This window comes from Paralichthys olivaceus, chromosome 22 (genome assembly GCF_024713975.1).
Source record: "Paralichthys olivaceus isolate ysfri-2021 chromosome 22, ASM2471397v2, whole genome shotgun sequence".
NCBI classification, from domain to species: domain Eukaryota; kingdom Metazoa; phylum Chordata; class Actinopteri; order Pleuronectiformes; family Paralichthyidae; genus Paralichthys; species Paralichthys olivaceus.
The window spans coordinates 15274646-15344904 of record NC_091114.1 but is presented as its reverse complement, the minus strand read 5'-3'; the positions used below and the strand labels follow the sequence as shown (position 1 = coordinate 15344904).

At 44.6% G+C, this 70259-nt stretch overlaps 4 protein-coding genes across 12 annotated transcripts in view; 3 read left to right on the top strand and 1 right to left on the bottom strand.

The window, feature by feature from the left end:
* Positions 1-11089, top strand: part of nhsl2 (NHS-like 2) — a 75217-nt gene extending 64128 nt beyond the window's left edge. For all 3 annotated transcript variants that reach the window (XM_069518651.1, XM_069518652.1, XM_069518653.1), the window contains exons 6-10: positions 666-1785; positions 1885-3049; positions 3158-3467; positions 3642-3750; positions 4266-11089. In XM_069518651.1, the coding sequence (XP_069374752.1) occupies positions 666-1785; positions 1885-3049; positions 3158-3467; positions 3642-3750; positions 4266-4605 (3044 nt within the window). In that variant the 3' untranslated portion in view covers positions 4606-11089. The remainder of the gene's footprint in view (positions 1-665; positions 1786-1884; positions 3050-3157; positions 3468-3641; positions 3751-4265) is intronic.
* A 1926-nt stretch (positions 11090-13015) lies between these two features.
* arhgap36 (Rho GTPase activating protein 36) lies at positions 13016-44666 on the top strand. Of its 7 annotated transcripts, XM_069518647.1 has the most exons (13): positions 16010-16131; positions 19858-19969; positions 31747-31903; positions 35728-35796; positions 38965-39278; positions 41305-41521; positions 41647-41702; positions 42275-42425; positions 42563-42711; positions 42877-43047; positions 43228-43316; positions 43396-43622; positions 43726-44666. In XM_069518647.1, the coding sequence occupies exons 3-13, from the start codon at positions 31768-31770 to the stop codon at positions 44022-44024; spliced, it is 1878 nt and encodes a 625-aa protein (XP_069374748.1). In that variant the 5' UTR covers positions 16010-16131; positions 19858-19969; positions 31747-31767; the 3' UTR covers positions 44025-44666. The 7 variants fall into 7 exon arrangements, with proteins under 7 accessions (XP_069374745.1, XP_069374744.1, XP_069374750.1 ...); XM_069518644.1 differs by lacking the exons at positions 16010-16131; positions 19858-19969 and adding an exon at positions 13016-13312 and having other exon boundaries at positions 43399-43622; XM_069518643.1 differs by lacking the exons at positions 16010-16131; positions 19858-19969 and adding an exon at positions 13016-13312.
* Positions 44667-45674: 1008 nt separating this feature from the next.
* On the bottom strand, positions 45675-58383 carry usp12b (ubiquitin specific peptidase 12b). The gene is made up of 10 exons (XM_069518650.1): positions 58196-58383; positions 54887-54967; positions 54647-54730; positions 54228-54357; positions 53609-53883; positions 53444-53520; positions 53179-53262; positions 52308-52505; positions 52067-52145; positions 45675-50026 (listed from the first exon to the last, which is right to left on the bottom strand). Exons 1-10 carry the CDS (start codon positions 58241-58243, stop codon positions 49925-49927), a joined length of 1158 nt encoding a protein of 385 aa, XP_069374751.1. The 5' UTR covers positions 58244-58383; the 3' UTR covers positions 45675-49924.
* Positions 58384-59782: 1399 nt separating this feature from the next.
* Positions 59783-65041, top strand: rasl11a (RAS-like, family 11, member A). Its single transcript, XM_020112310.2, has 8 exons — positions 59783-60273; positions 61466-61522; positions 61673-61755; positions 62942-62982; positions 63065-63194; positions 63314-63389; positions 63782-63858; positions 64384-65041. The coding sequence occupies exons 1-8, from the start codon at positions 60117-60119 to the stop codon at positions 64528-64530; spliced, it is 768 nt and encodes a 255-aa protein (XP_019967869.1). The 5' UTR covers positions 59783-60116; the 3' UTR covers positions 64531-65041.
* Positions 65042-70259: the final 5218 nt, after the last annotated feature.

Genomic DNA, 70259 nt, shown 5'->3' with positions numbered 1-70259 from the left:
TTACATGAACTGTGCATCACCTTCAGCCAAAGACAGAAAAGAGGGAACAGAAGGGAGCGGGTCACCTTGAAACGACTCACTCACTAACTTCTCACCCAATGTCAGCTGAAACTTGAAACCTTGAACATTCTTGGCAACAGAAAAACAAGATTATTTTGGACTTTTTATGTAAGATGCTTTATGAGATGATGCTAGGGCAGCTAACGTTTTGTACATTGCTGCGGTTTTGTATCAAGCTTGAAATGACTGGTGTCGAAGCGATATTCTGTGGCACAAAGATGAAGATGGAAAAACCTGTTTTTGTGTTTATTTCCCACATATTTCAACAAAAGCTCCACACAGATTAATGAAGGGCTAAGCACTTTGTATTCACCTTACCTTACCTTCTCTCAGTGAAAGGTGGCGTTGGTCGCAGTCAGGATCTTTTTCCACGGCTAATTGATTTATTCACTGCAACAAGGACATTCATTTTATGAGGAGTTCACACAAAACAGTTTTACCTGAACAAGGCAAAAGAAAAGAAGAAAAGCTCAGACGTTTATGTCTGTCAGGCCACAGCAATGCTGGCTTCTCTGAAAGGTTGTTGTTGTTAGGGAGTTGTGTTGCTGTCTGGTCGTAAAAAGCTGTTTTCTAAATAATCTCTCTCTCGCCCCTCTCCTGCACAGATAAAACTGTAGAGCATCGTGTCTCAAACCAACTTCACCCAGGAACTATGGACCACTCTGGTCTGCTGTGCTCAAACACACCCTCCGCTTCCTGGAACGGACCAAAGGGCTCCACCTTTTCTCCCGGAGCGTGGAACGAGCCTTACAATTACAGCATGAGCAAAGGCCCAGCGGTTCCTCCCAAACAGCACAGCATCATCGGCCATGCTGGTGGAGGGATGCAGGACGGTGTGATGCTGGTGAGCTCGGGACAGTCAATGAGCTCACACGCCAGCTCGTTCACGTCTGTGACAGACTCTTCGGGGAGAGGAGGGAATATTGTGCCAGGGATTTCACTGCTAACGCCGTCGATGGGGAAGCGGAGCGAGACGGAAGGAGCTGCAGCGGATGGAGGGAGGCGAGGTGGAGGAGGGGGAGTTGGGGAGGCAGGGAGAGGGAGGGAGAGGTCAGCACGTTCCATAGCAGCACAGAAAGCCTTCAAGTTCCGGGAGCGTTCCCTTTCCACACCAACAGATTCTGGTTCCTTCTGCTTCACAGAGGGTGGTGTAGGCCAGCCAGATGGGAACATTATGTCGACTGGGAATGGGAATGCTTTGGCAATAACAGACCACCAACAACAGCATCATCACTTCCTCGGTTTGAGCGAGAACTACGCTCTCCTCTACCCTAGAGGGAGCTCCGAGGACAGTGCCAGTACGACTGATACAATTTCTGTCACTGCTTCGGACTACAGCGCCGATGGACGCTTGCGCCTACGCTCTCGTTCCATCTCACTCAAGAAATCCAAGCGCAAGCCGCCGCCTCCTGTGAGGAGTGTCTCTTTAATGAAGAACCTCGGAGAAGCCGAGGGAAGAATCCACCATGACAGTGGGCTTTATCGGGATGGACGCCCAAAGAGCTTGCATATCCCAAGGGATCACTTCCCAGACTTCCAGCCTGATTTCCTCCTACCCAGCTCCTCCTGCTCCTCTAAACCCAGTGTTAGTGAGCGGGAGCTGGGACATGGAGGCAGTGATGGACCCCCAAGCCTGGAGGTTCAGCCACCAGAGAGGGAGGGAGAGACAGAACTGACCTTCCCCGCTCACTGGCAGCTAGGGGAGTGGAAGAATGACCCCTACAGGTAGAAAATAAAACTAAACTCGATGTTACGTCAAGTATACATATTTATACTTTGTTTGGTCAAGATTAAAAATGCACTCTTCTGTTTTCTCTTCTCCAGGTCTCTATCAGGCTCCAGCACAGCGACTGGTACCACAGTGATTGAATGTATGAAAGTCAGAAGCAGCTCCGAGTCCCTTCTTGACTCTCCCTCCACCTCCAGAGGCACCTCGCCCTCACAGCTCTCCATGGAAACTGAAGTCAAGGCATCCTCACCCTTCAAACCCCCAGGACTTATGTCACCATCAAGTGGCTATTCCAGCCAGTCAGAGACTCCCACTTCAACTGTTCCACTCAGTCACGTGGCAGGTCAGGGGACACTAGGGGCATCAGGGTGTAAGATGCGCCCGAAGATTCCAGAAAGGAAATCATCACTACCTTCGCCAAAGGACCCGACTGCAAGATCTAGATTGTCCTTTGAGATGCCTGGGAATGCACATCTGGAGCTCTCTTCAATCAAGCCAAAGCAAAAGGCCAGTAGACGGCATTCTGACACCTCCACAGCAGCTAAACCAGGAAAAATCAGTCCGAGCTCTTCACACGCATTGCCTGTTGTCACCCAGAATGAGCTGAAGACTATTCGGCTACGCTCTGTCTCCCGTGGTGACCTAGAGGACTGTCCTGATGGTGCATCTGACACCATTGAAGAAGAGCAGCATGGCAGAGACCTCTGTGAAGTCCCCAGCCCTCCGCCCACTCTACCAAAACCCAAACCACCTGTCGCTGTCAAGCCCCCTTTGCCTAAGCGACCTATAAACCTCCTCATAAAGTCTCCTTCCCCCTCCTCTACTTCCCCTCTTGCCCTTGACTCACCACCTGCCTCACCTGTGGACCGGCCTGTGCCCTTGGGCAACATCTACAAAGTCATGAGAAAACCCAAACCGAAAAAACCTCCTCCACAAACTTTAACAAGTCCTTCTGTTCTCCCGGATTCAAATGCCACCACCAACACACAAACTGGTTATGATCATCCATTCCTCCCACACTCCCAGTCCCTCTTCGATCTCCCTCCTCTCCCAGATCCTCAGCCTCTCCTGGAGGACCCAGTGTTAGAGCCTGAATTTGAAGCTGACCAAGAGATCCGGCTTGGGCCTGAAGATGGAGGTTCACTCCCTTCTCCTTGCAGTAATCAGGAGGCCCAGGAGCTCCAGGACAAGAGCAAGACCCTCCCCTCAAGGATGACAATCTCCTGTCTGTCAGAGCTGTCAGACAAAAAGAAACCTAAGGTGCGAATGATCCCTCTCAGAAAACTTTTCATTGTCTACATCCAGGGACGAACAATGTAGAAGTACATTACTGCTGCACAGAGATGATGTTTTTTATTTCTTCCCTAGGTTCCTCCTCCAGTCCCCAAGAAGCCAAGTGTTCTGCTTCTTCCCACGTCAGTCCACTCCTCTACAAATGGCAGCACCGATCGACAGACACCTCAGGCCGATAGCCCTTTGGGCCTTCGGTCACCAGTTGGAGCTTTCCCACCAGACGATATTTCCAGTGCTCCGTGTGTTCCAGATATGCCAGAGCTAGATGAGAACCACTTGGAACCAGACGAGGAGAGTTCTAAAGATTCGTCACTTCAGTCAACTTTGCAGGATTCCTCTTTCACTGAGCTAGAGGGGAAGATGGCCAGCACTAGGATCGAGACAGGTAAGGGTGTTGAGATGCTGCGGAAATGATAAAAATTAGCTTTGGTAAAACAACCACAAAGTCAGCTGAGATGTCCACATTTTTTGTTGAAAAGACGGAAAAACATTACATGAACTACAAATAGAAAATACATTTCAATACAACATTTCAACATGGTTTCTCCGTCGTGTTCAGATGACTCCAATGAGAAGAATGTGCTCCACATTGCAGAGGAAACAGATGACGACTTGCTGGCAACACCGACAACACACACCACCGAAGACCTTTTCACGATAATACACAGGTTTGAACTCAAACACACATTCAGCCAATACATATTTTATTATGGTATTTATAGACACAGATATTACAGCTGATGGCTAAGCCATAACGGAGCTTGCCTGCCGGCTCATTATAGCCCAGAACATGTGATGAAAGAATTGTTGAAAGGATGTGAGGCGGACAGACCACAAGGTTCCCTAGCAACGGCTACATGTACAGAGGATCACTGCATGACCAGTGTTTCTTTTTTCAGAATCTGTCTTTTTCTCACACACACACACACACACACAAGTGCATGTATGCAAGCACACACAGAGCAAGCTTGTCTCTAAGCAACAAGTGTTCATGAAGTTACCTGGCATGATTCTGAAAATAGTTTGAAAGGCAGAGTCAGCGAGAGTCAATGTTTTCATCTCTAACAAGAAAGTATGGAATCCCTTCTGTTGTGCTGTGTTTAGATTGTTATCAACTAAAATGAGAGATCTGAATCTACTTGGAAGTCGTCTAACTTGATCTGAACTCTTCCCTTTTCTTCAGGTCCAAGCGAAAGGTTCTGGGTCGCAAGGAGCCGACCGACTCCTTTGGCAGCCGACAGAGCCTGGTATCCCCCGTGAAGCACAGCGCCGGTAACACCGAAATCCGGAACCTGACGTTAGGCAGCAGTCAGAGGTCAAGCTCCCGTAATGAGAACTTCATGGCCCTACTTCAGAAGAAAGGCAGCAAGTCTTCCAGCGGAGGGACCAGAGTTTCCGCCATGGAGCTTCTCAAAAGCACAAACCCTCTGGCACGACGGGTCACCGAGTTCTCATCCACCACTTCAACGGCCACAGAGGGAGAAGAGGCAGCACCTGGGAACGGCAAATCCAACGACCAGTGAATGGAAGTATCATAGGTGTTAACCAGGTCCGTTTGCTGTCGACAAAGCTACCAAACGATTCTACAATGCGCCACGCTCTGAAGATGGGCACCTCTGACCAACCAGATCGCTCCAACTACTGATCGACCATTTGCACTGTCCAATCAAATTGGAGCAAAGCTTTGGACGAAATGGTCCCTTCCATGGTTGGAGCGCTATAGTCATCTGTCAAACTGGTCCCCTATTGGAAAGCGAGAAAGTTGTGGAGAACAATACAGGTTCTCACAATATTTTCAATGAAAGGTGGCGGCTATGAGGCTGTGCCTCAACACCTGCACCATGTTTTCCTCACTGGGAGTTTTTTCAGTGTGAAGGTCGGATGGATTAATGAGTGCATGGAGCAGACGACAAGGATTATGTGGTTATACAGTGGATATATTTACTCCTGGCTCCTTCTGGATGACGACAACAAGAGTCCCTGATGAAGACAATGGTTACTTGATCTGAATCTTTAACAAGTCATACTGATCCGCAGCTGATCAGCAATGAAATATATCCAAGAAACAAATGGAATAACACACAGAAGACAGAATTATGCTTCTTGGAAGTAAATCTGTCCAGCCAGTAGCACCACAGCACTGACGCCTGTAGACTTACATGAAACGAAGGGTAAATTCCTCACGGTGTGACGAGGCACATGAGAAAGCAAATGTTCTCAACGCCTTGGACATTACGGCTTCTCTCTACAGTAAAATCTCTGCTGTAGCAGCGCTGTCGTTGACAATAGAGAAGATGAAGTGGAGGATTTACAAAGAGAAACCACAAAGGGGCTTTTTGCCACCGAAGATGAGGCATGAGCATGTCACACATTTTGTTTGTCGTGCTCTGAACATGAATGTGGACCTTCACTAAACATTCCACAGAGGCACCCAGCAAATGGACGCAAGCACTTTTTGTCTTCTCTTTAGCGTTGGAGGTTGTTTACATGGTGCAGCCTTTGCATCGCTACGTTTCGTTCTTGAAATATTCGTCAATCATTATTTTTTAAGTGTTTGTTTAGATTTTTTCTTTTTGCATATAATTTGGATTGTACTGTATGTATCGTGTACAAAGATCAAAGTTGCGCATCTATCAGCAACAGTCATTTGCATTCAAAAATAATGTACAGACAGAGCAGCCAACAGCTCGGACTACAAACTGCCCATGGAGGGAAAACACACACAGACTAAAGAGGAACGCCTCGGAGAGCAGACGTATCTACACAAGTGTGTGTTTGTATGAGTGTGTGTGTGTTTGTACAAGTGTGTGCAGATGAAATCATGCCTGTTGATTTTCTGTACGGAGAGCATGACGCAGGCCTGGTTATTCAACAGGGTTTTTATTCATTTTCTGGTCTCTGGTGACGGGACCAAAGGACTGTTAAAAAACTACAAACAGACCAGAGGGGACCGAGTTGTGCACATGTGTGTGTTTGCATTCGTCTTTGTGAGTCTGTGAATGTGTGTGTGTTGAGGGAAATGCCAAGAACAAAGAGGGAGACACAGAGGGAGGGAGTGCATGAACGTGTGTCTCTCATGTGTTTTCGTGCACACCCTTACATGCTTGCATATTCTGGCTTGTGTGTCTTTGCATCAAGGAACGTAGACTTGTCTTAATGGCGGCCGTGCCATTTTGAAGGCATGTTAAAACGTCCTTCAGTTCCCGAGCCCCGAATGGTCCAACGCTTGAATCCTATCTCAGGATTCATTGCGGACCGGTGATGAGGATAACAAGCTCGCTATCCGGCTGGCTGAGCTGCAGCAAGTGCAAGCGGCTCAAATTAGCTAATGATGCAACGGACAAGTTGGAAATTCTTGGTAGACCATAGAATCTTATTCCAGTTCGCCCCTTCATCGTCTAAGACTTTGAATTGGGACACTGCTTGTGATCCGGACCCCAATCAATCGCATTTAGGGAATAATGGATGATAGAAGCAAAGGCTTTGATTGGCTGAAGGAAGAATGGCTTTAGTCAGAGAATCGGGAAACCTGTTGAAACTTCCATCCGTCTGTCTGTCCGTAGTTACAGAGTGATGTCACAGGCCCAGGTTGTTCCTTTATGTTTTGTCCTCCGTGCACATTTCCATCCTCCGTCTCTATCGTCTCAGAGGGGAGATGACGGTCTGCGCCGCCCTCCTCCTCCTCGCCGCTCACTCCTCGCCTCCTTTCATCACTGCTGGTGCCTCTCTGCAATTAGCATCATCTCTCTTTTTCCCTCCTGCAACTCTCTGGCACATAGCACACTCTCTTTCTTCACTGACAAATAGCAACTCTCTGTAGCGCCGCCTCTTTATCCCTTTTTCTAAATCCTTATCTTCCTCTTCCTTCCTCTCCCCACCTCTTTTGACCCTCTCCCACTTTCCGTCAACCTTCTCTTGTCTCTCCTGTCTCTTTTCTCTCATCTCACTCTTCCTCCCCGTCACCTCTCTTTGCATTCAGTCTATGCATCTGAGCTCGACAGACGACGCGACACCGGATGAATGTCAATGAATGACTGTTAAGAAAACAGACGCTGTGGTTGGCTTGATAGTGCATGAAACATATTTCTATCAATGCTTATCTTCTGCCTTCTCTTTCTCTCGCTCTTTAACTTCTATGTTGTTTTTATTTTTCCTTTACACGGTCCATATGAGATGGAGTAAACATGGATGAATGAGTGAGTAAGTGAATGAATGAATGAATGGATGGGATCTGTGCACAAACACAGAAACAAGCAGAGTTTGAATTTGTTTTTGCCCAAAAGGACTTTCAGACTGTGGACAGATCGCAAGTCGTCAATCCTGGACGACCCTCGGTTCTGGATCAGTGAGTGGACGCTTCCATCAGTGGTTCAGCTCTAAAATCATGACCCCCCCCCCCCCCCCCCCCCCCCACCCTGCATGAAAGGACCCTGTAGAGGGAGGAGGGGAACCTGTTGTCTCCTGACTCCCCGGCAGCAAAACTATCCCTCGGTGCTATTGAGTCAGAGCTCCCCCTAATGGATGGAAATGTACACAACAACAGCAGCAGAGTAAAAAAAAAAACTGTCACACACATCCTTCAGGTAAACCATCATCCTGAAAAAAAGATTTTAAAACTGAAGAAATGATCACCGTTTATGATGACTCGTCACGTGACGCTTGTTTTAAATATTTAGTGAATGAAAAAAGATGAACCTATAAAACTCTGTGTTTGTTTGCCTTGTAAACTGAATTGTGGGCGTGTTGCTGCGACGCCTCGTGTTGTTTTTTTTACTTTTTTAAGTTACATTTTTAGTTTTTTTTATTTCAGCTGCCTTGGTGGTACACACATAAACACAAGTTTGTGTTTAGGAATCTGGTGATTCGGACGTTTCAAAGCAACACTACGCAGCTTTTGAAAATGAGTTTGATGATCTCCTGTGAGAAGAACTGACCAACAGAATCAATCACCACATGCCGCTGCAGAGGGCGCTGTTGCGCAGTAGAAGTTACATAGTGTTGCTTTAAGCGTTTGTTAAATAAACAGTTGCCCCGTTCAGCGTATCACAGCTGGTATCACATCGAATGTGATATTTTTCTCTCAGACCAATCACGTATCTTAGATCAGATAGAAGTGGCAAGAAGGAGCCAAACTTTTATTCAGACTGAACCCACAGATCTTTGGAGTAGAGAGGAAAGATGTGAGGAGAAGTGACTCGTTAAAAAGTCATGTGGTTTGTGGACGAGACACGAACGCACACATGCATGTGAAAACAGGGTTGGGCATCAGAGAGGATGTTTCATCGTGTTCAGGATCATAAAAACATTGTGTTGTTTTAGTGGGTACAACACATGGGTGCATTGGTGCAAAGAAAACAAGGGTCTTATCTCTGATGTTGGGATACAAGTACTTTAGTCTTTGCAAATATATCTCAGGCTCTGCTCGGCTCCAGAGGCAGAAATAATCTCAATGGTGGTTTCACAATCAATGGGCGGAGCCAAAAAAACCCTCCTGCCAAATTGGTGACATATTATTGCCATTTTTTTCTGAAAGGCAACTAACGACAAATTGAGAGAGAATAGGAGCAATACTTTTTATCCCTCCTGTGAGGATCTGGTTGCTTCATGGTGAGTTTAACCACCAGTGCAATTAATTCTGCAAACGGAGCAGCTCTGCCTTCAAGAAATTTCTGTAATGCAATACTACAGGCCTCTTAAATATGCTGACAGTATATTATATTGAAAATGTCATTTCTATAAAGTGTGAGAGTGAGAGCCGACGAGAGGAAGATATTGAATATTTAATCCATTATCCCGTCTTTGGGAGGACAAGTGGGGAAAGAGGGGAAGGAGGGGAGGATGAGGTGTTCGGCTGGATTCTGTTGAATGTGGGGATTACCACGCTGAAATTTATACGTTTATATTCCATCATCTGTTCCCTCACCTCCTCTTTCTCCCCGTCGCCTCAGCCGTCGTGTGACTCAGCGGAGTAATCACGTTAAGAGCTTTTCCCTCTCTCTCACTCTCTCTCCTTCTTTCCCTGCTGAGCGATAAAAGGTGTTCGGGGAAGCAGATCAAGAAATCGCCGGTTAATTAATTTCAGTCGCCGTCTGCAGCTGCGTTAGCAACCTGTTGCTAAGAGACACATTAATGTAAAACGTCAAAGGTTAAGTTGGAGACTTGGCAGAGATTATTTTCAGTGAAGCCGACAGAAAGATCACAGTTTATCTAAATTCGATGTGTGTGTGTGTGTGTGTGTAAGGTTTAATGAATAAAGCTTCTATAATGAGACCAAATGGCAGAAGAGCAAAGACAAATCAAACGTCCCCTCAGACTTAAGAGTCAAGTCAAGTACCAGTATTTGCAAAGGACGTAGAAATATAATAACAGAAACAGCTATGATGAAGAAAAGCTATTATTTTTATGACTTTATAGAGAAATTTGCTTTAAAAACAATGCAATGGTTCATATTTTGCAAAAGCACCAGAGCAGATAACTGCACTTTTTAAAAAGTTCAGGTTGTTTTTATTGCCGGATATTCCCCCTGGCATAAACCACTAAACTATGAAGTTCACAAATCTGCATTTTGAATTACAACTAAACAGATAAAGAATAAGATCACGGTACGAAAAAGAGTTCTGCTGCCAGAAACTGAACCGACAAGACCTGAGTCTCCAATTTTCATTTTGGGTTGAGTTTTAGGTTCCTGTAGGAGCTCGAGCTAACCACTGACAAACAAACCCATCAGGATGCATGGCTTGGTTTTGAAATTGCTCAGGTTTGGATATTTTGACTGTAGCTCAATGCAGTACAGTGATATTCATGTCAACATGTCTCACTGGCCAAACGCCAGAGTCTGCGATGTAGCGATTGTAGATTTGAGTCACTGGAGCGCATTCCTGACGATAAACGCTGTCGACCAGTCATAGCGAGTAATAGCTGTAAATTCTGATGATTCAACCCGTCATCAAACAACTAATAAAAAAACAAATTTACCACAAACCAAACTTAAACATGTCTATACAGCAGCAAGTCACCAGGTGGCGATGGAGATGCTTTAATTTCATCCAACTGTAAAGTGTAGGGGCAGAGTAGACAGGAAGCAACACTGACGCAGAGCCGTAGAGGCACTGACGAGCAAAGGGGATGATGGGAAATGAAATAGATCGCCACATCGGGAGGGTGTGCACGATCGAGTGAAGCGGAAAGAGTGAGACATGTCAACTGCAAACATCGCTCTATTTCTGCTGAGCACTATTTTCAGCCAACGTTCATCCACCTCCTGACGATCCCCAGAGTCATCATGAATAATCATGACGTTATATCTGGATATTTTATTCCTGATGTTTTGGCACTTTGGGAAACAACAGATCCAGTTCTCATTGAGATTCACTGACTTTGTGTGAGCTGCAGTGGAAGCTTCCAAACCGGTGCGGCTCACATATCAGGGTGTTGCAGGCAGGGTGACGTGTCCCTGATGAAGTTGGGGTTGAGTCGATGTGCTGCAGCTTCTTGAGAGAGTGAAACAGGGTGAAAAAGCAACAGAGAGATTTAGTGGCGGCAGGTTTGGGCCAAAGAGCATCTAGACGGGTGAGGTTTACTGTAATTGTACATTTCAGGGGTACTGTGGAGTAATGGAGCATGCGGCCCGTCTCAAAAACAGAAAAAGCTGACGTCCTATATGGTGGTTAACTCCACCCTCCTGCCACTCCAAGTGAAGTAAAACAAAGGCCCACGTTTGGGGGGTGTACAGTCGGTGTACAAAGACACAGAGATGATACTTAGAGAGAGACACGGACAAGTTATTGGAATTATTCTATTTTTGTTATTCCTCATTGACAAAGACATATTTAAAGGAATATTCCGTGTGTGTATTGAATAACCTTTGTTTCCCTGCCCCATCCAATGGTGTGACGTGTGGCTGCGGGGTGGCGTCACACACAAACGCTTCCCTCCGCAGCTCTGCAATGCCAATGTGATGAAATGATTATATCATTATGAATAAATTATTTTCTTGCTTAAAAAAAAGAGTACGGTGTGTTGTTGTTGTTTGTGCCCGCTCACGTCTTCAGTGTGAATCAAGACTAATGAGTTTCCCCGGAGAGACGACAACTCTGAGATTGTTAATTGGATGTTTGTGTCGACGCAGTGAAGCAGGAGACAGAAACTTAAAAACTCTTGATGCAAAGTTTAATCACGATTTACTCGTTTAAATCAAACACGTTCGAAGAGCAGAAGCTGCTTCAAGAAAGAAAACAATTATATTTGTGTTTCCACATGACAGGAACCAGCTCAGATTCTAGAGTAATGAGCTGTAATAGTTACACATACAGTATTTGATAAGATTAAAAAAATAATAGAATGAAAATAGAATAGAACAACAATTAATAGAAAGAACAAGAATCGATAATTCAATCTATAAATACCATTTATTAACCAAAACAATGGATAGATAGATGGATGAAATAAATAAGTAAAAAGAGGTCGACGGAGAAAATGCAGCAGAAAGAATATGTGATGCCAAGAACATTTTCTTCTTATGATCATATTCTCTCTATCTCCCTGGCAGTCAGTGTGTGTGTGTGTGTGTATAAATAGGAAGGATGTAATTAACTGAGAGGATGTCTTTACAGAGCTGCAACATCCCTGATAAACTACCTGAAACCACACACAAGAGGTCATAGACGTCCGACTATACATGTATACATGAGCCACCAAACATTCCCAGACCTAAAACCACAAATCAACCGTTTAAACAAGCTCGTTAAAGAAGATTTGTTTTGGAAGGAGATCTTTTCTTCTCTATAGACAATAATGTTCACAACTGTAGTTTGTCCCTGCAAACATAGAAATAGGATCTGTTTCTGTTTTCTTGTTGGGCTCTAGCACCATCTACTGGGGGACTGGTGTCAGTGCAGCTTTTTTCAATCAGATGAAACATGCTTATTCATTTCATCTATAAAACTGAAGTTCTTCCATATCGTACACGTGGTACTCTTTACTTGCATTACTGCAAAATGTTCCGATTATCAAAATTATTTTAATCGTCTTCACATGGTCAAATAACTTGATTGGTCCATGTCCCATCTGCTAACATGGAGGAGGTTTGTGAGCTGCATCCAAGATGTCCTGTCGTGCATCTTCATATAGAATCTGTGATTAACAACAGGGCTCATGATGGGTCATGATTCACTGAGGTGTTGATGCTCAGAGAAAAAATACACAATAAATATTCATAAAACCACTTTTTTTTCAGTTTCGGATTGAAGAAGGTTTTTTTATTACCCACAAAGCATCAAATATAATATTTATATAACATGAGCGGAACGAGCAAACTGTAATTAAATGGAAACATTTATAAACTGATGCATCGCACAGATGATAATATCTGCGTGTGGATTTATAGAACTGACCGTGTGACAATGTTCACATATAGATATTAGTAAAGGTCGTGAACTAAGCAGTTTAGAGGTGGTGTGTGTGTGTGTGTGTGTGTGTGTGTGTGTGTGTGTGTGTGTGTGAGAGAGAGAGTGTGTGTGAATGTGATTACTGTAACATCTCTGTAATAAAAAGCTTGAGTTTAATTACTTTTCTCTTGCTCGCTGCAGGCTCACACACACACACACACACACACACACACACACACACACACACACACACACACACACACACACACACACAGGGCTTTGGCCTTTGAAGGTGCTTTTCTCATTAAGACACATTTCTCAGTTCATGTTTAGAGGAAATAGGAAAAAGGAAATACAAGACAAGAAATTATAATGATGATGAAAATGAAGAAGAAAGACACGAAGCAAAGGAGAAATACATTTCCTCTGGAAGACTGAAACCAAAACATAAAAAGGGAGGGATGATGGGCTGGCTGGAGTCATGTGGGGAGGAAGGAGAGAGGGAGAACAGAGGGAAGGAGGGAGGAGTAACATCAAGTGCAGAGTCAGAAGAGAGGAGGAACGTAAGAGAGAGGGGAAGCAGCAGAAAGAGAAGAAGGAGGAGGAGAAGACGGTGGCTTTTTTAGACATCTGGACTGTTTTGGAATAGCTGTGAGGACAAGGAAGGGCCACACACACACACACACACACACACACACACACACAAACACACACACACGCAAACACACACACACTGTCCTGACTGATGGTCGTGCTGGATGGACCGACGCTGCTCACACACAAACTTCCAGCTGTGCACATAGGAGATCGACCTGTGGGACGAGACATGCACTTCTACTATGTGGTGGGTAACACCTGGTCCTGCATGTGTGTGTGTGTGTGTGTGTGTTTGTGTGTGTGTGTGTGTGTGTGTTTACCTGTGCCACTGTTACGTCTCTTATCTTTGCGGACAGACTGAAAATCTGTGTGAGAAAAAAATGTGATGTCAGCAAGGAAATAATGAAAAAAGGTAAAGAAATGTGTTTTTTGTTTGTTGAGCTCAGAGTAAAAAGTGCTTTACCCATGAAAAAGTAATAATTCAGAGCATAAAGACAGAAAACATCCCTGCTTTGATCTCATCTTGACTTATTTCCCAATAATCCTAAATTATTCCTATCAATAAATCTCCATCTTTGCAGTAACATTTAAAGACGTCATTCCTGAGGATCAAAAAGTCAAATCACTTCTCACTCGGCCTGAAGATATCTGTGAAGGCCCCTGTTTGGATGTAGTTTTATCACTTAAATCATCATTTAATGGCAGAAATCCAATCGGTCGTCCTCTGGCTTTGTGCTTATCCGTGCCCCGAACCCGTGAAAACAAGTTTCCAGCTTCTGAAACGCAAACATCGAGGTGGACGAGAGTTACAGCTGCAGGAAAAAGGGAGTTGAGCTCCAATTTGTTTTCTCTGCTGCACTAATAAATTCTGAAAAGTAGGATTACCTCTGCTCACAAGCATGAAGAAAACAACATGTAGAAGGCGGTTGCATGGAAACCTGGAGCAAGTTTCCTGAGTCTTCGATGTGAAACAGCAGCGGAGGAACACAAAGTGGACGTTTGACAGATTCAGCCTCAGGTTAATTAGATGAGATAATTTTAATGGGAAACATTCTGAGTGTGGCACTGGAACATTTCAGCTCTGCTCCACGTGCGGTCGTTACAGCGGAGAGCTCAGTTTATCTTGATTATCCAGGTTCTCCGAGCGAATGATCTCAATCCATCTTTATCCCTCATCGTCATGAAAACCCTCTCAGTGTTTTTTTGCCCTGTTAAACGTCACTGTAACGTGAGGTGAACTTGATGAATGGACCAGAAGCCTGAGTTTGAGTTTAATGAGTTTAAAGCTGCATTAATCAATATTAACATTAATAAAGATATACGACAAGTGAAGCCATCACGTCTCGTCCGTCCCCTGGTGGCTGGTCACAGAATAGGTCATAACCTCTGCCTCCTCCGTGTTATTAAACGGAACCTGGACCAAACTAAAATGTCATCTGTTGTTTTAGTTCGTTCTTATCGCTCTTGTCCAAGTTTCCATGTTTCTGCTAAACTTGTGTAGTTTCTTCTCAGCTTTCACGTAACGCTTTAGCTCCTTGCAGCTCATTGTTTTGGGATCTGCAGCTTCGACGTTTTGGTTCGCTCTCATCTGTCTTGTGGCAGCAGGCGGGATTGTTTCGATGATGTGATAAACTTGAGGTGAAGATTATCGGAGCGTTTAGCAGCTAAATGTCCACATTTATCCCTCAGGAGCTGTTGGAGACTAAACACGGAGCTAAGAGATTCATTAAGTGCCGACAACACAGCTTCAAACGAGCGTTAACGTGGCTCCACGCTGGTGTTTGATAGGTGAATTGTTAGCCAACATTTTACTGCTTTATGAGGTAATGTCTGTGGTGATTACAGTTTGTTGTGTTGTCCTCAAATGGCCCAAAAACACGGAGTACAAACATTTACAACAACAAAGTTTGCAGCAGTTGCCTCGTGCACACTGTGTGTTCGGTGCTGACAGGAGCTGAATGAGAGGTCGAGGTTTTCGTTGCCGCGGAGGTGAAGAGCATGGAGAGAAAAGCTTTGCAGGAGGGAGGGAGAGACGACATGTGTTATCACCTCGTTAGTGAATCTTGGCTGTTCCTTATTTGATAGAGTGGGTTATGTAAGGCAGAGATCAAAGTTTACTCAACACTTTGAGACACTCTTCTCTTCCTCCCAGTCGTTACTAAACTGTCACTTCATCACTTTTGTCTCACTCTGCGATTTCTGCATCTGCTCGTCTGTCGTCCCTCCTCTCTCCCTCTCTCTTTTTCTCTCGCTCTCCCTCGCTGCCTCTGTCACGGTTACGTGCAGCCTGTACTGCACAGTCATGTCCTGGTGTCTTTATTGATTCATGAATCTGGGTCTGAGGTTTTATTAAAGAGGCCGAATCCAATAAATGTAATGTGTCTTTGAGTCTTTGGTTATTGGACGGACTGGACGCTGTGGCTTTGACCTCTGTGCCCAGAATAATAATAGACTCTGTTGTTTCTGAGGCTCAGAATCAACTTTGAACTTCAACCTTCAAATAATCAAATCGGGGAAAAAGACTGATGAAGCTCATTCGACCTGATCACAAGCTCAGGTGCAGCTTCTGAAATGACCTAGATGTAATATTATGTTGTCAAGTCAACATCCAATAATATCCTCATGCCCCATTGAGGTCAATTCAAACAAGTTATTTATGTGAACTGACCCTTTAATCACTTCTCAATCTAAACTTGACTCCTTCTCAATCACATGTTTCTCTCCTTCAACGTCCTATTGGTTTAAAATCCAAGAGGAAACGCCCTCCTGCTTCACTTCAGCCAATCAGGTGTCTTTAACGCCACCGTATCGCTGAGTGACGCACACAGGAGCCAATCAGCACCTGTCTCCTCAACACGATGAGCTGCACCTGCAGACAGGTGTGACGAACGTTCCACCTGTGACTCCATGTTTACTCCTGAAGAGGAGGAACGTTCAGAACGACGTGTTCACGCAGATAAAAAGAGAGAGGAGGAGAGGAGAGAGAAAACTGTGTCATCACGTTTCTCCTCTTCTCAAAACACACGAATGAAAAGTCTCCAGAAAACATGAGGACGACAGAGACTGGTAAGAGTTTTTATTTCAGAGGACGTGGATGTGAACATAATCAGGAATGATTTTATTACATACGAGTTAAATATTGTTCTGTGTCTTTGTCCAAACAACAGAAAATAAGATTTCCATGTTTTTACATTAAGAGTCATTCAAATGAAAAACAATAAATGAGGCAACCTACAAGAAATGTAAATAAAGCACGTGCAAGAGTTAGAGGTTAAATTAATTCATCTATTCACATGTGAGTGAATTAACCGTCTTCCAGTTCTCCTTCATTTCACACTGACAGAGAAACATTTAGACTTTAATTTGTGTGTGTGTGTGTGTGTGTGTGTGTGTGTCCTCATAAACAGCCTTTAATCTCTCATCAGCTTTGAGTTATGTAACCAGTGGTCGGTTCCAGCTGCAGGTTCCACCAATAAGAGAAATGTTTGGTCCCGTTACTGAAGAGCTGGTTCACTTTAATGTTAACACCAGGAAGGAACATTATTTGCTCATGAAGTCAGGGTTGGATGTTTCGTGTGTTGATGTTTTGAGGCTAATCAATATTTAAGAGTTTGAATTTTCAGATTTTAATGATGCAATGCACCGTAAACTACTATACTTGGTTCTTGTGGCAAAGAGTTGACCTCAAATATATCGTTCGCATTTCTGCACTTGCCAACATCAGGCGATCACGGCAGTTTAACGTGTGCCTGTGGTTCAGGACATAGAGCGAGTCGCGCATTAACCAGAAAAGTGTTCGATTCCCGGCTCCTTCAGCTCGCTTGCACGTGACACTGAAACCACAGTGGCCCTACAGCAACAGAACACAACCGCATTAACGTCTAATGGACAAACGAGGTCCCTGCTCTAGAAACGGCTCGTCTCTGATTGGACGGCTGCATCGTCCACGTGTTCTGTTTTTCGCATTTGCAGTTTGATACCTGAGGGATAATCCTGCAGATCTAATGTTAAAGTCGTTGTGTAGATTGAGAAGCGTCAAGGTAAATTAGTGAGATCAGGCTGGAAACCGACGTGACGTAAAAAGTTTGGGAAATGTTGGAGCGGCTCGTTAATCAAGAGCTGAGGAAGCGTTAATTTCTGAAGCTCTCAGGAAATGATAGATAACATCTGTGTGTGTGTGTTTGACGTGTGCATTGTGGAAACACGTCAAAAGAAAAAACACGTCTCCGTTTGCAGAGGTGTGTGATTTGTGCACACATTTCTCTCTGTGTGTGTGTGGAGACGTTTATTAAGTTATGACAGGAAAACCACAGGATTCCCTCCTCTCGGCCCTCAGTGTTTAGTCTCCTTGAAAATCTGAAGTGAGGCGCAGGAACGAAAAAACACTGGAAAAACTGTGTCCATCTTTTTTTCCCCCCTCAATCTTTCCCTCTATCTTTGTGTTTATATGGTGTGAAGTGAGTCAGAAATCCAGTCATTACACAACCAGACCTTCTAGTGAGTGAAGAGATGTCGGAGTTCTGTCTCTTCACTTACTGCAGATCCATCTTCACGTACTGGTGCCAGCTCTGTGTGCGTGTCAGGGTTTTGACTTTGTGACGGATCGTGTGCCGGTCGACAGCGAACGTCAGCGGCGGTCTGATTTACGGCGGGCGGGAGCTGAGCCGTGTAGCTTCGGGGATCTAGTCCCAAGTCTGGGTTTTGGGAGCAGCACCACTGAGGGTTCAGGCTGCGTGACGAGAGACTTTCACACACTCTCATCAGTATCTGCTTTTTGTTTCCAGATATTAAATTATACAGAAAAAAGGAAGAAAAGATGTTTTGTTGACTCAAATTACCTGCGTTTTCTTTTTATTCATATTAAACCATAACGTACCTTTTAACTACACCATCGTTGGTGGGTGTAGAATTAGACGAGAGCGATGTTACTGGAATCCACTTCATGACATCATGTGTTTGAATCCAGTCTTCTCTAATCTCTGCCGTGAGCAGTTTCCTTGGTTTTAAGAAGATTTGCTCTGATCGCAGTCGTTTTAATGAAGTTAATGTTATCTGTGGAAAAATCCTCTTCTTAACGTGACTTAGTCGTGTTACACAAGCTGCAGGCGACTGGTCAAAGACGAGGGGCGGAGAGAAGTGTCGGTAAGGTTGTCAAGAGGCATTCTGGGTACTGTAGTCAATTCATAGCAGCAGATGAGATTATTACACCAGTTTAAGAAATAAACGAGAACAGTGAATTTAATTTATTGATCACATGAGGGTGTCGGCTCAGAGGAGACAGGATGCGTCCTTCTCCGTGTCGGAGACAGGCGGGCTCCATCTTCAAAGCCCTGGTTGATGTTTTCCCTCATATCCTGGTTATTCCCTGTAGAGGAATCCGTGCCTGCCCCAAAATGGCGTCCACATCCCAACACGGCTCTCATCCTGTGAGATGGACGGCCGTGTCCGGGGTCGATCTGGTCAGAGCTGTCACCACGGTGACACTTCCTGTGACCTTGTCACTAAAACATGTTTTAGGTATTGAGGTTCCATGGATACACACTCGCCCAGTCATGAGTCCGTCTCCATCATGACGTTTCATCCTATTTTTACAGCATTAAGGAACTAATTAGATTAATGATGGAGGCTGATTGTGTCGGTGGTATCAGTTACCTTCCTGAATTCATCCCCAGACTCATCGAGGAGTTTATTTTAGATTTTAGTTTATTTTAGATTCTATTTTAGATGCATTGTTCCTGAACAAGACAAACCTGTGGTTCTTGTTCGTCCTCTCCTGCTTCTCCCTCTCCCCACTTCTCCTCTGGTTCATATCACCGTCGCAATTAATAAAACAAACTCGGAAAAGCATAGAGGATAAAGGGGGAGGGGGGGGGACTGCATGCCTCATGTGAACTTACAGCGAGTAAATTCTGTCTGACGGAAATAAAATGTACCGCTGTACAATTTCATGCTGCAGTAGGTCTCCACAACAACAAACGTATGCCGCAGAGCCACAAAAGCAGATGGTGGTTGCGTCACATCTCCGGATCTCTGCTCGGTCCTCTGGGGACGAGGCTCCATCACCGTGAGCCCCCCCCCCCCCCCCCCCCAAAAAAATGTTCAATTTTATCAAATGAGACGAGAACAAATGGACCTGCTGCTGATGAACGGCTCGGTTATATGTCAACAAGCTGTGTTCGGTGATAGCTCATAGCAGTCTGGTTTTGTTTGAGGCTGTAGGATTAGTGGCATCTAGTGGTGAAGCTGCATATTACACCTTACATTACTTTTACACATTGAAGAGGGGAAGCTGAAACTACGAGGCCTGGTTTTTGAAGTGGATGCTAACGACTTTATGGACGCACAGGGCAAGACAGCATGTTAGAGATCTCAGAACGTCTTTATAAAGTCAATGACAGATCCACCCTAAATGCTGCACCTTATACATACTGCAGGGTTTTTCCTCTACAATGCTCAGCGTTAAATGTCTGTCTTAGGTCACAGCCTGACGACCTTCTGTAATCATTTCCTAGTGAGACATTCTTCCTCTAATCACATTTTTCAAAGTATTTAAGCGTAAAAATCCTAATGATAATGCGTTCGGAGGTATTTCTGAGTTAGGCTTGCAAGGAGTTTTGATGTTTATCTAAAAAAAGATTGAATGTCATCAACATTAGGAACTGAATCAGTCGCTTTGTGTCCTGGTTAGAGTCTAATCTAATTTCTATGACCGTCTCACTTGAGTTTAACTTGATGGAATTCAGTAAAATGCTTGAGCAGAAGACTAATGTGACACTTAATCTGTGACGACAGGGGCTTTTCCTCCAGAGATCAGAGGTCACGGGCAGCTACAGAATAACGTAACTGGAGCCGGTCTGTTGCTTTGGTCCTTAGACTTGAATGCGACTCCTTAGCTGCTGGATGTGTAAGTAAACAACTACTAACAAGCTTGTGATATCGGCGTATTAGAAGATGTTGCCCCTTGAGCGGCCGGAAAATCTGTTCTTGCAGGTTTAATTGGGTTAATTAACGTTAAGACTCCAAGTCAGTGTCAAGCTTCTTTGGATTTAACTCCTGACAAACTAGACGCATAAACACATATTTGGAAAAATGACCGATTGTATTTTGAGAGTCTGAGGAAAAGAAAAACAGATGCTTTATCTGAGAATCTCAGGGAACAGGAATCTGTACAAGATGTCCGAAACATGGGGCCAATTCTGATCTGCATACAGGGACATACTGTGCAGACGCTCACGGAGACAATCTGTCTGCTGTACGTTGAACTCTAAAAGTATTTACAGGAACATTTTTGTTGCGGAACGTTTTTTGGAATCACATAAAGGCTCTTTTATCCGAAGCAGAAATGTTAAATCAAAACATAAAAATGAAAACACGTTATTCTGATCGTGCCTTTTCCTTTCTGGGAGATCATGTGACTACTGGATATTTATTTTCCCTGAGCCAAGTCAGAGTGAGATCATGTTTTATCGTCTTCACAGTTGATTTTTGGGAGACATTTGTCTTCGGTGACCCCCGATGTTTCCTGTATGATTCCATGTGTTTAGCATCTTTGGGATTTGACTGAAATAACAAATTAAAACCAAACTTATCAGAGAAAATGAGCACTTGAACATCAGTGTGATAAGAACTCCCTCAAATGACCATTGAAGGATTAATGTCCATGTCTCTTCTGCTAACATGGAGGAGGCCGGGTTTAAACTCAACACTAAATAGAGCTAATGTTGAGGTTGACGTCATCATCGTCTAAACAAGTTCCTCTTTCAGCAGGAAGCCATTCAATGGTTGTGATGTACTCGCCAAAGGCACAAATTAAGAGAGGAGGAAGTTTCAGGAGGTTGTCAGAGAGCGATGACGAGGGGTGTGGACATGAACGTCCTGTTTGGAGACGGAGTGAGAAACACTCGTTATCGATGTCCACACTGGAATGTTGTTTCCTCTGTCGGCGCTGGCATTTCCTCTTTTCCTCTCTGACAAACAAACAAACAGAAAATGGGAGACACCAGACAAGATGGAAAGACGGAGCGTGATGTTGTTTTAGAGACTCATGGCGCCATATTGGTTTTTGGTGGTAATTTGTGGTGATGATTGTAGTCTAACCCAAATTCTCTGTGTAAAGGTGTAAATGAGGTTTCAGACATTGTCACCTGTCCTTCAGGTATCTGTTGATCTGTGAAATGCTTTCTGTCCGTCTATATTGCACGGTGAATTCTGTCACATGACTCGGACAATCTGTGATTATGAGTCAATAGTTCCTTATCTAACTAGAACTCTGTGACCTTTCCAATAATCCATCTGCAGAAAGAAGGTATTATCTGCCCTCAGATGAATTACAGGAAATCACTTATGCTCCTGGACCGGGCTGCAGCCTCCATAAAATGATAATGATCAACCGGCCTGAGAGAAGTGGTCCGATAATGGAATAATGGCACAAAGCAGAGGTAGTCCAGTTCTCAACTCTTTCCTGCTCAGTGAGTTTGCTTGTTCACAGTAGTTGTCTGGATGCTCAGTCACGTCGCAGCATGAGAACAGAGACATTAACAACAGTGTTTTGCTGCTATAAATATCCCTGTGTGCAGGTGTGTGTGTGTGTGTGTGCAGCATCAGTAGCGTCACACCCCACTGCACATGTAGTCTGGATCTCAGTGCGAGCCCAGAGCGTAAAATATATATTTTTTGACGTGAGTTATTAAGTTTCTTTAATAAGAAGCTTTTACATCAGCCTTGTTAACCCAAGGTGCCGTCTTCAGTCAGGGGAGGAGCCGTCTGACTACTGTGTCCTCTCAGACGTTTGGGATATCAGAGTTACATCATGTTTAACAACTTCAATCCAGTTTTACAGTCTGGACTTTAAACTCCACTACAAACAGAAATGTCGCTGCACAAGATGCTCTAATCAATATTTATATCAACAATGGATGATAATGGGAAAGGTTCAGCTTCAAGTGATCAACCCACGGAAATTATCAGCTGATTTTACGGTTCCCCTGATCATGATAGCTTGGATTTATATGGCACCTTCCAAGGTAAAGGCCACTTTACAAAGCAAGGAAACAAAGAACATAATATTTAGATTAAACATATCAGGCTGGATGATACGGACAGAAGTTAAGAGAGTTAAACCGGAGTTAAAGTTCAGTCCATAATGAGTGTGTAGTGGGATTAGAGCTGCTTGTAGTCTTACTGCTGCAGGAAGGAACGACCTGTGATACCTCTCCTTCATGGAGCGTTGAAGATCCCTGCCGGGTTAAAGTTCAAGAGGGAAAGAGAGCAGAGCTGAGGACTGTGGGTGAGGTGATCGAGGAGACAGGAGGAGGAGGGAGTTATTGAGGAGGAGAGAGATTTAGTAAAGGATGCAGGACTTGGGTTAGAGTAGAGGCGATGTGCAGCTGAGTTGTGGACGTACTGGAACAGGCTGAGGGGACGATGACGTGTCCATGTCCTCCAGCTGTACACAAATGAACCCAAAATATCCTGTTTACTGTCTTGACTTCTTAGTGGAGAACTGGTGAACAACTTGAGCTTTAATTTCCAACTCTTTTAAAGAAGCTGGGACCAGAAACTAATTGTGAGTCCTGTTGTGGTTGTGGAAACTTTTGCTGACAAGGTTAAAGAGTAGAGGAGGAAATCCACCTCCTGTCTTCTGGCGGCTCGGTCCTGGAGACTTCACATCAGGATTAATGTTGGACTAATTGGATTTATGACCACAGGGATATTTTTCTGTGCATCTTTCCTGTTTTTAGTTTGATTGGATCCTGTAGTGTGGTTGTGCCTGTGTTTGGACAGCAGGGGGCAGTGCAGTCAGTGAAGTTCAACATGCCGCCCTGACATGGATTTCCTGCCTCGTCTGTTGTGTGTTGCCGTGGGTGTGCGTCGCCTGTTCATCATCCATCCTGTTTTTTAAGCCGACAGTCAGAGTCAGCACATGAGTTTGAGGACGAGGTGTGCGGCTCAACGAGCGACCTTTGACCTGTGCATGCATGGCACCGTTGCGGGAAGTGAACATGATCAGAGGCGGTCGGGTAGAAAACGGAAGAGGAGACGGAGAATAAGCTGACACACAACACAGAGACTCTGACAGACGTGTCACATCCATGAGGTCAATGGAAAAGGACGGGGCAGGGGTCAAAGGTCAAGATTGTTTCTACTGTAATAAGCACATTTCAAATTACGCAGCCGCCTGATGTTCGTGGTATTAATGATCTTGTTTTATCTCAATACTTCTTTCTTACTTACTTACATTGTCTTTCATGACGTTTTAATTGTTGGTCCTTGTTTGTCTCCTCAGGTCGTTAATGTCCCCTTGAGACAGAAATGCCCAGGACGTGACCTTGTCGTTCCCTAGAGTAACTACACTAACTTGAAACCATTGCATTTTATTTGTTTGAAATCACACTGTGCCGTTTAGAGAAACCAGGCGGTAAAACGGGTCTGCCACAAACCAGAAGGTCGGTGGTTCAATCCCGGCTCCTCCAGAGTTTTTCTGTTTCCAGCTTCAAAAAAGATCCAGAAGTTGTTTTGATGGTAAATATTCAAATGAGCCTGGAGGTCTGAGCGACATTAAAAAAACAAAAACAAAAAAAACAGGTTGTCTGGTTAAATGTTTTGAATCCGTCTGATCTGAAGCTGCTCGAGCTCTCATTTGTTTTGGTTTAGTCTCCGTGTCTGAGCTCGATGTTGTGTTTGTCTTGTGACGCTTCCCCTTCAGCTGCGACCGTGTTGTTTCAAAGTCTTTTTTAAACCCGCTGTTAGCGTTTCCCCCTTTTATTAGACAACGATGAAATCTGAAGTCTGTCGGGGCCTGAACCCAGAGGTCGGGAGGTCACAGGGTCGTCCATTTTAGCCGCTGTTGTTCTGGGTCGCGCAGCTGCAGTGCTGACGGACGCTTTCCAGGCTTGTTTGGACACATGCACGCACACGTGCACGCTCGGTGGCATCTGCAGCTCCAGAGAGAATCCACATTGCAGGTTAACGAGTGATGTTCGTTAAAGTTGTGCTAATCGATATTTCTGATCAAATTCCTCCCCCTTACCTCCTTCACTCCTCTCCTCTCCTCACCTGCCCGGCTGTCCTGTTTATAGAGCTTTTATTTTTATCCTGTTTTAATCCTCCTCCCGCTTCCTCCCTCCTTACTGCTCCTCCTCAGTTGCCCCCTTCTCTTTTCCTCTATTCCCTCCCTCTCTCCCCCAAACCTCCTTCTCATCCTTTCTTCTGCTTTTTCTTTTCTCCCCCCCACCTCTTCTCTCCTTGTCAAATCCTGACCTCCTTTTCCTCAAGTCCGTCTACTTTGTGCCTCCTCTCCTCCTTCTTATCAGATCATTTTCTAACTCCTTACCTGTCTTCCTCCCTAAATTTTGCTTTCTAGTTCTTCTTGTCTTCATGTCTCCCTCTCTCCTTCCTACCTGTACTTCCACTCCCCCCTTTTCCTTCATGGCCCTCTTTTCCTTTCTTATATCATCTCCCATCTCCTTCCCTCTCATTCCTTCCTTCACCTCCTCTTCTTCCATCCTTTCTCGTACCATCCTCTTCCCTCCTTTTTGTTGTTCAGTTTTCCCTTCTCCCTCCTTCCTCTCCTCCCATCTTTCTTGTGTTTATGTTGCTAGCTCCTAATGTCAAGCCAGTAAACACTGCTCCTCCTCCTCCTCTCTTAATCTAACTCGCCTCTCAGCCTGACCCAACCTCCCTCCTCTCTCTCTTTTACACTCTGTCTACCTCACTCACTCACTCAGTCACTACTTTAACTGCGACTCTGCTCGTTCAGTTCATTGTTGATTTGTGTCTGTGATCAAAGTCTGGATAAACGGAGCCGAGGAATCTGCAGAGACTTTTAACTGAGAGTAAGTGACAACCTGTGTGTGTGTGTGGCTCAGTCCAAACGTCAGATATCTCTTGTCGTGTCTTTTTATTGTAAGAAGTACGTCCTATTATATTATTATAAACTAACTGAAGTAAAAAGCTAAATATCTTTTGTGGTGTAAGAAGTAAAGGATCAGTTTCGTTTGAGGACGGTCGTCTCTTAGAATCCGTCCAGTTGTTGCTCATTTTTATGGATAAACTAATATTTAAAAACTAAATAACAACTACTACAAAATAAAATCATCGTCACCTTTTGGAAAACAACTTTGAAACTCATGGGGACTGTGCAGGATCCCCCGATTAACTCCTCCAAACTTCTCCTCCAAAAGATTATTCAAGAAATCTAAACTTAAGGATGCTAGAAATAGCACATGCTGTGTAAATAGCACATAAATAAGCATTTGGCATCATCCCACTAATCCCCTTCCGTTGAATTCCAGATAGCAGAGAGAGTGTGATGCCCCGAAACTGTCTCTCTGTGTGAGTGTGTGTGTCTGTGTGTGTGCACGTTGCCAGTTTAGTCAGAACTGACACAATACTTCTGCTGTGTCGACGTACAACCTGTTTCTGTGGCTCAGCCTGAAGTCTCTGGCACTGCCCAGGGGCCTATTAGTGCTGCCTGTCTGTTTACGTGTGTGTGTGTGTTCTTTCTAGTCAGTGTTGGCGTGAATGTAAGTACGCACCTGTGCATACTAATGTGTTTGAGGCTCAGTTGTGATGTGTTTTTCGAGATGATGAGGCTCCAGATTAATCGAATGAAAACACAACGTGCTGATGAATAATGAGAAAACAATTTCATTACAGAAGTAATCGTTCAGGAGAACAGAGCATTATTCACGTGTCCATCACGTGAAATACGAGGTCATGCTTGTGTTGTGGAGATAATATAAACCCCATGTGTGGAGGCTTTATTCATTTCTGCTCCTGTACACCTCGGTCCTGAGACGCGGGTCAGTTTATGTAACACTGATGTATTTTCAGATGAAAATAGACTTGGGAGAAAGAGCCACTATAGAAAAACATTTGTCCTCCACCCGTGAAGCGGCAAAAACCCCTGAGGGCGGAACAGGAGCTGCAGCGAGTGGGATCATATATAATGTGTTAACTGGAGTGAACTGGGAAACACATTCAACCACAGAGCTGGTGACCAGTTCATTTCTTCCACGAGATCGGAAACAGATCTTTCAAACAGTTTGTGATAAGATTTTAACATAAATACAAGGAAGCAACATGTTTGGATATATTGATTATAAATAAAACACCATCAACCTCAAGAAGAATGAGAATTATTATTATTATTATTTGAATGTGTCCTGCGTCACCCCCTCAATCGTTTTTTTTGAGTAATCCTGCCAAGAGACAAAAGGGCTATGACAAGATAACCTCGTTGGGGAGTTCTGGTGTCAGCTGCTTATCTCTGCTCGGCATTAGACATTAAAGGAAGATTGCCGACGCGTCTCCACTTCCTCCCACGCCACAAAAAATAACGGCAAAAAAAGTGAGTAGGCATGTTGCACTTCTGACGTCATCGGCCGTCTTTCACCCTGTTTATCTTGCTGTAAGGAACAAACTTCACAGTTCATCATCACTTATCTGTCCATCTTTATTTACAGTGCACCAAAACATAATCTAACCAAAGCAGGAATTCCACCAAATCTTAACCTGCCTGGAGGGTTTGTTTCCCCACAGCGATGGAAAAAGCACAATTATGTTAAGTGTGATGGCCACAATTAAAACTTTTCCATTAATTCAGGGAAAAACAAACTACCTCATGAAAGGAAACGAGTCGCAGTGTTTAGTACCTGTCTCATTTGCACAGTTTTGCCCGGTAGGCCCGGGGTTAATGATGAGACGCACGTGGCACATGGAACACAAACACCCATGGGAGAAGAGAATAAACACAGTCACATTAACAGCGGCCCTGACGGAGTGAGGCAGAGACGGATAACGGAAAGACGGGATCGGGATTTAAAAACAACGGGGGAGTGACGAAGCATCTGTTAGCGATCACAACACATTTATCTCTTTATCAGTCAAGGGAAACAAAAATACACAAACCTGATGTTAACACTGCTCAAAAATATGCACGTAATCACAAACACTTGTTTTATTGCCTGTTTAGTCTTGTAGCTCGTTTTTTTTTTTAATGCAGTGTAACAAACAGGGAGAAAATTACAGAGTTACTTCTCTAATGGGATGTTTGCAGAAGTCAGTGCTGCTTTGTGTTATGTTCTTGTCGTGTAACGTTCTTCCTGATGTCGTCATAGGATTTAGAAGATTGCGTTCACCTTCATCGGCGACCGAGAACATCTGGAAATGGTCGGGAGGGGAGGAGGGGGATGGGGAGGGGTGCAAGAAAATAACAATAGTTTGTCTTTACTTTAAATTAACTTCTCTTTAACATCTGGGAAACTGAAACATCTTCCCAACTCTTGGTTAATTCATTTAAAACCTTCTGCGACGACCGGGCTCTTGGACGGATTGAGTTCTGTGGTCCGGCTCGAATGACACATCGGTTCACGGAGTAATTACGCTGTTAGCTCGAGGGCTCAACTGTCTTCTTCAAGCATGTGTTTCTTTGCAGAAATGTTTGGGTGAAGTGTAGTTTTCATTCATTTCATTGCTGCTGCCCCCCCCCCCCCCCCCCCCCCCCCCCCCCTCTCCTCCATCTTCCTGTGTGGTTTGTCAGTCATGTGGTTTGAATTGTCTCTCTCTCTTCTTGGGTCCTGCTGTTGACGAGAGCCACACAATTGGACAGAAAGCGTGGGGGGGGGGCCGGGAGGCATCAGGACATAAATTGTCGAATCTTTGTCTTTGGACCTCGAGGGAGGACGGACAACAAACTTTGAAGAACCACATCAGTGGGGTCAAAAATGTGAAGCATCTCAAACACGTGGTTGATTCTTGGAGTTTGGTCGTATTTTCTCCTCACCTCAGGCCCCACGTAGAGTTCGCTCGTCTATATTCCAGTTAATTGGTCTGTTTTTGAATTAAATTAATCTGCTGAAGTATTTTCTGCTCCGGAATCGAACGGAACAAAGGAGCCAAACAACACCGGAGTGGCTCAGCATGTCGTCTGTCTCGTTAGAAATCAACGACATGTGGGAACTGCTCCTCACAAGCGTCTCCGACAGCGACTTGGTTTGAGGTCGATGACTGGCGGCGCTGTTTTGCATGTGACGGCTTCATGACCATTTGCCTGAAGCCACTGGAACGATGTGGGGTCGCTCGATTGAGGAAGGAGGGAACTGTTTATCCTTGAAAGCAGAATTTAAGTTGCTGTGCAGACTTTGCAATAGAAATGAAAAGATACAGTGAATTCCTTGAAATCATAAACAATCACGCACTGGAAGTTGAAACGTCAGGAAAAGGCGAATGACTTCGTGGATCATCTGGAAATTAATGGAATTCTTGACATTGTTTTCATAGCAGATTGTAGCGGATGAGAAATTTGAGTTTTCAGCTCCACTCACGGAGGAAATTGCTCAACACGACTGTTCAGAGTTAATTTGTTTGGGAGCAGGATTACGCAAAAAAAAAAAACTACTGAGCAGATTTCCACACTTGGTTGAAGCGTGTGATACGGACCAAGACAGAACACATTGCAATTTGGAGATTCTCATAGATTTTCCAGGAAGGACGGATATTTATGTAATTGGGTGCAGCTTGATCGAATTTGAGGAACTTGTCCAAAGCGGTGGAATGTGCTCGGTGCCAGCAGGATTACTGAAAAACTACCGGGACATTTTTGATTAAACTCTGTCGAGGGGTGGGGCGTGACCCGAAGGATAATCTGTTACACTTTGGAGCAGATCTAGGATTTATTTTCTACTTTCTTTAACATGGAGCGATGCGGCTAGATTAGCCTCTGCAGGGTTACGTGCTCTGTGAGCGGCCTTCTCGTTTTTAAAAGCAGCTCCACTGTATTTGGGCTCTGACGGAACATTATTATTATTATTTGGTTGAGAAAGAAGTCGATGATCTAATGTTTAAAAAAAACTTCTCATTTAGTTTTAGAATGTTTTGAAAGCTGCTCTGACTCAAAATAAAAGGGAAATGATATATAATATAAGAGTTGACGCACAAACTCAGAAACAGGCAGCTCATTCTAAATGTCAATCCTTCCCCCACGGCATTTCAGACACCAAACCAAATCTGAGCGGCGACGACCATTTTTCTTTTTACGTGCGTGATGATGTCGACGTGTGAGATAATGCATAGCTTCAACCGTCTGAGCGTGAGTCGTGACACTTTCACCGAAATGTCACGTCTAACCGCCGGCCTTTCAAAGAAGAAACCGTCGTTCCCACAGTTTTGTTTACAGCTGAACCTCTTTGTCGCTTTGAGACGACGTATGGAAGCTGCTTTCGTAGACGACGAAGACGAGGGCCTCAACGACCTCTGTGGTTTACCCGCTTTCACCACAGTCCGCTTGTCTGGTTACGTTTAGCGTTTATGGCCGAGGCAATTTTCCCCCAATCACGCTGTGCTGTGTGGGCTGAGGCCCCGCGCAATTACAGACATGAGACAGTGACACAGACGAGGACGTTCACTTGAAGAAGACGAGGATGAGACTTGAAGACCCACAGAGGATCTGCTGAGTGTCTCAACGGGATTTATTCAGGGTCTCCGCAGGTTTCAACGAGTTCAATTTAAGATCCGTGTGATAGACCAAGAGAAGGAAGGAATATATTAAGACTTTCAGAAGTTCAGATCATGAAATGTGAGACCCTGTTATTCCCGCTGCGGCAGTTCACTTAAATCTATAAAGTTCATTCTGCCTGAATTCCCGTCCTGTGCCTCAGCAGTTTCCTGTAGGAATTGAGGTCATATAGATTAGTCAAAGATTAGAATAAGAACTCTTATAGTCGGGAAATGTTCCGTCAGGGTTTTAAAATCCAGAGGAACCGGAGCGCTGCAGCAACGCTCGCACCGTAAAGACAGGAAACGGTTGATGGAGCTCATTCTACACATTTCAACCTCTCGGCCCCCGTTTCATAATCAGAAGCATCCAAAGCCTCGTTACTTAAGATTCGTGAGAGCGGCCGCTCCCGGGGATGTTCATCAAAAGAGACTCTGTGGCTGCCAGCAACGCATGACGTTGTCGTCCCCCCCCCCCCCCCCCCGATCCTCGCTCACACTGATTTCATGCGCGGGAACTCCGCTAATTTTACACAGAAGTCTCTGTCTGCTATTTACGAAGAGCGCGACTCAGCGTGTGAAAACCGACGTGACTGTTATGAATAAACAAATTCAGGATCGTCCACGTCTGTTGATTCAGTTCTGATTATTTCTTAGATCTGATCTTTATGGAAGTGAAGTATTTATTTTCTAGATTTCCTCCGAATGCCTCCTGCCTGTTTGTGAAACTATTTAATCATGTTTAATATTTATTAGCTGTTGGATTTAGATGCTTTTGTGCAAAACCCCTCAGATTCAGAACGTCCCTCGGGGTTCGCTTCAGGTTTTGGTCACGAAACAACAGATTTGTGTCTGTTTTGTTGAACACGTTGTGAATCTCTGACCTCAGATCTGGTTTGTGTTTGTCTGGATCTCGTTAACCTGTGGTCACAGCGTCCCGCTGCCACTTTACTCCCACACTCTCTCACTGCGGTTCACATTCACTTCTGATTTTCAGATTGTTCTGTTTTTTTTTTTGGTTTCCTCCGTCTCTGTTAAAACCTCAATATCCTGCTTCGACTCCCACTTCTTTTATTGTTCTCTCCATCGTTGCCACAGCTCTTTACATTGGTCCCAGTCCACCTGAAGCTCAGTGAGGAGTTTTTATAATTCACCAAAACTCCAATTTCAACAAACGCATTCCAAAGAGCAGATTTTCAAAAAAATGTGCCCGACACAAAAATAATAATTGAGAGGAGAAGAAGCTCACTCAGAATATCTGTTCGGAAATATATATCTGCTGTATACGAAGTATTTTCTGTAACTAAGCAACCAAAAGCAGAGAAGACAATTCCGATGTGATGTGAGAGGCAGAAATTGTTTAAGAGACGGAGGGAAGATCAGTCAACAGCATTAAAATGCATTTTCAATTTATTCATATCCCCGATGAGTCGTTAAACTAAGTTCACGTCTTCCTCCATCATTTTCTATCAATCATTAAACCAAGGAAGGATCCAGTTCAGTGACATCAGTAAACGCTTACACTTTATTATCCCCCTGGTGTCCGCCCCCTCCTCTGCCGTGGCTCGCCTCCCAGTTCGAGAACCACCTTCTTAATTTAGGACGCTGACGCATTCAGAGCCTGAAGCTTACTGTGTGTGTTTGTGGCTGCAGGAGAAGAAAAAGCCTCGAATGTTAAAGCAGAATAATCTCAGATGTTTTAAATGCAGGAGGAAAAAATAAAAAAGGTTTTTTTATCTTGAATGTGTTTCAGGACACAGAGAATAAAACTGTCCGCTAGAGAATTTCTAAAAGTGAATTCCATCAACTGACAAGTGTTTTCTGTTAAGTGTTTCATGGCGTTGTTCATTACACCCCAGAGTCTTTTCAACAACGAAGCATGTTTTTCTTTTACTTCCTTTATTTGAATCTTCCGCTGGGATTGTGATGTGACAGCTGATGTCTTGTTAGAGTCTGATCATAAGATTAAAGCACTGATTGCAATCGAGTTTTCTGTTTTTGCCTTTTGATGCCTTTGTTCCTTTTCAAGAACTTGATGGTTGGTTGATTTGCGATTAAAGATGAAACCAGTAATAGTTTTGTTTAAATTCTCCGACCTAGCAGGAGGGTTGATGTACGCTGATTAGAGGACGGTCGCTGGTTTAAGTCCCCGCCTCGCTCACCCCGTCCACTCTCTCCTCTCTGCAGGGGGACCACACGTGGGCGACCATGTTGGGCCAGAGCGTGCGGTTGCAGCCGGTGCCCATCCAGAGCCTGTCGGAGCTGGAGCGAGCCAGGCTACAGGAAGTGGCCTTGTTCCACCTGGAGGAGCGAGACCTGGACTTCAAGATCAGCATCCCGAGAGGTAGGAGAATTATTCATTTGACTCTAAAAGATCATAAGTGACTAAATGAACATCATGTTGAAGAAGACTTGAAACTAGAGCTTGAGACATAAACTCCTGAGGAAACTGTTTACTGACGTTATCAAGTCAAGAGCTGACTCATGATAACGTAGCGTAATGTCGTCAGTGTGACTTTCAATGGTTTGTCTTGCTCGTGATGACGAGGTCGACCTGGCGCCGGTTGAAGGATAAATACCCGTCTGAGTGAATCTGAGCAATGAAGTGTGAAGTGAGGAGAAGCCTGTGAGATCTGACAACTTTTCTCTGGTGGTCGGAGAAAACCGTTTGTTCGTGATAAGAAAAGTGCAAAGGATGCTTCAGGATGAGTTTATTTATCTGCTCGTGTCGCTCTGTATCTGAAAATACCTGAACTATCTCCAGACCTCAGGTCAGCGGTTTTTAATCTGTGGGGCTGATGAGGACACACCTCAGTAATATGAGACGAGCTGCGGGGATTTAAAGCATAATATCAGGAATCATCTTTTTTTAAATCAAATTAAAATAATAAAAGCAATAAAATAATAAATAAAAAAGGAATAAAGGAAAGTGTGTAAACTGTTTTTTTAAAATCTTAAATCACCTCGGGAGCGTTTGAATCTTTGATTTACTTTTTTTAATAAAATAGATTTTCCAGCTGAGTGAGACTGAATGTGACTTGAAGCTGCTTTAAACTTCAGAACCAGTTGTTTCTCTGGTGTAGATAAAAAATATATATATATAACTCTTGCGGGAGACCTCGTTCTAACATCAGGAGAAACTTCAGTCTCAAGGCCCTCAAGGAAACAGGCCCGCGGATTTCTGCAGAACTTTATCATCTTGGACATTTGATTTACGGCCAGTGATGCAATCTGTGTTTGTGAATCTCTTCCTCCAAATGAGTTCCAGCTTACAGATCTGTTCCAGTGGCAAAACCACAATCATGGGACGGAAGATGTCAACATGTTTGTTGGTCTGCAGTGAGAATGTAGCTTCGAGGCTAAACTCCCGCCGACCGTTGATCTTGTGTTTATAGATTTTCTAAAACGCAGGAGAAGAACATTCACTTTAAAGAGGATTATGAGTTTATCTGCATGTTTTATCAGACACGAAACTTATTTTACATGCTTCAGCACAGAGAGACACTTTTCTGAGGCGTGGAAATCAAGAATGCACGCGAGCACGAATAATCTGCAATAACAGCAGAGGATCCCTCAGCTCTCTTCCTCTGCTGATGTTTACGTGCGCAATAATTCCTCTTCACGGCACCAGACTATTTCTCAACCGCTTGTTTTTGTCCGTCTGAACTCTAAAGCACTGAATCCAGCCGACGTGAAGCGAGAGAGGTTCACCAGTATCCGGTCAATCCGTCAAACACTCCACAGACTGAACAACCAGAGGTTTTCCCTCGTGTTTATTGGTCGGAGTGTGTGTGTGTGTCTGTGTTTCTCCTGTGAGACAGTTGGTATGTAAGCGTCTTTTCTCAGACTCCACCACTCTCTCCCAGGCTGTTGTTCTCTCTCAGGATGATTAACCTCTGACCCGCCTCGACCACGTCGGTCGTTCAGGCTGTGTGTTTTTCGAAACCGTCGCCAATAAACAGAGGACGCTCAGTTCTAACCCCCTCAACTGTCCCATCAGCCCCCTTGTGAAATGTCGGGGTGAGTCCACGTGAGAAGCAGGTGCTGTGGCTCAGGAGGTAACCAGAAGGTCGGTGGTTCGATCCCTGGCACCCCCAGTCTTCATTCTGAATCTACGCAGATGACATCATTCGTTTTGAGAACGATAAAACCAACAGTGGCGGCGGCTTCTGTTTTACGGTTGAATTTTAGTTTCCAGAGCATCGACTCTGTGAGACAGTGTGGGAATATTCCTCCTCAGTTTCTCCCCTGGGGTCAGATCTCCGCGGTCCACTCGGAGTCTGTCATGGTCTGAGCATCACCTCCCACCACGCCGCCTGCTTCGGGTCTCTGTTGCTTCGTCTCCTCACGACCTTGCACTCGTCTATAGTCTCTCCTCACTTCTCTCCATCCCAAATATCTTTCTTTATATCCTCCTCCTCCTCCTCCTCCTCCTCCTTCTTGTTCACTTTCCTCGGAGGAATCTGTGTCATAAAACCTCTGGGGGGGTTTTTTTTTTACGAGCAGATTTATGTCCAGCACATGCACGGCCTCATGTGCTGGCATTTAAATAAACCAGGTGTGGATGAGTGTCCGATAGTTTCATTGTTGACGGGTCGGTGGTTGTGAGTCGTTGTGGTCAGGAGTTCGTTCTCATGCCCTCGTGCTCTGATTCTTTACTGGGACCAGCTCTCTCTCCCTCTGTGATCGATTTCCGTCTCAATGTTTCTCACTCTCCTTCTCCCTTGGTTTTCTTCTTTCGAAATTTAATCAATTGAAACAGAAGCATCTGTTTTATTATATCTAAAAAAAAAAAAAAAGATAATAGAATAAAGACAGATGCAGAGTGTTGGATTGACCCATGATGCATTTCACCAAAACTTTCTGCCAACGACGATTAATGATGCAAAACTGCAGGAAAATCTATTTGAGTGTGTTTTCGTTGGACGCTCTGCGCTCGTCCATTATCTTCGCTCTGTGTGAACGTGCGTTATGTAATCAGACTTTGTTCATACATGTGCACACACAAACACGGCTGGAGGTGGCGTGTGTGTGAGGGAGGGGCCAAGCGCTTTGGAAATAAACTTCAATTTCCTGCAGTCATGGGAATTTGACCCCTTTTATCCCGACGACACACACACACACACACACACACACACACACAGAGACAAAAGCTCTTTCTGTTTCTTTCCCTGCTTTTGTAAATCAGTTCTGTCGTTCCCTGTGCACGAGTATCACACATATTTCAGGAGGAACAACATGCGACGCAGGGAACGCCGCTCCGTCCTTAATAGGGAAAAGACCCAACTTTGAATCATTGATTTCTAAACAGCAGCTTTACAAATCCAAACAATGGCTTCTTCTACGTAAACCTGGTGCTGGAGGATGTACGGCTCGTAAACAATAAAAAAAAGAGAGAGAGGGCTATAAAAATAGACTCACACAGAGCTGCTTTAACAAATGTCTCACCACCACTGACACACACACACACACACACTGTTAGAAAACATGAGTGTCGCTGAGCTGGAAATGTTCTAACGCTCCAGTTATTCACAGAAATTCAAGAGAAATTAGATTTAATGTTTTAAGATCTCCTTGTGTAAATGCTGATAGCTTGTTGTTGTTCTACGTCAGCAGAGGAATTATTGAAATGCATTCGATCACACCGACAAAAATCAGATTTCTGAATGTTCACTCTACATTCTCCTTCATTTTCTTGCCCGTAAATGGATGTTTTCAACTTTTTTCTCACACACACACACACACACACACACACACACACACACACCAGATCCCTTTGTCTCTCACGTCTGTTCAAACAAACTACAAGGTCTCGTCCATTGTGACGGCTCCGCTCTGTTCTTTCAGGAGCAGCTAAGTGAAGGAGGAAAAGGTCGTGATGAGGTGAATTAGAGAAAGAGGTGGATGTTAAGTGTCTTTGTATAGACGAGTATTTGTGTAGCGATCCCTTATCAGTGGGGTTTGTTAACAAGCAATACACATGGGAGCACTTGTGTGTGTATTTATACACAGTTAATAACTAAATAAATCAGACCAAATAGACAGAAAGAAATAATCTTTGGGATATTTTAGATGGCCGCCCTCGCGTTGGAGATATTTTGACTCGATCAGCTCCAATGATCATTTTACTCACTGCAACTTATTTTTTTAACTTTTTTTTCTCCACAGAAATACGCAAACGGAGAAAATCCCTGCGCAGGAAGTTCGACTCCTTCTCAAAGGAGAAGAAGGAGCGAGGTGAGTTTGACGCGGGAACGCAGGCGTGTGGTTTGTCTGCTCCTGATAATCTCTGTTCCCATGTGAGTGTGTGTGTGTTGTGTTTCTGTGAAGCTGCTCTATGACCTGACTCCCACATGTTTTCTCCAGTAAAAAAAAAAATCACCGTCACAGGACAAAGTCTCTTCTGTCCACTGAGTCAGCTTCACCACCACTGACGTCCAGGTTTTTATTTCCCCCCCCCCACACACACACATTAATGGTCTCACACACTTGAAATACTGTGTTTATAAAGCACAAGAGGTTCGGGCCTGCGCTCTGACTCACGCCGGGTTCACCCAGTGGAGCTCGTGTTCCATTGTTGCTGCGTCGTTAAACAGAAACCAGACAATGAGCGAACACTCAGCTCCCTCGTCACCCAACAAAAACAACCACCGCAGCGACGGAGTTGACTGATTACTGGAAGAAACCAGCTCATGGTTATTAACTCCTTCTACACTGATTCAAGATTTCTGTTTTTTTTTTGTTTTTTTAAATGCCAAACCTGCAGTTTCTCTCAAATTAAAAGTAAAACCAGTCTAATTATTATTATTCCTGAGATCCCAAAACAAACCAGATCACCATTTCTTTTACAGTTACCACGCTGTAATCCCCTCACATGTAATCTGCTACCTGCTGACCCCTGAAGGCCACGCAGTCACGGCCTCCAGTAGTGGAGGAGCGGCGCCAGACGGAGCGCTGCCAGGTCCCAATGTTCTGAGTTTTGATTAGCAGGGTTAGCTGCAGCTAAGAGGCTGGAGGCAGGATTTACTGACCTGCAGAGACATCCTGGGAATGTGTTTGTGCGGCCGTGTGTGTTGGCTCCTGTGTTGACCTGCAGAGATAATCGCCTGAGAATCGAGAACATCTCTTTATTAGGCAGATGATTCACCGTGTGTCTCACACAGAGAGGGGGGGGGGGTAAAGAAAACAATGGAGGAGGTGAAGAATAAAAAGAGAAATTAAAAAAATCAGTATATCAAAAAAATTACCATCATTCCTTCAATTCTAAGGATGTCTGAAATCACCCACTTCTATATAAATGTCTATATAGACACCTGTACTATTTATATATCGCTAACAGTTGTGCTCTACTTTCCTGATGCATTGTGGGAAACAAGCAGTGCATTATATAGGGAATAAAAAAAACTTCTCTACAAAATGACGAACTTACTCTGAACCGATCAGTCAGTGATTCCGGACACAAGCCACGATGTTATTATTAATAAACTTTAAATAACCTTTACAAGATGAAATTCCACAGCTGCCTCATCTCCATGTCTCGCTGCTGTCTAACAAAACACCTCCTCCAGACGACTTCAGGAGAAGTTCCTCAGCTTCCTGTAATTTGCTGCTTTGTGTTTTCCCGCATGTTTCACTCTGAGTTTACTCACTGGAGGCCGGGTCGTGTTAACCAAACAAGAGTTTTTAGATTCAAAACGTCCTCCGGGGGGAGCGGTATTATCGTCCAGCTGCTCCGGTGGTGACAGAAAAATGGGGGCCGAGTGCTGAGCAGCATCTAAAGTTAGCTCGTCCACGTCTTCCAGTAACAGACAATGACCCGAGCTACAGGGACCCTGAAGAAAGAACAATCAGACTTGAACTATTCACACTGCAGCTGTTTTCCTGTCGGGCTTTTAGTGTTTGCTCAGGACATGCGTGTGTTTACCATGTAGCCTCACAGACATCACGTGAAGGTGTACATGTGTATGTGCGCAGCTGGAGCTGAGGCTTCTTCAGTTCTCACTGACCAAAGGGAGGTTTTGTTTTTTTAATCTCTGTGGGTCTGTGTTGAGTCGTAGAAAAGCTTTTCTCCTTTTCCACCAAGTTTACATCATCTCTCTGTTACCGTGTCGATTTCAACACAAAGGACTGTGACTTCATGGCGCTGCGGAGTTTAGGAGCGAGATGCAAATACTAATATTAATGAATAAAAAATTTCCAATACTGATGTATTTACTTTTTAAAAGATTAGAAACCTGAGATGTCGTCGTCAAACCCTCACGTCAAATAAATTCTTTAAAAATCTGCACACACCTGAGAAACTAGAACCCAAATTAAATGAACTTTGTGTAATTAAAAGATTCGTTAAGTGAGAACACCCTGCTGCTTGTTTCCACTTTAACCCTGTTGAGTTTGTCGAACTCACGAAACGAGAATTAAAGAAACTGTTGAATCTTTGGCCAACGTGTCTTAACTCTATGGTCACATGTGTTTTCCAACACGTCCAGCTATTAAGTCCTCGGGCGTTTTAATTTAAAACACCTCCAGCAGGAGCAGCTAGTCGTAGTTGGCATCGGATGCCAGCAAACGTGGCCAAACGTCAGGAGGAGGGTTCGGCTCAGCCGCTCCTGCCAACAGACGTCAGGCCTGAGGAATAATCACGAGCTTACTGATCAAACAGGGCCATCAAGTGCAGCGAGAGACACATTAACCTGTGACATCCATCAGGGGGATGGAGGCCGCTCTCGTTGGCAGGGACGTTGTGTTTTTTGGGTAACGCAGGAAAAAAAAAAAATCTTTCAGCCAACTCGAAGACAAATCGTCCGTCGCGGCAAATCAGAGCAAAGAATCTTTTAAAAAAAAAAACAACAAGCTGATATTAAAGGTGGACGCTCGGAGCAAGATGGAAATGGTGACTGATGTCGATGAGAGTTAAAGTTTCTCTGATGCCTCTAAATGAAACTATCACAACGCAAAACAAACACCGTCTGTGAGTTGTTGCTGAGTCGTCATTGCCCACAATCCACCTCTCTGACTTGTTGTGGTCATGTGATGCAGCGGAGCGAACGGATTCGCAGTTTTGGGGCGAACTCCTCCGGTGCGCTTCGCTGGCGCCGCGGTTAAGCCCGTATCAGTCTGAGTGTGATGTCTGGTTTGTGGCTGTGGCTGCTCTAACGGGATTAAGCGTTGATCGCCCTCTTACCCGCTCTCTCTGACCGCTCTGTCTATTCTTACACCGCTCGTCCACTTGACCCTCTAAGCTCTGTTTGAAGGATCATGAGTCGGTGGGGAACTGATTTCATTTTCCCACTCGACAAACTGGTTGTGGAGTATTTTGATCCTTCCGTGATGTCAGAGCTTTTAAATGTCCTCTTGTAAAATCACGTCTCTTCTCTCTCTCTCTCTCTCCCTTCCTCCCTCTGTCAGAATCGTCTCATAAGGCGTTCGGCATCCCGCTCTCCCAGGTCATCGCCAACGACCGGGCCTACAAGCGGCAGCAGGACGCCCTGAAGGAGAGCAGGCGGGACTGCCTGGACCTGGAGGCCAGCGTGCTGCGCTTCCGGGCCGAGAAGCGTCAGTTCTTCAACGGGAGCAAACCGCTGGTCAGCTCCTCGTCGATCACGGGCGGCGTTCCCGGGTCACCCTCCGCGAACTCCGTGGCACCGGCGCCCATTTTCGAAAACCAGAACAAACCGCTGTCGCCCACGTTTCTGGACAACAGCGGCCGAGGGCAGAGGAGGGTGAGCGGACACACTGACGTACAAACACACAGAATAAAAGTGACTTCGACAAAGATGCGGAAGAATAAAATACCTGACGCATCAGAAACAACAGGAAGTTTTGACCCTTCTCGAGTTTCAGTCGTGTTTTTCATGAAATTCCTGATTTAATAGTTCAGTGTTTTTCCTTTGTTTGGTTTGTGATGTGTTTTGAGAGCGACTCGAATTCTCTTATCGGTAAAATGAAAACTGGCAGCACTGTGGTTCCTCTCCGCCAAGTTTAATGGAAGAAAGTATGACACTGTGTGTGTGTGTGTGTGTGTGTGTGTGTGTGTGTGTGTGTGTGTGTGTGTGTGTGTGTGTGTGTGTGTGTGTGTGTGTGTGTGTGTGTGTGTGTGTGTGTGTGTGTAATGAAGGCCTCCAGTCCAGCCAGTTAATCTCTGGCTGCATCTCCAGCTGTAAACATTTTCACAACCCATTCCTCATTTTCCACAGTTGTGTGTTTGTGTTGTGGTGCTGTGTGTGTGTGTGTGTGCACGTGCACTTCTCTCCGCACTGATGTGAAAGCAGTGGTTACGTTAAGCCTGTAATAAGAGTCATTACAGCCTCAGAGCATCTTAATGGAACCTGAAGCAGCCGTGAAGTGCAGCTCACTGAGGCAAACACCACACACACACACACACACACACACACACACACACACACTTGGCTGGACGGGGTGACAGATGATGCAGCAGCTCGGTGTCGCTGCGTCGCGTCTCGTGCACTGATGGATAAACGTGCACAGACGGCGTGAAGGTTAACTTGGCGTCAGGGTGAAAGATGGAAGGGAAAAGTTTCTGCTGTGTCGATTAAAGCCTCCGTCACTGGAACCAGACGAGAGGCTCACCGAGGGTTTTTCCAGGTGAATGATCGTTTCTGTTTACGGGATGTTTGGACACTTAGAGCAACAAAACAATAAATCCTGAGTTGTGGTTGTGCAGCTACTGGAGATGATCTCAGACAGAAATGAAATAAATCTTTGATTTTATTTTTTTTTGGGCAGCGGCGTCCTGAGGAAGATTATTGGGGCCAGGAAATAAGACAAAGTGAAAGATTAAAGTCCTCAAATCCAGTTGGAGAAGTGACAGTACCTCCCAGGGTCACAGCTCCGTGTCTGTCACTGCTGCTACAGATTTTATTATTATAAGCTTAGTGAATTATCTTTTTTAAATCGTAGCCTGTGTGAAAAACATCCCCGTGTCACAGGTGAACTTTTCATTTCCACACTTCTGCTCCGTTAAGAACACCTGTTGTCCTAAAATACTCAAACACAACTTTTCATTTTTTACACTTTTCAGTCGTCACCGTGGACTTTCTGCACATTTCTTTTTGTTTTCGATAATTTCTTCTCCTTCCTCAGTCACCCTGCGTTCCTCTGGAAATCATTTTCAGGTCTCAGGCACAGTGATTCATGTTTCTGTGGAATATTAGTTCCCAGCTCCTCTGATATTTATTGGATGGCAGCGTTAAGGATGAAAAAAAAAAAGAGACGTCCATCTTGAAAACATTCTTTCCATTTTCTGCTGCCAGTGCATCAAGTTACGTTTTTCTCTTTCTCTCCATCCTGTCGTCTCCATCCTGTCTGTTTTTCAAATGTCCCGTTAAACTCCAGACTGTGATGATGAGGATTTTATCCTTTAACACCTGAAGTGTATGACCTGGCAAGAACTTCAATCTCAGAATAATAAACTAAACTCAGAGTTTGTTTCAATCAAAAAAAAACTAAAGAACTTTGAGGCAAAAGAAAAATTTTTTTTTTTTTTTCCCATTTTCCCAAAAAATAACATGAAAGTGTTGAAAGATAAACTTTTGTGCCATCTAGTGGAAACATATGTTATTGCATTTAGAGTATCACGTGTACAGAAATATTTTATTTAGTAAAAAGAATTGACGTCTGGATTCTCAATATATCACAGAGGGTTTATGAAAACATTTTGATGATCCGCACATTTCGAAACTCTTAATTTTATTAGATTAAATTAATTGAATCCTCTTCTCTCTGCAGGGAGGTTTATCGGTCGACTCCATCTCCGACCTGGTGGAGAGTCAGTCTCGGCTGCTGGAGGCTCTGCAGCTCTCCCACCCGGCCGAGCTGGAGCTGAAGAAGTCTCAGGGCGGCGGCTCGTCCGAGGGGAGGACCCAGACCAAGCTGAGCCTCAACCCCATCTACAGACAGGTGCCCCGAGTGCTGGAGAGGTGCTGCAGCCACATCGAGAGCCACGGTCAGACTCGAGCGGTCAAAGCCCCAAACTTTACATTTACGTCAGAGGGACACGGTTTAAGGTTTCATCGTCTGTGTAAATTGTACACGAGTAAAACGTGGATGTGGATTTTTTTTTCTCCTCAGGTCTTCAGACTGTGGGAATTTTCCGAGTCGGCAGCTCCAAGAAGCGAGTGAGACAGGTGACGACACTTCCTCTCGTCTTCAAGTTCTTTTAAATATGAGGAAAAAAAACAAGACCACGACATAGAACTGACAAAACAACAGACGAGAAACGTGTGGTTTACTTTTCGTTTTGAATTCTGTCCTCCCACGACCTTTTGACCTTTTTGACCTTGATTTGTCTTATGTTGTTTTTGAGTCGCTGTAATCTAACATCATAATCTAACCGGGGGTCGAACATACGACCACATCCTAACGATGCGGCCATCGCTTTTTTCCCCCTTAAGTAAAATCCTTAAAGGTTCAAATAACCTCTGACCTTTAAATCAGCAACATCATTTCCCCGTCATGTTGCTCAGTCTAAATTTTCCTCTGATCCACTCTCGTGTTTCCTGTCGCTCTGCGCTGGAATATAAAAATAATCCTCAAGTGACCAAGTGTTGATGTGTGAGATCCTGTTTTGGAGAAATCGCCTCCATCAGGGGAAAAGTGGCCTCAGTGAGGGAGTAACTGTGTGTGTGTGTGTGTGTGTGTGTGTGTGTGTGTGTGTGTGTGTTGTGTGTGTGTGTGTGTGTGTGTGTGTGTGTGTCAGCTGAGAGAGGACTTCGATGTGGGCGTGGACGTTCAGCTGGACGAGGAGCACAGCGTCCACGACGTGGCGGCGCTGCTCAAAGAGTTTCTGAGGGACATGCCCGATCCTCTGCTGCCCAGAGAGCTCTACCCCGCCTTCCTGCACGCCAACCGTACGACCCTCATTCACTATGACACACTGATGATGATGATGATGATGATGATCACGTGAACGTGTGTGAATTTGGCTTCAAACATTAACTCCTCCTATTCACGAACTGTGCTGCTCCTCCTCCTTCTCCTCCTGCAGTGTTGAGAGGAGCCGACCAGCTCCAGTACCTGCAGCACCTCCTCTACCTGCTCCCCCCCTGTAACTGCGACACTCTGCTGCGTCTCCTCACCTTGTTACACACCGTGCAGAGCTTCGCCCAGGACACCATCGGAACCCACGACGAGGAGGTACCTCATCGTTTTCTTCAGAACACGTTTCATTCTGTTTCTGGTTTTTCTAAACTAGAAGATTAGTAAAAAAAACTGGGAAGACGTTCAGGAGTTGAACTTTTAAGTTTTAGAAAATTATCTGAAACTTCCTCTTCCCTCCTCTCCTCGCTCCTCCCCCCTCAGATCCAGGGGAACAAGATGACGGCGGCGAACCTGGCGGTGATCTTCGGGCCGAACCTGCTGCAGGGGGAAAGCGGAGGAGACGTGAGTCCTCACGCGATGGGGATCGAGGACAGCACGGCGATCATCAGCGTCACTCTGGTGCTCGTACAGAACCACAGGAGACTCTTCACAGTACGACTCCGAACTCTCAAGACCAAGATTCAGTCATTAACTTTTACTGACGGAAATGAAAACGAGCCGATCTACATTCAGAAAGTTTCTAAAGCAACAAAAGTTTTACAGAGCAACAGCGCCCTCTGCAGGAAAACTAAATCTATCACTCTGTGTGTGTGTGTGTGTGTGTGTGTCCAGGTATCTGCCGAGGTGCAGCAGGAGGTCCTGATGAGTCTGATCCAGACCGACCCGGACATCATCGACTACCTGCTGCGTAGGAAACTCAGGTAACCATGACAACCGGTCCGTCAATACGCTGCCCCGAATCCGCTTCCTGTTTTGACTGCGGTCCCTGTCTCCTGTCAGCAGCAGCCACCTGACAGCAGAGGGCAGCGGTGAGTCCGGGGGTCGCCGGGACACAGGGGCGTCTCTGGACTCCGTCGGGGCGTCCAGCGGGAGTCTGTCCCCGCTCGAGCCCCCCTCGCCCCTGTTCCCCCCCGACGGGAGCGGCGGCGAGGGCAGCCTGACCAGCGAGGTGTTCCTCAACGTGCTCAAACTGAACCAGAACTGGAAGCGGCAGGAGACGAGATTCGGTACCTTGTTTTACTGGAGTCAGTGTTGACGCGTTTCACGTTCTGCAGCTTCGTCAGGTCAAAAATATAATTTTTTAAAAAAAATGTCCGTCTCATCCTCCAGGTGACGCCCCTCCAGGTAAATCCATCCGCCACATGCGTCAGTTCCACTCCCACCACAACCTGCTCAGCCTGGCCCACTCCTCCTCCTCCTCCGACCCTCACGACCGCAGGGGCCCGCTGGGTGCGGCCCTCAGCTTCTCCCTCGGCGGCAGCGGCGGCTGCTCCTCCAGTCTGAACGGCTCCACCGAGAGCAGCATCTGGGTGAGACAGACGCCGCATGAGGAGAGCAAACCGTCGCCCGCCGCCAACTTCTGGGACTTCTTCACCGGGAAAGGGTCGAGCTCAGAGACGATGGTATGATGAAGGGTGAGAGGAAGACGAAGGGAAGGTGTGCACGTTGAGGTCAGAGGTCAGAAGAAAACTGGTCAAAACTCCTGTTACAGAAATGAAAAGGATATTTTCAGGATTGAAAATTTGTCTTAATCACATCAGAAGACTCAATTTTGAAAAATGTCAAATGCAGGATTCCTCCACTTGAATGTGCGACTTGAAGGGAGCGTCCCGACGCAGAAGTTCCTCGTTGGGAGTTGGATTTTCCCACTTTTCTGGCCTCTCTTGAACGCAGCAGGTTGATGAAACAAAGAAAACCAACGAGTGAAGAAAGAAAAAAAACACTAAACTTTTTTTGAGGCCAAAACTTTGAAGCACAAGTTGCTCGGACCTGGACCAGAGCAAGAGACCGTGATGAGATTATCAGAAGTGGATGCAGTACTAATGTCATACAATGTGTATATAATGTGTACATGATGTATTCCTAAGTTTACAAACCTTTGTCTTTACTACGTAGACGTGTGTAACTGTAGCTGCATGAGCTCCGTCCTCACCTGTAACCACGTTTTCAACTTTAAGCTCCAGACGAAGATTTAAATCTTCACACGATTCGATGTCAATAAAACAGATCAAAAACAAAACGCATTAAACGAGACGTGATGTTTCACCGGGTTTCTTCCCTCTGGCGTGTTTCTGTCTCCTGACGTGATTCTGCTTTTGACATCAAGAGAATTAGGATCCTCATCTTTCCGATTAAATCCTCCTGTGATCAACTATTTATTTATGAGATAATAGTTGAAATGTGTTGTTCTGTGTGACCTCGTGTGATGTCTGAGATTCAGCTTCTTCCAGCGCCTGGAAATCAATGTGAGGCTTCCAGTAGTGCATTAGCATCGTTCCACCACGAGAGGGAGACATTCCCCACATTACACTCAGCTCCTGTGACCTCATGAAAAACTTTTAATAAGCGAGTTTTGTTTTGGTGAAAGTGCCAAACAGCTGAAACTGCACCGATGTTTGTTTCTCTGGAGTCTTTGTCGTAGAATCCCACGATGTTTCCTGTTGTCGTGAAAAGATTTGACGTCATATTTCTTCTAAACAAACATCAGACGTACAGTTTGTCCTTCACCTCCGCTGGTGAACGAGTCATCTGTTCTTTTCTGGATTCACTGTAGAGAAAACATGATTTTGGTCTCTTTTTTTTTTTACGTTGTTTAATCCATTAAGGTTTGTTCACCGGCAGAGAAAGGACAGAACCAAAACATCTTTTTTGGCAGCACGAGCTTTTTGTTAAAGCAGTGATGTGAGTCACAGACAGAAACACTGCAGGAGAAGATGAGCTCACTCAAACTACTCTTCATCTTCTCTGAGATGCTGCAGAGTTGGTTTGAACTTCACTGAAGGAAATCAAAATTATATTTTATAGAAGAAAATGTCTTTTTCAATCAAATCATCGACTTAAATATTTACACATTTGTTTAATTATATATTTTTGTTTTCAAAAAGGCTTGAGATCAAATATATTTTCTTGTGATGTAAATTCTCAAAATCTGATTTCGTGGCTTCAACACACTTCGATTGAGTTATTTCAGATACTTCACTCAGAACATTTAAAAGTTGAATATGCACAAAAGCAAAATGAATCCTGAGAATCAGCAGCAGAGGAAAAACACGAGACGGTTTTCAGATCATCTTCAAAACCAGTTTGTGTTTTATTTCATTCCCAAACTTCACTGCATCCACGTGGAGCGAGAGACTGAACGTCAGCTGCAGCTCCACAGACACAAACGATTCAGATTCACAACATTCAGACTTCGTTTAACAAAATATTCAATCAAGGTTCACTTTGGTGTAGATGAGCGTTTTCTTTCGTTTGTGTCCGTGAAGCTGCCGTCACGTTGTCGCACAGTTAATGATTCAAACATTTACATTCTAGTCTTCGAAAGAGGAAGTGATGTGAAGTCCAGACATTTCAGAGGAAACAAAGTTCAACTGTTAAAGGAAAAATCCAACGTAAATGTTGGTGTTTCCACTTCAGGGAGCAATTTACTACATTTCCCATCATGCCCTTTGCTATTTTCTGCTGAATTCTTTCGCATATGAAAACTTATTTTAAATGACGAATCATATATTTTACCGTCAGAACCTCTAACGTGTTGAATTTGTGGGGAGTTTTGCAGAGAGAGTGAATTAACCAGATATTTGAATACTGAACATTTAAGGCTGAAACACTGACACTGCGACAAACAGTTTGATAAAAATCCCTTTGACATTGTACATTTCAAGTAAATTTGCCAGTCGCCTCGGACTGAACGCGTTACTGCTTCTAAACGAACGTGTCTTTGGAATGTCTGCGCTGTAACTATCGATTAACCAGCTGTAAACTAATTAAAGTTATTTAATCATTGATCAGTTCTCACGAAATAACGTCACAGATCAAACTATAAATTATAAAACGTGTATGTATATCATTTAAAGTGGATTTTTCCTTTAACACAGTGATGCACTTGACAGTTTTCGGTCGGTTTCATTATAAAACGTCTCGTTACAATATTGTGACCAATCAGTTTTATTAGGGGCTGTTTGTTTTAGTATCCTTGTGATGCCACATGGGTGGGGCTCATGATCATGTGTTATAATCGAGCCCCAGACATATTCACTCACCGCCAGAATTAAAAGTAAAAGACAAAACATCCACTAACATTTTTCCATCTAGGTCAGTTGATTATTTCCAGCAAGCAATTAATTATATTCCAATAATAACATCTGTATTTATGTACACGTCAACGTCTCTCGTCACAAACGACCAAGAAACAAAATAAATCCTCAGACTCTCCGGAGCTGCCTACGCAAGATGGTAGACTGTTCAGATGAGTCCAATATATCAAAAACAAGAGAAACATCTAAGAAAATAACAAGTTAATATAAACATTCATATTATGAATAGTATTTAAATAAAAGAGCCGAGTTTCCAGAGCAAACATTTCAACCAACACGTTAATATCTTGACGACCTTTGTGAACTGTGTTTTTTATTCCCTTCGTCTCAAATGATGATTTTTGTGCTTGTTATTGTTCGTTTACATCATCTGTGAAGGAAACGCTCCTTTTTGAAACGCTTCATCTTTATTCCGCTGACTGAAGCAGCTCAAAACCCAAAAAACGTTTCGCGAAATAGCAGCGCGGGAAAAAGGAAATAGTGTCGATCTTGACCCCAGCGAGTGAAGAGAGGGGACGTCTGAAGTCGCCGTCTCTCCTTCCGTGGTTCCGTCCGTCAGATTTTAAGTTGAGGGGGATTTGGAGAATGTTTATGTCGGGATCTACAAATACAAACTGAGCGGAGAGTTAAAAACATCCAGCATCTTCTTAATTTGTGACGAGTCCGTGAAATCTAACAGGACTCAATAGTTCCATCCTGAGCAGAACCTTTTTTTTTCTTCCCACGAGTAGTAGAAGTAATTTTCGTTTTCATCGAACCCAAAATAAACATGGGGTCAGAACGAGCGTTGCCCGTCCGCCCCCCTGTCAGTTCAAACATTCTTCCTGTCACGACTTTAATTAAGCTGCTCGGTGACTGAAATGTCAGAGTTCCACGACGTGTGGGATGAATCGAGGCGACGGGACGTCAGAGGGGATCGGGGCGACAGATTCGCTCTAAACGGTTTTCTTGCCTAAGAAGGAGAGAGAGCGACTTGAGGGTCTCGAGACGCACCCAAACCCAGGCTGAGTTCTCCGGGTCGAGCGGCGGCAGCCCGGGTTTCATTTGACTGTACATTTGAACATTCAGATAATACTTGACCCACTGCCCGGCCACTCAGCCCCCGTGGAATATAAACAAGCTGAAACGCTGCAGAGAGAGAGAGAGAGAGAGCGAGAGAGAGAGGCCTCCATTCACTTTCCATCTGCTCCTGAGGGGGGAGGGAGGGAGGGGGGGCGAGCTTGCTTGTTAAACCAAGACAGCCTGGTCGGGTGGAGCCTCGTGAGCTCGGCAGTGTAAAACTAGAGATGTTCCGATGCCAATGACGGCGAGTGAGTGAACCTATGCACTGGTGCGATGCCACGTCTTTAAAGAACGCCGTGTTGTTAGTTTCACCCGATCAAATCTTTCCCACAATTCACTTCTCCGGCCCTCAGCAGTTGTGTTGTTCGGCCTCTGGCAGGTTCTGTTTTTATGGCAGCGAGGAAGAAGGAGATGATTTGCGGTCGTGAAGCGTGACACGGAGTTAGCTAACATGGAAAGTGAAATGACTTGAGCTAGGAGGGACGGTAACGATCCTTTTTAGACGCACTGGTGTCGGATCAGTTCTCCGAGAAGGGGAAATTGGCATCGGAACATTTTCTTTTAACGTAAAAACTTCAAACTTCAAACAAGACGAAAACAGAGAAGTAAAGTAAAAGGTTGAAATGGCTCCTGAAGAGGTGTTTTAACGACGACGGGTGGTTTATAGAAGCATCACGTCAGTCACAAACTTTTATATTAAACCAGACTCTGACTCTGAACACGTGACCAGCCTGATTGGTGACGGGTATTATGAGGCGAGGTGTGCGCACGGAGGAGTTAAGAGTTCGCTGTCGATGAGTAAAGCTTTAAAAAAAAAAAAAAAAAGGGAAACTCAAGGACGAGACGTACTGAACATTCACAGGCTTCATGTAGTGTCTGTCAGAACTGAGTTAAAGTATTCCTCTCTGTGTGTGTGTGTGTGTGTGTGACCGCTCTTCCTTGACGCACCACAAACTCAAATACTTTTTAACACTTTGACGTTTTGAAGTTAACCGGCTCGCCTTGTTTTGCATTTAAAACCATGAGTTCAATGATTTCAACTAAGATTTAAAGTGTTGATCCAAAGAACCACAAGTTGATGAGATCTCGACTTTCTATGCGGCAGCAAATCAAACTGTGTTCACGGGAGAGAGGAGGAAGATACAGGTGGCGGACCTGGTGCACAGAGTTTGTATCCAGTGTTGTTCTCGTTAGCATTGACAGCTAGCATGACACCTTAGCATTAAACTGTGAGTGTCGTCGGTTTGATAAATTGCAGCAGGAGCCAGTTGTAATGAATGTTTGAACAGGAAGTGAAGATAAAAAAAATAGGACAAACCCTGTAAATAATCAGTAAAAATAGAAACGGTTAAATTACACAAACGATTAATTGTATTTTTGTTTTTCAGAATTCAAAATGAAGAAAATAAAGAGCCTGGATTATCAGTGAAAGACTTTGTCAGAAGCATCGTCTCCGGTGGCTGGTTTTAATTCCACGTTCTGCCGGTAACACTAAATGTTCTTAGCACCCCTTAATGATTTCCAACACTGCAACCGCTCAGAGAACTCGACCGAGCTGCCGGATGAGAAACGCTTGTTTTGTAAAACTTTGAACAAAAGTGTCTCTGTCTCCGGAGACACACTCGTTTGTGGGTGAATGTGCGTGTTAGCGTGGAGCTTAGGAAAAGCTTCACCGTCACTGCGGAAAGCTAATTTAGCACAGTATCATATGCACATGAAAGACGCTACAGAAGACCGAGGATACCGGTGGTAACCATGACGAGGTGTCACCGCCACAGTCCCTGCAGCCTTTACCTCCGTAATGGACGTCTGTGCACACGGCGATGTCAGCCTCTTGGATTGGCGTTTACTCGCGACGTCCCAGCTGATGCCACAGTGCAAAGCGGGTGTTACAGAATCGGCCATCTTGTTTTGGTTAAGGTGCTCGTTGCAGTGTGGGCTCAGAGGATTCGAAAGGGTTGTAATCCAGGAGGCTGGCATGCGACCTGCACACGTCTCAACCGATCCGAGTGGGCGCTCCAGTGCAAATCTCCGCCTACAGGGAATAAAGCCTGGATACTTATGTGAGCGTACGGGGCGGAGCCGGTAGCAGCTTTAAGCCCCTCCCCCTCTGTTGAGCGACAGTCCGTCGGGGATCAGCGGCGGCTGGTTCAGTCTCTGGACTGGTAGAACAGGATGTATCCTGACTCAGAGTTCTTGGAAATGTCCGATGTCAGACCGTAGAACTCCTCGATCGCCTGTGCGTCGATTTTCTACGAGGAGAGAGGACGGAGGTTAAATACAGCTCGAGACGAGAGCGATGACATGCACCAATGTTTTCTTTCTTTCTTTTTTGAGTTTGTGCTTCAAGTACAGATCTTATCTACATTGTCACCGAACAAATGAACATTCTGAAATGTTGAAAAAGACTTAATCTGAGGTACAGTAGATCACAGAACATCACATTTACTTTTGAACGGGGATATAAAATATATTCTCTTCTGTTTCAAATCAACAAAATCAAAAGTGATATAATTATTACACCAGAGTTGTCACAGAGGAAACTGAGAGGATGAGTTTCAGCAGCACTGAGCACAGCATTAAAAGACTCTTTGAGTTTGAGATCGCGATGCTTTGTTTTTATTAGAACTGAAGGTTCTGTTAGCAGCTGTGCTTCGCTGTGCTTCACCCCTCAGAAAAAAAATCTTCAGAATCTTTTTGAACATTAGTTTCTTATTCTCCAGACACAAAAAAACAAACCATGCATTTTAGTTTGAATTCCCTGATCTCTGGGAAAACCTCGGTATGAAGAAAAGGACGACGGGTGTTTGAACTCCTTCTTTTCATTTCTGTGTGGTTGTTCCACCGGCTTTTCTTTTCATTTGCTCACAAATCTCCATTTAAATCGTGTGTGTACGTTGACACCTGTTTCTTATTTGGTTGCAGCAGAGGACAAACTTTTACACAACAACATTTCTTCGTCGGTGGTGAAAGAGAACTGGCTGCAGGTTGAGAAAGACCCAGACAGCCGAGGTTAACAAGGAGTTAACAAGCTGAAACACAAAGCAGACAGGACGAGTAAATCTATTTAAAAAAAAAAAAGAGGAAAAGTTTGAGTTTCACTTCTGCAAACTCAGCCGGTTTGTGTCCAGTGGACCAGATGTTCCAGCAGGATTCTTTACCAACCAAGTGGAAAAACACGCGGCTGCCATCAGTTTTAAACATCAGTCCTTGACGACTGTGCCTGAGCCGCAGGGCGACCTCGGAGATCTCGAGTGAAATCAACTTCTCTAAGTGATTAAAAGTTCCCAAAGAAGAGCAGAGAGCTGACTCCGGGGCAGATTTCATGTTTATTTTGGTCAAAATAGATCCGTCAATGATCAACCCAGAAACATATACGATGAACATTTCCCATGATCCCCAGCTTCCTAAACCACAAGAGCTGCCACTGTAAATACTAAATCGTTCAACTTAAAATAGTCTTTTCATTTTTTCTCTCACGCAGAGTGAACTTGGACCAACACTTGAACCATCCTGGCAGCTCCGTCAGTTGACTCGTGATCACTTGATTGCTGCAGCATGTTGTCTTTTATTTTGGGCTCGGACCAAGAAGAAAAACAAACTGAAAGGTTACGTAGCTGCAGATAAAACACATTCAGTTTTTTTTTCTACGACAGCTGCCGTGTTCTCCCCTGTCGCCACATCGGAGACGAGAGCAGACGGTTTTGTAACACAAGCCACAAGTCTTTTAAAAGACTGCTCTCAGGTCGTCTGATTAAAGAGCCTCGTCGTTAATAATCTGATAACTGGGATGAATAAAGTCTCAGTGTATGTGAAGCGAGGGACCGAGGGATAAAGAGCAAATGAGATGAAAAGAGGAGAAGACATTATTCTCACTCTCTAACTTGTCCACAGGTATTTAATCTGATCCTGCTCTCTAATCTAAAGCAGGTTTTCACGTTCTCCCGATCACTGAAACATGATTTCAGCCCCTCGTTCTTTAGCTCAAGTTTGAAGTATGCCGATCGAGCCGCTGAGGGAAATCCAAACACAACATTCGGAGCGCCAGGATCTACACCATGAAGCTGTTTGGGATTCCTGTCTGGTTAGGATGATGATGGGAAGGCAGATGAAGAATTTCGTGGTCTGGAAGTGAAATGATATCACTGTGGTCAACTGGGTTTCCTGATTTGACCTTAAGTGTTGGTTGTTCATACCATTTGAACCCGAAAACATAAAACCTCTGGCCACCGGCTGTCACCAGTGCAAGGACGTGAAAATGAGAAGAAACAGAGTGAGAGAATCTTTCTTACCTCTACGATGTCGTCATCGAACAGCAGCCAGAAGCCGTGGCTCTTGACGATGGTGATGTAGTGTCCTCGGTTGGGACCACTGCACGGAGACGGAGAGGAGGAGAGAGACAGGAGACACAATTTTAATATCAACTCGAGATGTTAAATGTTATTTCAGTTGTAAGATTCCACAATGATTTTTATTGTGTTTATTAAATTTCTTCATCTGCAACATCCACAAAACTGAAAGCGAGCGACCGACCTGCCACAGTGTACAACGACGGCCACCAGGTCGTACATGCGGTCGGGGTTGGTGGCGTCCCCTGACGTGTTGAAGAGGCGGAGCTCCAGCGGGAAGACGACGCGATAGGACAGTTTGGTGTAGCGGTGCAGCTGGTCCATGTATTTAAAGCGCTTCAGGTGGAGGGCGAGGATCATCGGGAGCTTCTTCACCCTCATCCTGACAGAGACACAGAGTCAGTGTTAATGGTTACTGGCATTGATTTGATCTTTTCTAGAGCTGACATGTCGTTTTTTTTTTTTATAAAGTCCCTGAACTCAACACAAAGTATGAAGACTGCAACAGTCGGTGGAAAAAAGAGACACCGTGAGGGGAAGTAAAAACCCAGAGGCGGTGGGTCGTCCCCGACTAAAACTCAAGAGGCCTAAAAGCTTTCCACGTCCGCACCATTTACACTCCAGACCCCGATCAGGGACGAGAAGTGTGTTCTTGGACGCGTGTGTGTCTCCGAATTTGGCTCCCGCTCTCGCAGCATTCTGCTCAGTGTTAATATGAGGCGCCGTCGCCAGTGACAGCCTGGCGCTTTCAGGCTAATGGATTTTGAGCCCGGTGCACTTATCGGGCTCTTCGTCAAAAAAGTCGCACTCGAGAGCAGACGCACACTGAACTCGGTAAAGTGAAGAAGTGGTCGGACCGGCAGTTCAGAAACCACTGTGATTCATTACAAGACTTTAAAACCCCCGACGATGAACTTTTTTTCTGAATGCAACAGGAAGTGCCCCCCGACTGGTTGCTATAGCGACGTTAGATGTGGTTTCAGGGGTTTGTTCTAATGGAACACGTCAGACGGACGGAAGGTAGATACAGAAGAACAGAAGCTGCTGTCACTCACCTCTTCTGTGCTTCCTGTTTACTGCGACACTGCTCACAGTAGTACTTGTATTCACTACATAATGTCTCTGTGTTGCTGAAGCCCCTGAGAACACAGACAGACACACACAGACAGACACACACAGACAGACACACACACAGACAGACACACACAGACACACACACAGACACACACAGTTTGAGATTCACTGCGATCATCACCGTCTTTCCTTTGACTCCATCGTTTGAGTCTAGTTTCTCTTTTCAGGTTACGAGTCCTGCGTTACCTCAGACAGTGCGTGATGGACGTGTTCTGCTCCACGTCCACCGACAGATCCAGGAAGTCCTCGTCTTTACTGCTGACCTGGACACACGTGAAGAGTCGTGATGATTAGCTGTGTCACTGTTTTGAACTGAGGTGATTGGATCTCGACACGGGGACCGACACTTACGGCTTCACAGTTGAGACACCGCGTCTCGTTGGTCAGCGTTCCCTGGAAGATCTCGTGGACCCACGTCTGCTGCGTCTCCTTCCCTCCTTCACCTTCACCTCCTCCCTCACTTCCTCCCCCTCCACCTGTACTTCCTCCTCCTCCTCCGTTCTGCACCAGCTTTCCATTCTGCTGTCGCTCCTGGCTCTTCTCCTCCTGGAGGAGGTCTGCGATGGTGTTGAGGAGGTAGTTGAGGAATTCGTGGGCGTCCTGCTGCATGTAGTTGTCAAACAGCTCTGAGGGGGAGAGAAATAGAAACATATAGAAAGAAGTGGAAAGAGGAAAACAGACAGCGGAGAGGAAGAACAGAAAATTAACCACATGAGCAACATGATAGCGAAGGAAAATAAGCTAATTAAGAGCGATTCCTCTTCGTCATCTGCTTCTCATTCCTGGCTGATGATTTTATTTCCTCAGCTGAGACAATTTCCACCACTTGACCTTTTTATTTCATCCTCTCCTCCGTCAACAATCTTGTGTTGCTCCGTGGTGAGAGGAAGCTTAAATAAAGTTACGACAGACATCGCAAATAATAAAGGATTAAAGACACAACAGCCGATTCATCATTTTGTGTCACTACCGTTCTCTTTTCTCAGCCGCGAGATGAATTTCTTGGGCGGGATGACTCCGACTTTCTTCTTCTGCGTGGCAATGCTGTTGAACAGGTCGGACAGACACGTGAGGAGCGACTCCTTACGACGCGGCTGCACCTGAAGAGGAGGAGGAAGAAGAGGAGGACACACCCGTCACATCATAAAAGACTCAAGATCAATAAATCTTTCTCCTGAAGTGTTATTTGTCTCCAGGCAAAAAGTGGAACCGAGTCCTCGTTCTCTTACAAACACGTTATAAAGACAAAATGTCCTCAGATATAAAACAGTCCACGTCTTCAAACAAATGTCTTAAAGTTGGACCAATATTTTCACTGGATATTTGAGTGCGCTCTCTCAACGTGTGTGTGGAGGCTGGGACAGCCGTGGTGCTTCTGTCATCACTTACCTTGTACGCCAACACCTTCTCCCTGAACGGTCGACAGAAATACAGAGCCTGCAGCACCGAGTTACAGTAGCAGGTGTTGCCAAACTAGAAAAAGGGAGGAGGAGGAGGAGGAGGAGGAGAACACAGAGGGAAGGAAACGTGCAGTGAGTGGAGGGTGAACGTTTGGATCTGAGAAAATTTCATTTTTGCAGGGAGCGGAGACACTCGATGTGTAGCTGTGTGTGATTGATGGACACTTACATTGACCAATCCGAAGTAGTGTTCATTAACGGGAAACTGTTCCGGTCCAATCTCCTTTTCCAAGGCTGAGGCATTGGCGCCCTGCGAGAGGCGGAGGAAAAGAACACAGTCATTCGTTTAAGTGCTGAAAAACAAAAGCTGCTCGATGACACAGAACAGTCAAACAAACAGTTTTTGTTCTTCATTATCATAATTTCCTCGTCACTGTAATAAAATTATCCGGGAGAAAAACTTCCTTTGTCCTTCATTTCCTCCTCGTCATTGTTTTCTGGTTCTCCTGCTCTGCTCGACTCTGAACCATCTGTTTGCTGCAGCTGTGTTTCCTGCTTCATATCCTCACTTCACATACAGACTGATTTCCTCCGCTCAGTGTTTCTCTCATTATGTGTTCGTCTATTTGTTACATCAATTAAAAAGCATCTTTCTCATGTAAACCTTTCTTTTTTTTTTTTCCCCATCAGACAGTTTTTTCTGTTCAATTATTGACTCAAAACACCAAATTAAATCTAATTGTTATTTTTGAGAAGCAGTTTGAAAGTCGGCATTTTCACACATGCATTTAAAAGGAGCTGAGAGTGAAGCTCAGGCCGTAGTTTGCTGTTTGACTCCGACAGAGCCCCGAGAGATAACTAACGGAGCCCGACCCGAACCCATCAGGCAGATAAGACATTATAGCTTTTTTAATTAAAATCATGTCTGTAATGTGAAAGCTGAACTGTCCTAAAACCTTCATTACTCTCCCTTTCTAAACCACTTCAATGTTTCTACAGCAGTGACTTAAACTTTGTAGATTGAATCTACATTTAAAAAGTGCTTCTATCTTTTATATTCAAACGTGAACCCTGAGTCCATGTTTAAAAGCCGAGTGTCTATAACACTGAAATATTATGTTTTGACAGCACAGGAAGGAAAGATGATCATGACGGTAACGATGATGCAGCTTTTCCTACAGGGGAAGTTCACCACCCTGGTGGAGCCACGCTACTGTTACTCATCCTCACACTGCAGCCTGCGTGATGTCAACAACAGGCGAGCAGACAACGGCCCGACTGAGGCTGTTTATCGAACGAACACGGCCTCCGAGCGACACGGGGTCACAAACAAAAACAAGCTCTGTCACGTCAGGCGATCGAGAGGCAGATAAATAAACTGCCTGAGGAAGGGGAAAGATTTTTTCAGCATGAGCTGTAAATTAAAACTTGAATTTGTGTTGTGAGCCCTGGATGGAAGCAGCTTCAGTAGAAACTGGATTATATGACAGACTGATTTGTGGCTGCATCGTGTTTCTTAATCATGACTCAAGCCTTTCTCAGACATTAACTTCAGAAAATGCGCAGAGCGTCCTGGGCCTGGACATTTTCCAGGTAAATGTCCGGAGCTGTTTTCTGCTGCGGAGAGCTCAGTGTTTTTGTTCACAGCACATCCACGCGAGATATTTGGATGGAAATGTTCGGATATTCTCCAGAATTTTGGCTGGAAAAGTTCCAGAAAACTGACTCCGACATTTGTGTCCTCAGGAAAATGTCCAGACTTCAGTGCTTGTCTGAAAGACAGTCTGGAAGATGTTCTTAAGAAAGACATCAGCATCATTTGGAATGTAGTGAAACCGACAACTCTAAATGCTGCGTGACAGTTTTAAGATAAGAGTTCTGCTCGGAGACAAACGTCTCTGCCGCTCTCGTCATCACATTCACATTAAATCGTCAATAGCCGTCCCTAAAAACCCAGACAACTCAGAGGTGATGTTGTCGACGCAGCCCGGCTCTGGCGTGTGCAGCCTGAACGGTGACGTTCACGCTTTCACAAGCAAAATTGATTTTCAGACAAATAAATTACACAAGAAAAAAACCTTGTGGACAGAAGCCGATCGGCTGCCGCAGCCGATAACGGACTGAACAAACCAGCTTATCAGAATATTATTATATTCTGTTTTTCTAAAAGGTCTTTAACAGCGTGCCATGTGCCACACACACACACACACACACACACACAGAAGCACCACCGACTCCTCCGTGGCATCTGCCTGACCGTCTGTCGGCTCTGAAAAGTGCAGCGGATACAAAAACAAAACAGGATAAGTTTCAGTCACAAGTTAATCTTGAAGCTTTGCGCTCTCTCTCTGCGTGTGTGTGTGAGTGCGTGTGTGAGTGTGTGTGTGTGTGAGGTGTCACAGCGATCGACCTTCTCACCCTCGACCTCTCTGTCAACAACCTGCCTCACAGACTGTCGTCCCTCTCTGCAGTAAGTGATTTTTTTGAAGCTCGATCTCTGCGAGGATTTCAAAAACGTTTCCTGAGCTTGTTTTAAAAAAAATGCTTTGATATCACGACACCGTTGATCGTCTCAGAGAAATTCAGCAGGAGAATCTTCACGCTCGCGGGGATTAACCGTTGTTTTACAGCTCGAACTCTGACCGGTGACTCTGCGGAATATCTGTACAGGGATCACTGAGGGTTCAGGATTTCAAAACCGTTTGAGTGGCTCGGTTTTAAAACTTTGTTGAACCTTTCAAATAGCTCGGCTTTAAATCAGAGCGGGGGTTGAAATCCTGCAGCCTTGTGGATCCCTGATTAGAAACAAGGAGAATCTGCAGGTTTATGAAGTTCTGCTGAAAAAAAACCCAAGTTCATTAGGAGGAGAAACAGTTTAGAAACAGCGATGAGGGATTCTCTGACTCATCTTTGTCTTATTAAACCTCACGAATACACTGTGGACACACAACTGGACATGAGCAGAGATGGAGGATTTGTCCCATGACAGGAAGCGCTGGGTTCCTCCATCAGTCCCACATGAAGACAGACTCATCAGCTGTGTGTGTGTGTGTGGGGGGGGACACCACCTCTGTCCACTCGTGCATTCACTGTCTCTGAGTCAGATCTAATGGAGACGAGCTCAAACCAGCGACACGAGCCTGAACTGTGGGTTTTCTCGCGTGGACTCGCACTGAGTAAACAACTTTGGCTAGCAGGCTAAGCTAAGCTAAGCTAAGCTAAGCTGGTCAACCCTGCCCTCCCCCGTGTAAACACACTGAAACACCCCCACCCCACCCCCCCACCCCCCCAGCCCCGGGGGGGAACAAACGGAGAGAATCCGCCCCTGACCCCCGCACCGAGCCGGGGAATGTCCCGCTGACTCGTGCCAGCCACGGAGCTAACGTTAGCGGGCTGAGCTCCACAACTCCCCCGTGTTATTGTCGTGTCGCTAGCCGCGCAGCTAGCTTAGCGCCCTGGCTCCGCTCACTCGCCCGGGCAGAGGGACGAGCGGCGGCGGCGGCGGCGGCGCTGCCTGGACCGAACCTCGGCTTCTTACCATCGTACAAATCGAGGCGATCTTTCGGACTGTCATCAGTATTTCCATCCATAAGCCGCCATGCTGGACCGAACCCCGCCGATGAAATGTAGAGAGCCGCTGCGGCTGCACAGTTCCGGGAGAGGGAGCGTCTCCTGCCCCGGTGTCCGACTGCTGTCACCCCGCAGAGGACAGACAGCACTTCCGCTCCGGAGCGTTCAACATAATAATGGTAATAATACATTATACATATGTTATTATTATTATTATTATTATTATTATTACTGCTGTTAGTTTTATTCAGGTAATGAAACAATTGCCTGTTGCAGCCTTGCACTTCTCTTAATTCTAATTATTGTCATTTTATCATAATTCTGTTTTTTTTTAAATGTTATATTATATTATATTATAATAACATCCATTCATGATCTATATCTATATTTGGGGATCATTTAAAAAAATCTATTTCTTGTTCAAAACGTTAAAAATAACACACACAATAAGGTTATTGTCTCAGAGAACTAGTTTGTGAAACCTTGAGTTCATGTTTTATAATATAATCAAATATTATTATATAAGAAGCCTCTTTACATTAATACATTTTTAATCCTGATAATATTTTTTGACATTTTCTGTGTTTAAAATGTCTCAATATTGTTCATATGGTGATATTAGACATGTAAACAGTTGAAAACTAGTTATTTATTATTTTTTAATTGATTTATATTGAAATCATTTTGTTACCTGTCGGAAATTCCAGGAACACATTTTGTAATTATGAAGACAAATTTATAATTATTTTAGTTGAATTTAACTTTGAAAGTAAAATGAGTTGATTTCCGGTATCACTCGGGATGTTTCTGTCTAGCTTCACGCTTCCGGTCGTCCAGCCTGAGGGAGCGCTTGTTGGTTGGGTTCAGAACACGGGGGACGGGAGAGGCGGGCGGTGCTTCGTGTCTGGAAAAACTACTTTACATAGTTATACACAATAGAGAAAAATAAATGACACAAACTTTAAAAGATATTAATAATAATACATCAAGACTGTGACTCAGCATTTTATTTTTTTTATATGAAAGTTAAATTGTAAAATATATATTTAAATGTATTTATGGTATTTTTACAGAATAATTTTCATATTATATAGTTTCTATGTCTGGGTATGTTTATGTTTTATTTTTATATTTGACTTAAAATTATTGGACTTGAGAATAAATATTTTGACTATTTGTTCCTGACTCACTTCTACTTGACTGATTATTGCCATATGTTCATTCTTCATTGTTAAATAATCTTTTTTTTTTTAATTAAAACATATTAAACAATATTATTATATTAAATAATCTTCATTATTTGGAGTTTGGCTGATTTGACCTTTCACACTAATCCTGACAAACAGTGAAAATACAAACTGGAGCTTTTCTTGGCACAAGTTTCTCGATTGTGATCAATTTGTTTTTCTGGTTTATTTTCATAAACCTTAATTTCCTTGTTGGGCCAGAGGAGGTTAATCGTGTCTGAGTCCAGGCTGGAAACAGGACCCCAGTTTAGCCCGGTCTCATGGGAATATTAGGGGATGGTTCTCAGTCCACATCCCTCCCTCTCTGCGTCTTTACGCACCGTGCGCACCGGGGAGGGAGCTGGAGTCAGTGCGGTCCAACGCTCCACAGAGACGGGGAAACGTCCTCCTCACACGGTGGAAGAACTTTGGGGAAATATTAGGAAATATTGCATCCAAAAGAAAAACCCCTCCTCCCCCGGAATGAAGCGGCAGCTCCGTGAGTCCAGCTCCGGGACTCCTCCGGAGGTCTGAGGGATTCCTCCGCTCTCCTGGAACATTATGGGAATATCGGAGTGATTTGTTTTCCTCCCTCTCCCCGGGGCGGGGGGATTATCTTCCCACACTGAGCAGGAGGCTGGTCCGAGGGCGCAGCGGAGCTAAATGCGTCTGACTGGCGACTCTGCACCGAGAACCATGAACAGCGGCGGGTCTGGCAACTTTCTGCTGGTGCCCATCCCGGAGTACCCGCTGCTGGACTGTGTCCCCAACAAGACCGTGAAGATCGTGGTGCTGGGGGCGAGCAACGTGGGGAAAACCGGTATGAAGTCAAAAGATTTACTTTCATGAATTTATTTTTTAATGTGCATTGAAAAAGGAAATTGTTTATGATAAAATGAGCAGGAATCTATACTCACCATGCAGCTTGTTATCATCTCTGTGATTTTATTTCAACAGTTGAAGTAGAAATATTCATTTATATCAATTAAATATAAATATCGGTGTCTGCTGGTAGAGATGATGGAGATGTAATACCTATTCCTGACCACAGGGGGAGACATTTCACCTTCTACGCATTGACGTAAAAAAAGTTTTTCTCTTTTTTCACTGTAACGCGCAACTTTGAAATTATTCAGTTCACAGATATAAAGTATAAAAATACTTAGTGGTAAATAATTAAACGGGTGTAAATGATTATTTAAAGCGCTAAATGTGAAGCCAAAGTGTCTCTATCGCCACCTGGCGGCTGGTTGCAGTACAGGCGACAAATCCCACCTCCTCCATGTTAGCTAATGGGACGTAACCCAAATTAAAACACAGATAAATCATGTTTCATGTATTGAACAGGATATTCTGGCCTCATTTCAGAAGTGGAGACACGTCATCCATCTTATGAAGAAGATTAGTTATAAAGTTGCATGATGGGAGTTGCAAGATTCTTGGAGTTTGACAATCAAGTAATTTTTTTTGACCATCTTCCATTTTCCTATAAAACTGTGACGCGTCAGGATCCATGAGTGAAACCAGCAGAATGTTCTCAGGGGAAACAAAATCCACTGATTCGACTAAACTGGCCTGAAACAGAAGTCAAAGTAAAAAACCTTGAATCCAAATAAACAAGTGATAAATGAGACAATCATTCACCGACAGGACGAGTTGACGCAGGCGGATTGCGACATCAGATTCTGTGGTGAATGATTGTCTCCAGACTTGTGTCCTGTTTGTTTAGCTCATCTCTCTGCTATGAAAGTCTCCGAAATCAAAACCCGACTCGTCAGGGAAACGGGAAATTCCAGCGTCACTCACGAGCAGCAAGTATTTAATGGTTATGTGGGTCAGTAGGTTTGCATCTTTCTGGTCCGAGCTCAGCCCAGATCTTGCGTCATGCACGCTGACACCGCACCGCAGCTCTTAAAAACCGTCCTGCACAAGCTCTGGATTATTTACAGAAACATGATCCTCCTCCACTTTGGTATTTCCCTCTGATTCAGACTTCTCTTGTCTCTCTCCAGCTCTGATCGTCAGGTTTCTCACCAAGAGGTTCATCGGGGATTATGAAGCAAACACGGGTGAGTTTCAGCCTCTGAAATATTTAGCAGCGTAAGCAGGAAAAAAAAAACCCCCTCGGCTCCAGAGAAATCCCGCCATTGATCCATCTCTCCATTGACTCATTCAACCCCCCCCCCCCCCCCCCCCCCTGTCTGGTTCGTTCTCCGCAGGGGCGCTCTACTCCAGAAAGGTCACCATGGACGGGGAGGAAGTGTCGCTTCAGATCCAGGATACTCCCTGCGTCGCTCTCCAGGTAAATGCAGAGGCGGCCGCCATGTTTCCAGAGTTTCAATGAACAGAGAGAAAAATCTTTTCTTCTCTCGCTGGACGTTTAAAAGACGATATGAGCTCGAATTTTATTCGAGGTAACAGGAAGTTTAACTTTGGTTCTTATTCTTGCGTCATATCCGTTGTTACCTGCGGCTTTGTCCGTCTCTGCTTCAAACAAAGTATGAAACTCATGAGTCGTTGCCGTTTCCTGAATCAAACTTTAATACGTTTACTCAAGACAACAACTCCCATGATCCCACGCTGCTTTACAACATTCAGCCTAAAGTTCAAGAAATATTCTTTGCTGCAAAAGTAAAACTGGTTTTAAAATGTTTGTATTTGCATCTGTTGCTGCTGCGTTTGGTGGAGGAGTTTAAAAAGCTGAGACGTCTTCGTTGCTGGACATCTAAAAGTTGAAACACGTCCCTCAGAGGCCGTCAACAGGAAAGAAAAACTTCCATTTTTATCTCAAAGCAATTTGAGGAAACGTATTTGAAGAAAGAGGAAGTTGGACCATCTCTGGACTCCTGATGAGGATAATGAGTGGAACGTGCCGGGCAGCTCACCCCGCTCCACACCGGCCGTCTGTTTACCAGACCAGGCCTCAGAGCTGCTCATTTCCTACAGGAGGGGGGGGGAGGAGGGAGATAACAGAGGGGTGAGGAAGCGGTGTGAGGGAGGATGATGGTGGAGCGGTTTGCAGAGATTAGAAGGAAATAGTTAGGTGTGTGGATTCAGGAGGAGTCGAGAACCTGAGAAACTCATTTTTAACTCTTGATGACGGTAGATGTGAGCGGACGACTGGGTGGTCCGCTGGTTCAGGAGGAGTCACAAGTTCCTTCTGTGAAACAGCTGGTGTGTGTCCATAAACAGACTCACACTCACCTCCTGCTCCTCCTCCTCCTCCTCCTCCTCCGTCACTTCGAGCTGTGCTGGACGACTCAGGATAATCTTGAAAATGAGAATGTGTTTCGCTGACACATCAGAAGGACAAAGACGCACCCAACATGGATTGTAAATAAAGATGTGGGTCGACGTGTCTCTGCTTCCTTCTGCGGCCATTTTTTTTTGCAATTTCGTCATCATTCGGAGCCAGAGTCTATTTTCTGAAACATCACAATAATTCATTAATCAGATAATTACAAATAATTACTGTCTGTTTCCTGCAGGACGACGTAGAGGGGCTGTACTGTCAGGAGCAGATCAACAGGTCAGACATCGAACTACCTTCATTCCAATCACTGACACCTTGTTTAATAACATACAACTAAATATAATAACTGGACTTCCAGGTCGATCTACTGGGCCGACGGTTACGTGCTGGTTTTCTCCATCACGGACCACAACAGCTTCCGAACCATCCAGCCTCTCTACCAGCACGTCAGACGCATCCACCCGTCTGGAAACATCCCTGTTATACTGGTCAGTGTGCGGACGCCAACAATTACAGATGATTGATTATCATTGATCGCTGATGTGCTCGGGTTGGTGGTGAGAGCGCCCAGAAAAAAGTCTGCTCTGTAATCTGAAATCTCCTGCAGGTTGGCAACAAGAGCGACCTGCTCCGCGCCCGACAAGTGCCTGCGGACGAGGGCGAGACGTTGGCAGCTTCATTAGGTGAGACGTCCTCCTCTTCCTCCTGCAGCTTCTGCTTCCTCCTATTTTGTGCCACAGTTTCAGAAGGAATCACAAAACGTTCTCATAAGTATTTGCACCAACATATATGATGGGTTCTTTCCTGATCCTTCCACCGAGACTCCACCAACACACTTAAATTCACTAGCTCCAGATTTTTGTTTGACATTTCGATCAGTGAACCTCTTTTCTCTGCAGCTCTGATTCTCCCACAGTCACTTTGTGAATGTGCAGATGTTGGTTGACCAATCGCAGCAGCTCGTTTCTCTGCCTGCTCCCGTGCATGTGAACTATATCCTGCACGCTGTCTAATGAAAGAGGAATGCCGAGCGTTATCTGGAAGATAAGTTCTGACCCAGGCTCTCTGCTCACAGGTGGAGTTTACTTCGAGGCCTCGGCCAGAGAGAACCACGAAGGAGTCCACGGCGCCTTCCTCCATCTCTGCCAGGAGGTGGGACTTTTTTGTTTTTGGTAAAAATGGATGTAGATGCGTTGGCCGCAGAATCTCGGCTTTTATAGAAATACATCTTCCGTTGGGAAATGGGATTACAGTGTTTTTCCTTGTTGATGTCATGAGTCACTGAATAATACATATTTGTGTTTTTCCCGAGAAAGAGCATCATTAACTGAATCCTTGTGTTTTTGTTGGAGTGATCGGAGGTTTGGCCCGGAGCCTCATCGTATTTCAGTGTGTTTCCTGTGTGGTATTTTAAGCAGCAGATTCCTTAACGCTGTGTGATGTCAGAGGGTTTGAACTAACGAGGTCGAGGTCACTTTGAGAAACATCGCTCCAAATGAAAATGAAAGAAAATGCTGCTGTAACTTCCATGTTTAGCTTATTTAGCAGCTGCTGCAAACAGAAGTCATTACTCACAAACGTTCCTTCCACATCTGTAAATATGAACTCCAACAGGAAACCTCTCACATCCTGGTGATGACGAGGTCTTTAACTTTGTCACAACTTCTCGTCCTCCAGGTGATCCGAGCTTTGGGAGGAGGTAACGGCGAGAAGAGGCGAGGCGGCCTCCACCTGGCCCGCCCCAAATCTCCCAACATGCAGGAGCTGAAGAGGAGGTTCAGGCAGGTCCTCTCCTCCAAGGTCAAGTCGGCCACAACTCTCTGATCACAGCGGGACAAATAATCAAAAAACATCAGCTCCTGACAGAGACAGAGACAGACAGAGCTTCATCGGAAGATAGAAGTCGTGGATTTTTCTTTGAAGAAGAATTACGAGACTTCAGAAGAGCACAAAGTCGTCGTCTGCGGAGAGATGAATAAAAACAAAGGTTGGATCTTCACGGCAGCTGAGCTCGTCTCTGTGTTTCGACGAGAGTCACAAGAGCTGACGATCAGTTTGACGTGATGGATATCGAGCTTGTCGGCAAACCTCTGAACACATGGAGGAGCAAAATCCTCCGAACACTGATGTCTCCGTGTCTCAGTTTCCTTGTGGCTGAAAAGTGAATTGAATACATCAAATCAATAAAGAATTATTGATTTCAACCGATCGGTTTTCAAGGAAATAGCAGACGTTGTAAAAGACTTTATTTCAGGCTCATTTATATTTTGATGTTATTTTTTAATTGAGAATTTCTTTTGTCTTTCTTTATAGAAATAAATGATACTCACCATTGTTTGATGTGTTTCAGCTCCTATCAAGTCCGTTAATGTTCTCATGAAGTTTCACAAACCGCCGTCTGATTTGTTTGAAGCCCTCTTTAAGATCTGGCTCAATGTCAAAATGATAACGCGCCGTGTTTGAAACAACCATGTGACTTTCATTCAGACGCTCTACTTTTCTTTTTCCACGACAGCTCGGCCCAAAGAATCTAAAGTGAAGTTGTGTTCGGTGCTTTGAAGGGAATATTTCATTTCTATTGTTTTAACAGGGACAAAGATTTTAGTGTTGTGTGGAGTTAATGTAGCTGAACAAGCAAGAAGTGTGTGTGTGTGTGTGTGTGTGTGTGTGTGTGTGCGTGTGTGCGTGTGTGTGTGTGTGTTCTGCTGTTCTCATGACCTCTCTCTTAGTGAGACACACAAAAACAAATTCCCAGTGAAGACAAATTCCACAGCATCTGGAATTTCTTTCATGGTCCCTGCGCCACCACTCAGACCCTTTCCACACAGACACACACTTTAAAAAAAATGTCTGCTGACCCTAACTCGTGACCCTTTTGCCCTTTGACCTTTAAAAGCAGCGGGACTCCATCAGAGTCTGGAGCAGAAGATAAGATAAAGCCGATCGTCTCGCTCACAGAAGATAAAAGATATTATCATATTTTCTGCTGCTTTATGTTTGATTTCCTTGTGTTTTCTTTTGAAATCCTCACTTAAATCCCCCCCCCCCCCCCCACACACACACACACACACACCATGTGGCTCTTAAAGACCTCCTTCCTGTGTGCCACTGGATCAAGAGCTCCTACATTCTCAAATGGACGACTCACCTCCCTTCTCTTTTTCTCGGAGCCAGCAGCGAGCGCATAACAAGCTTTAAATGAGACTTTATTTGATAGATGAAGAAGTAATGTGACATTTATGAGGCGGGCCTCAGAAAACCCAGCCTCCGCTAAACGTTCCCTTTTTCGGTAACGACTGAGAACGCTCAGATTAACTTCTGGTTTCTGTTGTGGACATTCAGGAAAACGCAGAAGTCCAAACAACATCGATAACGTCTCGAAATACTAATCGGACATAATCCCGCCCTGCAGGCGTGTAGATCACAGCATGTGGACGGGGATGGGTTTTAACATCATCCATGTATGTGTTACAAGGATTTCTTGTTTAAATTGAGAGGAAATGTTTGACTCTCTGCTTCTAATGATGACAGAGAGAGAATGTCTGTGTTTATTCATGCACGTGCACAAGGGAAATGCAGTGCACGTGATAAGTTAGGCCTTGTATTTGTTAAATGAGCTTTGTGACATGATTAGCAGTAGGATGATAATGTAAATATAGATATATAGTTTATACGCAGTAGGTACTTGCACCTTTATCAAGTCATTAACTCGTCCCTGTCACCATGGTTACATTAATTAACACAATTAGCAATTAGCCTCTCAGCCCACAGAAGAAAGAAGTAGTTTCTGTTAAAGTTTGATCATTTTACCGAAACTGAGGAACCAGGAACTTTTTCCAAGGAGCTGAAATGGTTCACCTGCGTTTCAGTCGAGGTCCAACGACTCGTGGGAGATTTGGCGGCTCTGGGACTTTTTGAGGGGTTAAAAGATTTCCCGGAACTTATTATATAAGTATATATGATGTTTCCCGGTTCCTGGGGAAAGTTCCTGTGGTGACAAAAAGCAACTAAACACAAGTGTATGGGTGTTCTTGTTCTGTGGGAAAGCACTGCAGCAGCAGCGTGGAAGACATTAACCAGCTGTGTGTGTGTGTGTGTGTGTGTGTGTTAATGCCCCTGTTCTGTTATCTGTAGGAGGCGGCAGGAAGTTACGGCCCCGTCTGGGATGAAACCAAGACCCTGAACCCAGAGAGAGAGTGAGAGAGAGAGAGAGTGAGAGAGCGAGTCGCACAGGAAAGAGAGGAGAGGAGAACCTAAGCCTAATAAAGTAAAATAAACATGATTATTAAAGAGACAGGGAGTTGACAGAACACAGGGAGGAAGAGGAGGAGAAGAGGATGTCAGGTGCCGAGGGGAAGATGAAGTCCGACAGATAAAAATGAGACAGCACGATTATCAGCAAGTTAGCACGGACCTGAAACAAACCGTCATGTCAGCCGTCAGCACGAGGTCGCGGACGACACAATGCGATCGTGACGGATGAATGTCGCTGCTTCCTTTTCATAATAAAAGTCAAGAACGTCACTGCTCACAGATTCTACCTCGTAAATTAAAACAGGTTTTTGAATCACGTCTCAAACAAGCAGAATGAACGCGACTTGAAAAGTACAAGATGGCGGCGCCCGTGTCGAAATATCTTGGCTTCAGTTTTGCTTCGTCCATCTTTGTTTCCAGTCAATGGGTCGTCCCACTCAGCGGATTTTAGGTGTTCAATGTCAGAGATAGATTTGAGATGGATGGCAGAGCGGACGCCCCACGTTCACAGACTTGAGTCCGCCTGCAGCGGCCGCAGGTTCGGATCCATCCTGATCTTCATGTCCTTGATCTCTGTTGATGCCCTTTTCTCCAGAGTTCACGCATGAACAACATCTGAGGTCTGATGCCTCTATTTTTAGCTCCTGCTCCCAGCGGGAAGCTCATTTACCCATTTCCCTTCTTCTTCTTCTTCTTCTCTGAACCTCTCGGGACATTCAAACCACGAACTTAACCACAGCTGAGGTAGAAATCCTCTTCTCTTCTAAAGCCGTAGTTTGGTTTCTATCTTCCTCCGACAGTTAATTTATCCACCGTGTCTCTGCCTCTCACTCCCTGGTTTCAAGATAAGCTAATGATTTTCAAAATGTTCTGATTTATCGCCATCAGTTCTGTGTTGCAACAACTACCTGGAATGTTTTCCAGATTAAAAAATGTTCTTACTGGAGGATGATCGATTGATTTTTGCAGCTCATGAAACACCTGGTGGATAAATCTTTCAACCACAGTTTAGTTGTGGCCTACTTACATCTCCAGAGTGATTTGTGAAATATAAAAGCAGGAACTTTAACCAGCTGTGTGTGTGTGTGTGTGTGTGTGTGTGTGTCTGCTGCTGTCTGATGTCGTGATAAAGCTTCATGAGCAGAAGAAAGTCGACCATCGCAACAAAGAGGAATGAAAAACAGAAACTAAGTGCGTTTGAGTCAGAAACACACATGTTGTGTTGTCTCTGTGAGTGTGTGTTTGGGAGTTTACCACCGTGTCTCTGCCAGTTTGTTAGTCGGTCCGACACGCCTCGGCCTCTCGGTCCCTCCAACACAGGCAGGAGGGAGTCAGAGCGAAGTCTGGGGATGAGTCACGCTCGCTGATTTATCAAACACATCGTGCAGGAGAGAGGAAATCCTCTGAGCGAGGTCGTCTCTGAAGAAACTCACGTTACAGAACTCGTTTGTTCTGACGAGGCCACGGCTGCTGAGCCTCGTGAGACCCGGTTAGTTCTGAAACATTCAGGTTTCAGCTGCGTGTGGCTGCTTCTGGGTGGCACGCTCGTTTTTTTTTATTCATCCTTATTCTCCATTCATGTCACTGCGCTCTCCTGCATTTCTGACTTCTCATCGCTCCGTCTTTGATGCGCGGTCAAATTTCAGGCCACATCAGATAAGGGAGATTTTTTTTTTAGACGGACTTGAGGTGGAGAAGAAAGGCCCTGAGTGGATGTTTCAACACACGTCAATGTGGAACTGGCTGCGCTTTAAAACGGTATGTTCTGTAAAAGAGAGTCAGTGGAGAGTCACCAGAGCTCGTTACGAATAAAGTCACAAGTTATAATAAGTGTTTTTACAAAATTCTGATTTCTGTGGCGCGATAACTAAATCCCAGCAACAACTGCAGCCAAGCTAGCTGTTTCCACCTGCTTCCAGTCTTTATGCTAAGCTAAGCTGATTGACGTGAATAATCTAGAATTGGAACATTTGACGTAAAAGTTAAAGCTAAACTTTAAAAAAAATTGATTTTTCTCAAACTCTAACCGAGACGTCTTTAATGTTTTGAATCTTATTATTATTTCTGTCTCTGTTCCTAAATGATTTGAACCATTACTCATTCTTAAACACTGTGGTTTCTTCTTCGTCTTCGCCCTGCAGAGCCCTGAATGCTGCAGCTGTCACGTGTGACGTAACGTCGGAACTTGTTTTGACCTGTCCAGGGCCCCGACCGTCTGGCCCCTGCAGCTCCCTCCACCTCCGCACACCGAGGTGCCGGTCAGTCTTGAGTCGGAGGGGCCCGTCGTCTGCGACCGCTAAGTGTCTGTGTTTCGTGAAGATAAGTGGCGTTCGGAAAAGAAGGAGCGCATGATCAATTCAAAGAGTCGGTTATGGCAGAAACTGTCATCACCTGGATATAAGGGGGGGGGGGGGGTTGGATGGTTACAGTAATTCGTGGTTGAACTCTGCTTCAGTCAGGATGAACAGAAATCTGCAATTAAAATCTTATCATGAGATTTAAAGAGATTTTCCTTTTTAGCCATTTAGTCATTTTGCTTCTTGTCAGATCCTGAAACGATTGTGTCGATAAAGTTTTCACGACTGCTTGTTTATTTTAAACCTACTTGTCTTTGATCGTGTTACCTTTATTTTCCCAGCGTTTATGTCTTCATGTCTATTTACTTTTATTTATCTTTATTCTTTCTATGACAACACTTGTATCAGATGAACTCGGTTTGGTTTTGAGGGAGGGAGCCTGTTTATATCGTACATGTTAATATGTGTATGTCTTAATGTTTTTTAAAAAATGTCTCAGAGACTGTTGTGGACCAGTTGAAAGACATTTTGAATTTTCAGTTTGGACTTGAGTTTTGTTTATTTGGAATATCAGCCCTGGCAGAGACATGTGCTCTGAGTGCCCTTGTAGCATCAAGTATAAAATCTTCCACATTATTTTTGATTTGAATGTTTCTCACAGTTTTGAACGACCACATTCCAAACCAATGAGGCCTTCCTGTTTTCTTGTAAAGTAAATTGAGGCTCCTCACTGACCGGTTCACTTTTAATTCAATTTAATTCAAAACGAAGATCGCACATCGTCGCCCCCGTCTCAGATTAAATCCATTCTTGTTTCATTTTCGTGCTTTGAATCCTCGTGTAGAGATTTTTCCGCATAACTGGGCTTTAAAAAAGTGAAATACTGGAGTTACGGGACATTAAAGCAGCATAGGTTTGAATGTGTGCAGTCATGGAGTCACAGGGTTCATCTGGCAGGATTAGTTCTTCACATCTGGACTGATTCGTCTCGGTTTTGACGTG

What these genes read in the sequence shown, in the direction of transcription:
- rasl11a (XM_020112310.2), top strand. Translation starts at nt 60,117, where the DNA reads ATGCGTCTGACTGGCGACTCTGCACCGAGAACCATGAACAGCGGCGGG. An exon ending in GGATTATGAAGCAAACACGG is followed by an intron (nt 61,523 to 61,672) that starts GTGAGTTTCAGC and finishes CGTTCTCCGCAG; the next exon opens with GGGCGCTCTACTCCAGAAAG. An exon ending in CTCCCTGCGTCGCTCTCCAG is followed by an intron (nt 61,756 to 62,941) that starts GTAAATGCAGAG and finishes TGTTTCCTGCAG; the next exon opens with GACGACGTAGAGGGGCTGTA.
- usp12b (XM_069518650.1), bottom strand. Translation starts at nt 58,243, where the DNA reads ATGGAAATACTGATGACAGTCCGAAAGATCGCCTCGATTTGTACGATG. An exon ending in AGAAGGTGTTGGCGTACAAG is followed by an intron (nt 54,358 to 54,646) that starts GTAAGTGATGAC and finishes CCTCCTCTTCAG; the next exon opens with GTGCAGCCGCGTCGTAAGGA. An exon ending in GTCGTTGTACACTGTGGCAG is followed by an intron (nt 52,146 to 52,307) that starts GTCGGTCGCTCG and finishes GTCTCCGTGCAG; the next exon opens with TGGTCCCAACCGAGGACACT.
- arhgap36 (XM_069518643.1), top strand. Translation starts at nt 13,214, where the DNA reads ATGGTCGTGCTGGATGGACCGACGCTGCTCACACACAAACTTCCAGCT. An exon ending in ACCACAGGAGACTCTTCACA is followed by an intron (nt 43,048 to 43,227) that starts GTACGACTCCGA and finishes GTGTGTGTCCAG; the next exon opens with GTATCTGCCGAGGTGCAGCA. An exon ending in GCGGCAGGAGACGAGATTCG is followed by an intron (nt 43,623 to 43,725) that starts GTACCTTGTTTT and finishes CTCATCCTCCAG; the next exon opens with GTGACGCCCCTCCAGGTAAA.